A 62,045-nucleotide genomic window follows, 5' to 3' on the forward strand; every position below is an offset into this window, starting at 1 on the left:
ATTAACACAACAGGTAAAGGAGATAAAGATAAAATAGACATAGAAAGGAAAAACATTTCAAGCTCTTCCAATGCAGCTAAACACCACAGCAGCAATAATCACAACTCCTCAGCTTCTTCCAGAGACAGGCTCCTTTCAAAGAGGTCAGCATGAAATGAGAATCTACAACCGGCATCAGATAGTAAGATACATTATTTTTTATAAAAAATGGGAGTGGCCAGAAAAAAGAAAGAGTCCTTAACCCTTACAGCACTAAAAGAAAGTAGATTCCCTCAAATCAAGTTGTAGACCTGTGAACAATAAGGCGCTGTGACCTTCTGATCCCAGACTCACCAGAGGTCTCCTCAGAGCGGGACACACTCATGACACATTATCCATAAATACATTCATACTCAAGTTCATTTTTTCTTGTTCCGTATTGGAGATCTTCTCATATCCTTCTTATTGGGTCTCCTTCCTCCTCTTCATTTTCTGATTCTGAAATTCTCTGAATGAACATTTTCTCTTTGATAATCACTTACATTTCTCAGGATTACAGTCTGAAGATTCCAGATCTGTGGATCTTTGCAGCGTCCGTGCAATAGTTATTGTGAGGATTTTTCTTTAATATTTATTTTTGTGAAACAAGGTGTTTGCCCGACATTGCGCTATGACCCAAATGTCTATCATGGTGCAGAGAAAGGAGGCAATCGCTCTCCCCCCTAGAAGTGGGACTCCTGGGACAAACAGGGGACACATTTGTGTGGGAAAATGTGTGCTCAGTGTTGGACAGAAATAAAATCCATTTTAGTATAGGTTATTACTTATGTTGTGCTCTGATCTGGAAGAACAGGAATTGTGAGCACTTTGGGAATGTCACAGAATGAATTGATAAAGGTATAACTAGATTGTGCCCATTATTTAGAGGAATGTGATATGTACATTGTGTAATGTTCAGCAGAGATTTGGGTAACAGAAGAATGACTTTCACTATCTGCAATTATTATTTTACTTGATAAAGGATAAAAATAAATGTTATTCACTGATAAAGGGGAGAAGAGATCAATAGAGAATTAATCAATAGATGTCAGGGGAAGGGAAATTCAGAGTTGTCACAATTTTCTGGGTCATTGTTGGATATTTGTCTGACATCATCCACTTGTTACACGCCTGTCCCGTGTCTGGGATCTGCTCCTTCCCCCGCTCTGCTAAACTTTCCTGTGCTCCACGTTGGGCTTTGTAAGTAGCCGGACACGCTCCATGTGCTGAGCTTAACTGGCCTATATAAGGCTACCAAGATACTCACCTGTGTCCTGGTATTAGGACTATTAGTTTGTGTGTGCACAGCGACCTGTCTGCAGTCTCCAGAACATCTCCAGACTATAGGCTACTTTACACACTGCGATATCGGTCCCGATATCGCTAGTGTGGGTAGCCGCCCCCATCTGTTGCGCGACACGGGCAAATCGCTGTCCGTGCCGCACAACATCGCCCAGACCGGTCACACATACATACCTGTCCGGCGACGTCGCTGTGACGGGTGAACCGCCTCCTTTCTAAGGGGGCGGTCCGTGCGGCGTCACAGCGACGTCACTGAACCGCCGCCCAATAGCAGCGGAGGGGCGGAGCTGAGCGGGACGTAACATCCCGCCCACCTCCTTCCTTCTGCATAGCGGCCGGGAGGCAGGTAAGGAGAGCTTCCTCGTTCCTGTGGCGTCACACGCAGCGATGTGTGCTGCCGCAGGAGCGACGAACTACATCGTTACTGCTGCAGTAACGAGATTTGAGAATAGACCCCCGTGTCGCCGATTAGCGATTTTGCACGTTTTTGCAACGATGCAAAATCGCTTATCGGTGTTACACGCAACGGCATCGCTAATGCGGCCGGATGTGCGTCACGAATTCCGTGACCCCAACGAGTTCGCATTAGCGATGTCACAGCGTGTAAAGCCCGCTTATCTGTGGCCTCCAGCACCTCAGCTACCAATCTGCCTGTGGCTTCCAGTATGTCTGCCCCTGTCTGAGGTCTCCAGAACATCTCCAGACTATCTGTGGCCTCCAGCACCTCAGCTACAATCTGCCTGTGGCTTCCAGTATGTCTGCACCTGTCTGAGGTCTCCAGGACGTCTGCGGCTTCCAATACCTCAGTTACCTGTCTGCCTGTGGGTGTCAGTACCTCTGCAGCCTGTCTGCAGTCTTCAGGACTTCTGCTGTATGCCTGTGACTGGTAGTGCCTCTGCTACTCGCCCCAGGTTTTCCAGGATATCTGCTCCATGTCCGTCCATGGCTTTCAGTCTCCTGTCTCCCTACAGCCTCCATTACCTCACTGTGACCCCCTGACAGAATCCAAGACCATGGTTCCCAATGGCGCAGTAAAACACTTTTTTGGGAAAGTCCCTACACGGCTCCTCTCTGTACGCCTCGTACACACACGACTCTGCTCCGTACACCTTCTACACACACGGCTCCGCTCCGTACACCTCGTACACACACGGCTCCGCTCCGTACACCTCGTACACACACGGCTCCGCTCCGTACACCTCGTACACACACGGCTCCTCTCTGTACACCTCGTACACACACGGCTCTGCTCCGTACACCTTCTACACACACGGCTCCGCTCCGTACACCTCGTACACACACGGCTCCGCTCCGTACACCTCGTACACACACGGCTCCGCTCCGTACACCTCGTACACACGCGGCTCCGCTCCGTACACCTCGTACACACGCGGCTCCGCTCCGTACACCTCGTACACACGCGGCTCCGCTCCGTACACCTCGTACACACGCGGCTCCGCTCCGTACACCTCGTACACACGCGGCTCCGCTCCGTACACCTCGTACACACGCGGCTCCGCTCCGTACACCTCGTACACACGCGGCTCCGCTCCGTACACCTTCTACACACGCGGCTCCGCTCCGTACACCTCGTACACACACGGCTCCGCTCCGTACACCTCGTACACACACGGCTCCGCTCCGTACACCATGTACACACACGGCTCTGCTCCGTACACCTTGTACACACACGGCTCTGCTCCGTACACCTCGTACACACACGGCTCCGCTCCGTACACCTCGTACACACTCGGCTCCGCTCCGTACACCTCGTACACACACGGCTCCGCTCCGTACACCTCGTACACACACGGCTCCGCTCCGTACACCTCGTACACACACGGCTCCGCTCCGTACACCTCGTACACACACGGCTCCGCTCCGTACACCTCGTACACACACGGCTCCGCTCCGTACACCTCGTACACACACGGCTCCGTCCCGTACACCTCGTACACACACGGCTCTGCTCCGTACACCTCGTACACACACGGCTCCGCTCCGTACACCTCGTACACACACGGCTCCGCTCCGTACACCTCGTACACACACGGCTCTGCTACATCCACACTGTAAACCCCTCCTGACCCCACACATAAACTTCCCCTCATCCAGCACCATGACAACCAGCACAGCAGAGTCCTGCATACACTGAGGAGCTGATCATGTGACCCCTGACTCCTCCCCTCCATGTGACATCATCACAGGTCCTGTAAGCACAGAGCAGCCATATATCTAGTGTGCGGCTCTGCAGGTGGAGGTAGGTGCAGGGTATTATATATCTAGTGTGCGGCTCTGCAGGTGGAGGTAGGTGCAGGGTATTATATATCTAGTGTGCGGCTCTGCAGGTGGAGGTAGGTGCAGGGTATTATATATCTAGTGTGCGGCTCTGCAGGTGGAGGTAGGTGCAGGGTATTATATATCTAGTGTGCGGCTCTGCAGGTGGAGGTAGGTGCAGGGTATTATATATCTAGTGTGCGGCTCTGCAGGTGGAGGTAGGTGCAGGGTATTATATATCTAGTGTGCGGCTCTGCAGGTGGAGGTAGGTGCAGGGTATTATATATCTAGTGTGCGGCTCTGCAGGTGGAGGTAGGTGCAGGGTATTATATATCTAGTGTGCGGCTCTGCAGGTGGAGGTAGGTGCAGGGTATTATATATCTAGTGTGCGGCTCTGCAGGTGGAGGTAGGTGCAGGGTATTATATATCTAGTGTGCGGCTCTGCAGGAGGAGGTAGGTGCAGGGTATTATATATCTAGTGTGCGGCTCTGCAGGTGGAGGTAGGTGCAGGGTATTATATATCTAGTGTGCGGCTCTGCAGGTGGAGGTAGGTGCAGGGTATTATATATCTAGTGTGCGGCTCTGCAGGTGGAGGTAGGTGCAGGGTATTATATATCTAGTGTGCGGCTCTGCAGGTGGAGGTAGGTGCAGGGTATTATATATCTAGTGTGCGGCTCTGCAGGTGGAGGTAGGTGCAGGGTATTATATATCTAGTGTGCGGCTCTGCAGGTGGAGGTAGGTGCAGGGTATTATATATCTAGTGTGCGGCTCTGCAGGAGGAGGTAGGCGCAGGGTATTATATATCTAGTGTGCGGCTCTGCAGGAGGAGGTAGGCGCAGGGTATTATATATCTAGTGTGCGGCTCTGCAGGTGGAGGTAGGCGCAGGGTATTATATATCTAGTGTGCGGCTCTGCAGGTGGAGGTAGGCGCAGGGTATTATATATCTAGTGTGCGGCTCTGCAGGTGGAGGTAGGCGCAGGGTATTATATATCTAGTGTGCGGCTCTGCAGGTGGAGGTAGGCGCAGGGTATTATATATCTAGTGTGCGGCTCTGCAGGTGGAGGTAGGCGCAGGGTATTATATATCTAGTGTGCGGCTCTGCAGGTGGAGGTAGGCGCAGGGTATTATATATCTAGTGTGCGGCTCTGCAGGTGGAGGTAGGCGCAGGGTATTATATATCTAGTGTGCGGCTCTGCAGGTGGAGGTAGGCGCAGGGTATTATATATCTAGTGTGCGGCTCTGCAGGTGGAGGTAGGCGCAGGGTATTATATATCTAGTGTGCGGCTCTGCAGGTGGAGGTAGGCGCAGGGTATTATATATCTAGTGTGCGGCTCTGCAGGTGGAGGTAGGTGCAGGGGTATTATATATCTAGTGTGCGGCTCTGCAGGTGGAGGTAGGTGCAGGGTATTATATATCTAGTGTGCGGCTCTGCAGGTGGAGGTAGGTGCAGGGTATTATATATCTAGTGTGCGGCTCTGCAGGTGGAGGTAGGTGCAGGGTATTATATATCTAGTGTGCGGCTCTGCAGGTGGAGGTAGGTGCAGGGTATTATATATCTAGTGTGCGGCTCTGCAGGTGGAGGTAGGTGCAGGGTATTATATATCTAGTGTGCGGCTCTGCAGGAGGAGGTAGGTGCAGGGTATTATATATCTAGTGTGCGGCTCTGCAGGTGGAGGTAGGTGCAGGGTATTATATATCTAGTGTGCGGCTCTGCAGGTGGAGGTAGGTGCAGGGTATTATATATCTAGTGTGCGGCTCTGCAGGTGGAGGTAGGTGCAGGGTATTATATATCTAGTGTGCGGCTCTGCAGGTGGAGGTAGGTGCAGGGTATTATATATCTAGTGTGCGGCTCTGCAGGTGGAGGTAGGCGCAGGGTATTATATATCTAGTGTGCGGCTCTGCAGGTGGAGGTAGGCGCAGGGTATTATATATCTAGTGTGCGGCTCTGCAGGAGGAGGTAGGCGCAGGGTATTATATATCTAGTGTGCGGCTCTGCAGGAGGAGGTAGGCGCAGGGTATTATATATCTAGTGTGCGGCTCTGCAGGTGGAGGTAGGCGCAGGGTATTATATATCTAGTGTGCGGCTCTGCAGGTGGAGGTAGGCGCAGGGTATTATATATCTAGTGTGCGGCTCTGCAGGTGGAGGTAGGCGCAGGGTATTATATATCTAGTGTGCGGCTCTGCAGGTGGAGGTAGGCGCAGGGTATTATATATCTAGTGTGCGGCTCTGCAGGTGGAGGTAGGCGCAGGGTATTATATATCTAGTGTGCGGCTCTGCAGGTGGAGGTAGGCGCAGGGTATTATATATCTAGTGTGCGGCTCTGCAGGTGGAGGTAGGTGCAGGGTATTATATATCTAGTGTGCGGCTCTGCAGGTGGAGGTAGGTGCAGGGTATTATATATCTAGTGTGCGGCTCTGCAGGTGGAGGTAGGTGCAGGGTATTATATATCTAGTGTGCGGCTCTGCAGGTGGAGGTAGGTGCAGGGTATTATATATCTAGTGTGCGGCTCTGCAGGTGGAGGTAGGTGCAGGGTCTCTATTATTTTGGGGTCATCATTAACCCCTTCATGTCCAGTTCCAGACCAGTTTACTCCGGTTCTTGACCAGGCACATTTTCATATTAGAAAGGGGAGCACTGCTTGATCAGACATGTCAGATGGGAGATAAATCCCCTCCCCCGGTCCCCCATCTGGCCACAGTGCCCCCCGTCCCCCTCCCCATACTGATCATCTAAGATGTTGGCCGCACGCTGCATTCATCCTCCAATGATTTCTGTCACATGTGACATGTCAGATGTGACAGAAACGTCCTCCCCAGGTCCAGCTAAGTCACCCCCTGTCACTCCCCAGTCCTCCCCCGGTCTCCTGATACCAGCTGCTGCTCCGTCCTCGTGATCCCTACTCATCCTATCGGAAAATATCGGCCGCATGCGCAGAGCGGTTCTAACCCCAGGACTTGATGCCAGGTGACATTACACAGCTGGTATCAACCCCATTTGTTACCCTGTTTGCCACTGCACCAGGGCAACGGGATGAGCCAGAGTGAAGTGCCAGGATTGGTACATCTAATGGATGCGCCACTGCTGGGACGGCTGCAGCCTGCTATTTTTAGGCTGGGAAGGGCCAAATAACCAAGGTCCTTCCCACCCTGAGAATACCAGACGCCAGCTGTCAGCTTTACCTTGGCTGGTGATCCAATTTGGGGGGAACCCATTTTTTTTTTTAATTATTTATCAATAATTAAAAAAAAACAGTGTGGGGTGCCCTCTGTTTTGTATTACCAGCCAAGGTGAAGCTGCCAACTGTGATCTGCAGGCTTCAGCCATCTGCTTTACCCTAGCTGGCTATCAAAAATGGGGGGAACCCACATAGGTTTTTTTTAATTATTTATTTTTTGGCTAAATATAAGGTAAACACCCTTCACTGCCACATGAAAGTCACTAAAGGGTGCCAGCTTAGATTATGCTGGGGGCTGGGACATTATATATGTGTTTGTCTATCCATCCATCCTAGATTTTTAGGCTGTGTCCACGATCAGTGTTTGCAGCGTTTTGGACACAGAGTCTTTTCGCTGCATCCAAAATGCTGCGCTGTGCAGTACAAGCGCAATGGAAGGATTTTTGGAAATCTCCTGCCCACTGTGCTTGTTTTTCTCCTTAGCATAAACTGACCTGCAGCGCGGCTTCCTGAGCCTCAGCATGTCAATTTATGCTGTGGAGACGAGAGTTTCGTCCAAAGGGAAAATAGAGCTAAAGTCCTCAGCAGCCTGAACCTGGATCGTGGGCCCGGGCAGCTGCGTTCTCCAGTGGACAATACTCGCATCTCTGCACAAAAGCTGACATTGCGCCTAGACACAGTGTCACCTGGTCGTGGGCACATAGTCTAAAAGTGAGAAATTTGGCACTACAGCAACATTTTTGTGAAGTACCTGTGTGTTCAAAATGCTCACTATATCCCCGAATGAAATCGACATGGTGCCTGCAAGTTTTTTCAATTTTTCCAAAATTCACATGGTGCTCCTTCTGTTATGAGCTCTCCTGTTTGTCCAAACAGAGGTTTTTAGCCACATGTGGGGTATCACTGCGCTCATAAGAAATTGGATAACAAACTGTGGCGTCCACTTTTTGGTGTTGCCGCTTGAAAAAGTGAGAAATTTGGTGCTAAAGCAACAGTTTTGTGAAAAAAAAAGAAGAAAATTTTCAATATGATGACCTAAGTTTATTAAATTCTATAAAGTACCTGTGGGTTCAAAATGCTCACTATACCCCTGGATAAAATCCTTGAGGGGTCTACTTTCCAAAATGTGATCACTTTTGATGGAGCTCCACTGTTTAGGCACCTCAGGAGCTCCAAACGCGACATGGCATTCGCTAATGATTCCTTCCAATTTTACAGTCAATGGCGCTCCTTCCCTTCCGAGCCCTGCCGTGCACCCAAACATTCGATTTCCAGCACATATGAGGTATCTGTGTACTCAGGAAAAACTGCACTATAAATTGAATGATGCATTTTTTCCTGTTACCCTTGTGAAAAAAGAGCTTTGATGTCACTTTGATGCCCATTTTATACCAGTTTGATACTTTTTTTGCTGCTTTTAAGTGTATTCACATCAGGGCTCCGCACTGTATTGTATTTTATTATTGTGATTTTTTTATGTTTGTTGTTAAACCTGTAAAAAAAACAAAAAAAAACAATAAAAACTGAAAAAAAAAAATAAACCAACTTCAGCCTCGAATAAGAAACTGGATGAATAAGAAACCAACTTCAGCATTGTGTCTGATGTCGAGCGATACCAGTTTGAATATAAGGGAAATGTCTGTTATTACCACACATATACCCTGCCCCCCACACTGACTGACAGCCGCTGAGCATTGGAATCTGCTGTCAGTCAGTGTCGAGAGTGCGGTATACTGAGCAGTGACTAAAACCGCATCGGTGCCACCCCTATGACTGAAAGCTGGACGCCGTCTCAATATAAGTCTATGATCACATTTACATATTTCATAGCTATTTAGTAACACTTCTTATTTTGTATATATGGCTGCTTTTTACCTGGTCGGGGCTAATAACAGAGATTTGGATTGACAGTGGCATTTCCTTGATTGTCACACATTTGGACGGGAGCGGGGTCAGTTCCGTATTTTTATTTTCATCTTCCTTCCCTTGTAACTGGGGCTGATATAATGACTCAGCGGTGACCATATCCTCTGTATATGGGGGAGGAGGCACCATCAGTTCTTTCTACCGTGTTTCCTTGAAAATAAGACGTACCCTGAAAATAAGACCTAGTAGGATTTTTGGGAGCTTTTTTTGAGTATACTTAAAATATAAGCCCTACTCCAAAAATACACCTTGGTTGTGGTTCCATAATGAATTGTCCAAACATCTAAAAAAGTTAAAGAATACAGCAGGAGTTTTATCAAAGAAAGCAGACACCCACAAAAGAAAGCAAATATCCCCCCCGAAAAATAATTGCACTCACCAGGCCCCAAACAATTACAGTTGGCAAGTATCGATGGTGGATGGGCTCTCACACAGAGATCTGTGTCACTGTCAGGTCCCTCACCATTCCAGCTGCATTGCACCGCAGAGCTGTGTATACAGTGACAGAGAAGACAGAGGCAGTAATAAACCGTCTCTGCCTTATGTAGAGATGGACGGATTTCCTCTCCGTTGATACATGATTGTGTGTAGCTGCGCGGCTCTTTTATTTTTCCACCCACATTGCCGTATAAAGGATAGTTGGGTTTTTTTTGTTGTTTTTTTAAATGACTCATGGGTTTTAATTTTACCATAAAATTTACTGGAAATTAAGTAAAAATTCCAAGTGCAGTGAAATGTTGAAAAAAAAGTAATTCCATCATTGTTTTTACTCCATTCATGATGTGCTGGAAGTGAGCGGTCAGCGTGATTCTCCAGGTCAGTGTGATTACGGCAATATCAGACTTCCACATTTCTTATTATCTAAGTGGTGACTAGAGATGAGCGGACCCGTGGACGTTCGGCTTCTGCTGGTCCAGCTGAACATTTGTAAAGATCGGTTCTGGACTTGGACTTGGACTTGACATGGACTTTATTTGAAGTCATTGATTGGCAGTTCGGGTCTCCGCCCACATGCAGCCATAAACAGATCACTAACAGGGGAGGGCGGGTTTTTTCAGTTTTATTTCTTGGTGCACAATACATCTGATAACATGAGAGTGGTTTCCATACGTGAAGCCCCTGAACTCCAAACCTGAACTTTGCTATCTTGCAAAAGTCTGAGTTTGTACCGAAAACCGAACTTCAGGTTCACTCATCTCTAGTAGTGAATAAAAATCAGACTTTTGTAAAAAAAAAACAAAAACATAAAAAAATCGGCTTGTGTCTCCATTTTCCGACATCGGAGTTGAGTGAGGACTTGATTTTTGCTTGATGAACTCACGTTTTCATTGATACCATTTTAGGTGCAACTTCATTTCATGTTGAAATTTTTTTTTTACTGCCCAAATAATATCGTCCCTTCATTATTATCTCGATTAATGTTACATATCGGCTCCTCTCCTTCCCATTCAGGTCCTTATAATATCGGATCCTCTCAGTGGTTTTATTCTATATAAGAGAATTCTCCTGATTGCCCCGTGAAGGATGGATATGGACAGGGACAAGATGGCGGAGAGGATATTACACCTCACCCTAGAGATCCTCTTCCGGCTTACTGGAGAGGTGAGAGATTCTGATGACGTCACATTACATCATTCTTATCTATGGGAATAACAGATGGACAGAACTGGAGAGGTGAGGACTCTGGAAATGTCTGGAGTGAGATTTATTACTGTGTCTCTCCATAACCAGGATTACACAGTAGTGAAGAAGACCTCTAGTGAGCGCTGTCAGGCCCCTGTGTCTGAGGGATGGGGAAGTCCCCTGAGCCCAATCACGGGGCCTCCACCTCACCCCCCGATACATGAGGACATCAATGATCAGAAGATCCTAGAACTCACCTACAAGATGATTGAGCTGCTGACTGGAGAGGTGACACTGCTGGGAATGCTGGGACATTATACAGTAACGCTATGAAGGGATCGGGGGTGACGGTATCATTGTATGTGTCAGGTTCCTATAAGGTGTCAGGACGTCACCGTCTATTTCTCCATGGAGGAGTGGGAGTATTTAGAAGGACACAAAGATCTGTACAAGGACGTCATGATGGAGGTTCCCCAGCCCCTCACATCACCAGGTAATAGACAGGACTAAATACACATGGCCTATAATTATCTGTATGTAAGGAATGAATTCAGTCCCTGTATGTGTCTCCTCCAGTTCTATCCAGTAAGAGGACAACACCAGAGAGATGTCCCCGTCCTCTTCTCCCACAGGACTGTAAACAAGAAGATCCCGATGTTCCTCAGGATGTGTCTCCTCCAGCTCTATCCAGTAAGAGATATCTACTCATGTACTTTCTGCACTAATTTTGTGATTACATTTTTAGGCTTTCTGCTCTGTTTTTTTTCAGCTTTATTTTCTTTGCTTCTGCTACTTCTGCTGTTTGCTTCTAGTGTCTTCTCGATATTGTTATGATGGCAACTTATCCCCTTCAGCCCCTGGGCTTTTTCCGTTTTTCGTTGTATTTTTTGCTCCCCTTCTTCCAAGAGCCGTCAGTTTTTTATTTTTCCGTCAATCTTGCCATATGAGGGCTTGTTTTTTGCGGGACGAGTTGTACTTTTAAATGAAACCATAAGTTTTACCATATAGTGTACTGGAAAACTGCAAACAAAATTGTGATCGCACAATACTTTTTGGGATATTTTATTCACCATATTCACTATATGGTAAAACTGATGTGTTGTTGTGATGCCTGAGGTACGTCCGAGTTTGTAGACACCAAACGTGTATAGGTTTACTTGTATCTAAAGGGTTAAAAAAATTCACAATTTTGTCCAATAAAAGTGGCGTACGTTTTGCGCCATTTTCCGAAGCCCGTAGTGTTCTCATTTTTCGGGATCTATGGCTCAGTGACAGCCTTTTTTTTGTGTCTCGAGCTGACGTTTTTAACTGTACCATTTTTGCGCAGATGCTATGTTTTGATCGCCTGTTATTGCATTTTGCGCAAAACTTGCGGCGACCAAAAAACGTAATTTTTGGCGTTCGGAATTTATTTGCCTCTACGCCATTTACCAATCAGATTAATTGATGTTATATTTTGATAGAGCGGGCATTTCTAAACGCGGCGATACCAAATATGAGTATATTTTTTATTTTTTTCAACCCTTTAATTTTCAATGGGGTGAAAGGGGGGTGATTTGAACTTTTAGGTTTTTTTTATTTTTCTTGATTAAACTTTTTTTTTTTTTTTTACTTTTTTATTTTAATAGTCCTAGGGGGCTATATGGATCAACAATGCGATCGCTCTGCCCTATCTGTAGATCTCAGATACAGAGCTGAGAACTGCAGATACGCTGATTTACTCTCCGTGCTGGCACTATGCCGGCACTGAGAGGAAGTGACTCATGTTAGCTACAGGCGTCATCACATGACCCTGTGCTACCATGGCAACCACCGAAAGTCAAGTGATCACGCACGTGACTTCCGATGGGGGCGGCGGTAAGTGAAAGTAATGGCTGCACGCATATACATCTCGCTGCCAGACTTTGGCAGCGAGATGTAAGGGGTTAAATGTCGCGGGTGGATTGCGATTCCACTCGTAACATGCAGGCACACATGTCAGCTGTTGAAAACAGCTGATATGTGCACGGATCGCCGCGACCTGCCCATGGCAGGGGGCGGGGATTAACTTCACACGATCCATGATGGATATATCCGTCATGGGTCGTGAAGGGGTTAAATACCTGCAGAGGGTTTATGAGTACCCTGTTTACCTGAAAATACGACCTACACCGAAAATGAGACCTAACATGAGTTTATGGGATTTTTGGAGAATGCTTGAAATATAAGCCCTATTCAAAAAATAAGCGGTAGTTACAGTCAGAAGTTGGGAGGAGTCAAACTGCGCAATTTCTCAGGAACCCCACTCTCTTATGGATGCAATCAGTTGTATTCTAAGGTTGATTGTTTAAGGACCTTTGATGACTTCAAAGTCATGTGACATGAGGTAACCTAAGGTCTCTTAATTGCAGGAGTCTAGAACTGAACAGGACAGAGGCTGGCATGCAGGACTGGCATTAGGGGAAAGGGAGAGCAAACTAGACAATTTCACAGGGCCCCCATTCTGCTAGGGGCCCCAGTGTTTATATACAGATTATAGGACTGCTTAAGGACCTTTTTGACATCACGTCATGTGACCAAAGGCTGGTTTGTGTGTGTGTGTGTATATATGTATGTGTGTGTGTATGTATATATATATATATATACATATATATATATATACATATATATATATATATTTGTTGTATAAAAATAAATAATTGAAAAAATGACGTACATAAAGCAGATGGCTACGGGCTGCCACCCCCATCCTCCTGGCTTTACCTTGGCTGGCAATCAAAATACAGGGAAGTTCTTTTTTTAAAAAAAAAAGGATTTTTTCTTTTGCCAAAAAAAAAAAAAAAAAAATGACGTGGGTTTCGCCATATGTTTGTATGCTAGCCAGGTACAGCAGACAGGTACGGCTGCCCCCAACCTTTAGCTGCCTATTTGTACCTGGCTGGGAACCAAAAATATAGGAAATCATTTTTTTTAATTATTTCATAAAGTAATTAAAAAAAAAAAATTGTGTGCTTCGCCCAATTTTTGTCTCCAGCCAGGCACAACTAGGCAGCTGGGGATTGGAAGCTTCCCCTTCGCTACAAATTGTAGTCTGCAGCAACCTCCGAAAATAGCGCTTTCATAGAGGCGCCATCTTCTGGCACTGTATCAACTCTTCCAGCGGTCCTGATGGCAGGTTGCAGGCTGGGTAATAAGGGGTTAATACCGGCTTTGTTTTACCAGCTGGTGTTAAGCCCAAGATTCTTAATGTCACGCAACTTTAATCCGGCCATTAAGAATCTCCAGTAAAGGGTTATAAAAAAAAAGACACCCTACAGAAAAAATTACTTTATTAGAAATAAATACACAGACACACTTAGGGACTCCATCTTTTACTCCCTCTCACCCCTCCACGATCCTGGTCTTCTGTCACTTATCTAGCTCTGCTATATCAGAATGCACGGGGGTGGGGAGGAAGAACGCTGCTGCTGCTGCTCCCGCACTGTCTAATCACTCAATGAGTGATCAGAGGCTGCGGGTTGGTAAGCGGTGATGTCACCGCTGCCACCATTGCCATAGTAACCTAACGAACGGGTTACTATACTATAGTAACGGTGATCTCTGATCACCTTATTCCCAGCGCCGCTATTCATCACCGGCTGTGGCAGCCAATCCCTGCATGTGGGCTGACTGTGTAAAGAGTGCCAAGATGCAGGGAGGGGGAGCTGAGCATGTACCCGAGCATCTCGCCGGTACACAGCGGTCGCCGAGTTTACAGAGTACTGAGATGCTCGGGCAAGCACCGTGTACTGGCGAGCATGCTGACACTACAGGACCTTTGCAAGATGTCATAATCATGTGACCCAGTCTGTAGCCAATGAGATAATACAACATTCCCACGTGACTGATCACATGTCTATGATGTCACAAAAGGTCCTTTGGTTACCGGGAGAACACCACGATGATCGTACGCAGAAGCAGCGGGAGACAGAGTTCAGGACGCGTTCGGGACCTGTAACTAATGTTTATTATTAACTGTATTCTTTATTTTAAAGCCCCCCCCCCCAAACCCCCGCCCCATCCCATAACTGTAAAGTCCAAGATCGGTGATTGTACGCAAGATCGTGTTCTCGATCCCGATTTACAAAATTATCCGACGAGTCTCCCCGATGGTCTGGATCGGGGAGACTCGTCGCCCATCACTATTCTTAAGGCTCCTTTACACTCAACAACATCGCTAACGAGATATCGCTGGGGTCACGGAATTTGTGACGCACATCCAGCGTAGTTAGCGCCGTCGTTGCATGTGACACGAGCGACCGCTAACTATCCCAAGTTCTGCAAATATCATTGATTGTTGACACGTCGTTTCTTTCCCAAATATCGTTGCACTTTTGGTACGCAGGTTGTTTGTCGTTCCTGAGGCAGCACACATCTCTACATGTGACGCCCCGGGAACGACTAACAGCGTTCCTGCATCCTCCGTCAATGAGGTGGGAGTGACGTTTATGCGGCTGCTCTCCGCCCCTCCGCTTCTATTGGTGACCTGCTGTGTGACGTCACTTTGACGCCACACGAACCTCCTCCTTAGGAAAGAGGTTGTTCGCCGGCCACGGCGACATCGTTAGTAAGGTATGTGCGTGTGATGCGCACTACCGATATTGTCTGCCACGGGCAGTGATTTGCCCGTGACACATGCACGACGGGAACGGGTGCGATCGCTAGCGATATCGCTGTGTTTAAAGCAGCCTTTAGATGTTGAAATTGGACAACAGATTCAGAATACTTTTTTTCTAATTTAATTTCTGATGTTATGGTTCAAAAAAATGTACTTTCAAGATATCATTAAAAAATAATAACATTGTGTTTATTTTTAGCAGATGACTGTATTGAGAGTTCGGATTGAAATCTATTATCTTCAGAATTTAAAACAGAAGATCAAAGTATCACACATGATACATATGAAGAGCATGCTGTTGTCCCAAATATACCTCCAGTCCTTCCTCAGAAAGCTTCATCATCAGATCTTTTCAAACAAGTCCAAAATTCCGATTTATCACAGAATTGTAAGCAAAACAAAAGTTACAGAAGGGATGTGGAACATGAAACGGCTCCTATAAGGGTGAAACCATTTTCATGTTCAAAATGTGAGAAATGTTTTACCAGAAAATCACATCTTAATATCCATCAAAAAACTCACTCAGGGAAGAAGACTTTTTCATGCCCAGAATGTGGAAAATGTTTTATTCAGAAATCAAACCTTGTTCGGCATCAAAAGTCTCACACTGGGGAGAAGCCATTTTCATGTTCAGAATGTGGGAAATGTTTTACTCAGAAAACAACCCTTGCTAACCATCAAAAATATCACACAGGGGAGAAGCCATTTTCATGTTCAGAATGTGGGAAATGTTTTATTCAGAAATCGCATCTTGTTCGGCATAAGAAAAATCACACTGGGGCGAAGCTATTTTTATGCTTGGAATGTGGTAAATGTTTTACTAGTAAATCAAGTCTTGTTGACCATGGAAAACGTCACACAGGGGAGAAGCCATTTTCATGTTCAGAATGTGGGAAATGTTTTATTCGGAATTCAATTCTTGTTCAGCATCAAAGATCTCACACCGGGGAGAAGACATTTTCATGTTCAGAATGTGGGAAATGTTTTATGCAGAAATCAGAACTTGTTGTGCATCAAAGATCTCACACAGGTGAGAAGCTACTTTCATGTTCAGAATGTGGGAAATGTTTTATGCAGAAATCAGAACTTGTTGTGCATCAAAGATGTCACACAGGGGAGAAGCCATTTTCATGTTCAGAATGTGGGAAATATTTTACTCAGAAAACAACCCTTGCTAACCATCAAAAATATCACACAGGGGAGAAGCCATTTTCATGTTTAGAATGTGGGAAAGGTTTTATTCAGAAATCGCATCTTGTTCGGCATAAGAAAAATCACACTGGGTCGAAGCCATTTTTATGCTTGGAATGTGGTAAATGTTTTACTAGTAAATCAAGTCTTGTTGCCATGGAAAACGTCACACAGGGGAGAAGCCATTTTCATGTTCAGAATGTGGGAAATGTTTTACTCAGAAAACAACCCTTGCTAACCATTACAAATATCACACAGGGGAGAAGCCATTTTCATGTTCAGAATGTGGGAAAAGTTTTATTCAGAAATCGCATCTTGTTATGCATAAGAAAAATCACACTGGGGCGAAGCCATTTTTATGCTTGGAATGTGGTAAATGTTTTACTAGTAAATCAAGTCTTGTTTGCCATGGAAAACGTCACACAGGGGAGAAGCCATTTTCATGTTCAGAATGTGGGAAATGTTTTACTCAGAAAACAACCCTTGCTAACCATTACAAATATCACACAGGGGAGAAGCCATTTTCATGTTCAGAATGTGGGAAAAGTTTTATTCAGAAATCGCATCTTGTTATGCATAAGAAAAATCACACTGGGGCGAAGCCATTTTTATGCTTGGAATGTGGTAAATGTTTTACTAGTAAATCAAGTCTTGTTTGCCATGGAAAACGTCACACAGGGGAGAAGCCATTTTAATGTTCAGAATATGGGAAATGTTTTATTCAGAATTCAATTTTTGTTCAGCATCAAAGATCTCACACCGGGGAGAAGCCATTTTCATGTTCAGAATGTGGGAAATGTTTTAATTGGAAATCAGAACTTGTTGTTCATCAAATATCTCATACAGGGGAGAAGCCATTTTCATGTTCAGAGTGTGGGAAATGTTTTATTAAAAAATCAGAACTTGTTGTGCATCAAAGATCTCACACAGGGGAGAAGCTGTTTTCATGTTCAGAATGTGGGAAATGTTTTACTCAGAAAACAACCCTTGCTAACCATCAAAAATATCACACAGGGGAGAAGCCATTTTCATGTTCAGAATGTGGGAAATGTTTTAATTAGAAATCAGCACTTGTTAGGTATCAAAGATCTCATACAGAGGAGAAGCCATTTTCATGTTCAAAATGTGGGAAATGTTTTATTCGGAATTCAATTCTTGTTCAGCATCAAAGATCTCACACTGGGGAGAAGCCATTTTCATGTTCAGAGTGTGGGAAATGTTTTTAATTGGAAATCAGAACTTGTTGTGCATCAAAGATCTCATACAGGGGGAAAGCCATTTTCATGTTCAGACTGTGGGAAATGTTTTATGCGTAAATTAGAACTTGTGCATTAAAGATGTCACACAGGGGAGAAGCCATTTTCATGTTCAGAATGGGGGAAATGTTTTATTAAAAAATCAGAACTTGTTGTGCATCAAAGATCTCACACAGGGGAGAAGCTGTTTTCATGTTCAGAATGTGGGAAATGTTTTACTCAGAAAACAACCCTTGCTAACCATCAAAAATATCACACAGGGGAGAAGCCATTTTCATGTTCAGAATGTGGGAAATGTTTTATTCAGAAATCGCATCTTGTTCGGCATAAGAAAAATCACACTGGGGCGAAGCCATTTTTATGCTTGGAATGTGGTAAATGTTTTACTAGTAAATCAAGTTTGTTGACCATGGAAAACGTCACACAGGGGAGAAGCCATTTTCATGTTCAGAATGTGGGAAATGTTTTATTCGGAATTCAATTCTTGTTCAGCATCAAAGATCTCACACTGGGGAGAAGCCATTTTCATGTTCAGAATGTGGGAAATGTTTTAATTGGAAATCAGAACTTGTTGTGCATCAAAGATCTCATACAGGGGGAAAGCCATTTTCATGTTCAGACTGTGGGAAATGTTTTATGCGTAAATCACAACTTGTTGTGCATCAAAGATCTCACACAGGGGAGAAGCTGTTTTCATGTTCAGAATGTGGGAAATGTTTTACTCAGAAAACAACCCTTGCTAACCATCAAAAATATCACACAGGGGAGAAGCCATTTTCATGTTCAGAATGTGGGAAATGTTTTAATTGGAAATCAGAACTTGTTGTGCATCAAAGATCTCATACAGGGGAAAGCCATTTTCATGTTCAGAATGTGGGAAATGTTTTATTCAGAAATCGCATCTTGTTATGCATAAGAAAAATCACACTGGGGCGAAGCCATTTTTATGCTTGGAATGTGGTAAATGTTTTACTAGTAAATCAAGTCTTGTTGACCATGGAAAACGTCACACAGGGGAGAAGCCATTTCATGTTCAGAATGTGGGAAATGTTTTATTCGGAATTCAATTCTTGTTCAGCATCAAAGATCTCACACCGGGGAGAAGCCATTTTCATGTTCAGAATGTGGGAAATGTTTTATTCGGAATTCAATTCTTGTTCAGCATCAAAGATCTCACACTGGGGAGAAGCCATTTTCATGTTCAGAGTGTGGGAAATGTTTTAATTGGAAATCAGAACTTGTTGTGCATCAAAGATCTCATACAGGGGGAAAGCCATTTTCATGTTCAGACTGTGGGAAATGTTTTATGCGTAAATTAGAACTTGTGCATCAAAGATGTCACACAGGGGAGAAGCCATTTTCATGTTCAGAATGTGGGAAATGTTTTATTCAGAAATCGCATCTTGTTATGCATAAGAAAAATCACACTGGGGCGAAGCCATTTTTATGCTTGGAATTTGGTAAATGTTTTACTAGTAAATCAAGTCTTTTTGACCATGGAAAACGTCACTCAGGGGAGAAGCCATTTTCATGTTCAGAATGTGGGAAATGTTTTAATTGGAAATCAGAACTTGTTAGGCATCAGGGGAGAAGCCATTTTCATGTTCAGAGTCTAGGAAATGTTTTATTAAAAAATCAGAACTTGTTGTGCATCAAAGATCTCACACAGGGGAGAAGCTGTTTTCATACCCAGAATGTGGTAAATGTTTTACTAGGAAATCAGGTCTTGTTTACCATCAAAAAAATCACACAAAATAAACCATTTTTATGTTCTGAATGTGGCAAATGTAATTTTCAGAAATCACATCTTGTTAAACATGTGAAGAAGCCGCACAGAGAAGGAACCTTTTTCATGTTGTGAATAATTGAAATGTTTAACTGGTAAATCAAATCTTGCCCACATCACAAAACCAACAGAGCAGACTAGCCATTTTTGCTTTCAGAATTTGCCAAATGTTTTTATCATTAATCAGGTCCTGTTGTCAGATGAGTCACACGGGAGAAGCCATCATGATGTACCATAATTCAAAGGGTTTTATCCTAAAATCGGCTATAGTTCCTTAAGTAAGAATATGTGAGGAAAATAACCATTTTCTTCTTTTTTTTAGAAATTATTGTATTTATTGAACCATAAGCTACACCTAGGTTTTGAAGGACGAATATAGGGAAAGAAATAACTCAAAAAATGTGGTCATGAAGCACTGTTATGGGTAGGATCTGCTGCTGACACTATTACGGGGATAAAATCCCCCAATTCTGTACTAATATCCTCCATACTGGGCCCCTTCCAGGTATATGTGTCTCCCATACTCGTATATAGGTCTTTTATCCTGGTATATATGTTGCCCATCTTTATCCCATCCTGGTATATATGATCCCCATCCTGTTTATATATGGCTCTTGTCTTAGTATATATATCCATGTAACAGGGTGAAAATGTACATAAGATAAACTTGTATGTTTGTTAATGAAGTATCGTATATTTATGCTATAACTTAAATGGCCACTAGTTGTAACTAGAGGGCAGGCACACTGCTAGACAGTAAGGGGTTACATTAGGTTTTCCTGGTAACGTAAACAGAGACAGTTAAACTTTCAGTTTAGATCTGGAAACTGCACGAGCAAGAAGAGCGTGACAGGCTGCAAGAGAGGGAGAAGGTTGTTGAACTCCTGTGTTCTGGACAAATAGGATTGCCTGTTTTTTCATTGGACTCCTACTGCCCCTGATGAGGGGAATTCATCTGAGCAAACTTTTCTCCAGAAATTGCTTGGATAAGATCATCTAAGGGGTGCTTTGCACATTGCGACATCGCAGGTGCGATGTCGATGGGGTCATGTCGAAAGTGACGCACTTCCGTGCGTCGCTCCCGACATCGCAGTGTGTAAATCCTAGATGATACGATTAACGAGCGCAAAAGCGTCGTAATCGTATCATCGGTGCAGGGTCGGGGTAAACCATAATTAAGCTGCTGCGATGGTACGATGTTGTTCCTCGTTCCTGCAGCAGCACACATCGCTGTATGTAAAGCCGCAGGAGCGAGGAACATCACCTTACCTGCTCCAGCAGCTCACGCCGACTATGTGGAAGGAAGGAGGTGGGCGGGATGTTTATGTCCCGCTCAGCTCCGCCCCTCCGCTCCTATTGGCCGCCTGCCGTGTGACGTCGCTGTGACTCCGCACGACCCGCCCCCTTAATAAGGAGGCGGGTCACAGGCCAGAGCGACGTCGCACGACAGGTGAGTGCATGTGAAGCTGCCGTAGCGATAATGTTCGCTACGGCAGCTATCACATTGATATTGCACCTGCGACGGGGGCGGGGACTATCGCTGCAGTGTCGGTAACACATTGTTACCAATGTCGCAGCGTGCAAAGCCCGCTTAAGAGTGAATCAGAAGTAGTCTGAGGGAGACCGACACCATCTTGGGTGGAAGACTTTTGTGAGTAGCAACTGACGTGAGACTAATTGGTGTACTAATAGTCAGTTAGGGACAGAAAGATAGGAAGAGGACGCATTGAAGGAAGACTATTCTTTGAAAGACTGTTCGCTGACAAGGAGCTTTGCTTGCATGTTTAGCCGGAGGCATTTGCTCTGACCCGAAATTTATCAGAAGTTAAGCTGTGTTGTGCTGATGATAACAGACTATTCGGCCTTTGCTTCATCACACTGTCTTGGGGCAGTAAGGTACAGAGTATTGCATAGAGATACATGTACATAAATTCACTTGTTTCTTACTGTAAATGGGAAGTTGGCCGGGTACCCTGATTGAATTGTAAACATAACGAGAGGTGGTTGTAAGATTATATCCTTGGAGGGATCACGTGCCATTATCTGTAGTAGTGCACTCGGGTAAGCCCCATTAATAGATAGGGGAGGGAGCGGTATAGCAGGGGGGAAAAATATAGTCTAGTTCATCTCTACAGACCAACACTTGAAGTCCTCCAAGTTGCATAAATTGTTATTGTTTATTCCGGGCTGTTGTGGCCCATAAGTTGTAAGAGAACTGGTTTTGTAAAAATTTTTTAGACTTATAAAGAAAACTGTTATTCACCATCTTTGTGTCCCTGGGTTTTCTATAGTGCCATCGTACCTTAATAGTCATAGCGACCGGCATCCGGTGTATTTGGCGTAGTCGGCAGGATACGGTGCTTGCTATGATTAACCCTGAGCAAGTGGGAGACGCTGCAACACCCCTGTTGTACTTCACCCCCTTCCCCTTGGTGACCAGCAGTGAGTGGCTAATAGGGTGCTCTGCAACGGGCGCACTGCTAAATCACCCGTCTAAGTTCGAAGGGTATAACTTACTCTTCAGTGATTTGGGTGGGCCGGCTGAAGAACACCATTGCCTTGCACAGCGTACACCCCAAACTGTAGCTAGGCATACGGCGAGGCAGAACTGAGAACCAATGCCTGAACTCTGCTCAGAAGATCTGATTGTGGAGATTCCTGTACTGTCCTAGAGGTACAGTTTGCTTGGAAGAAGTTTGCGTGTCTGGTAGACACTGGATCAGAGGTGACGACTATGCTGGTGGAATATTTCCAGACGTACTTCAAGGAAGCTGCGAAAGCAGAATCGGGGCATTTATTAAGACTGAAAGCGGCTAACAATGAAGAGAATCCAGTAGTGGGCATCGCATAGATGAAGGTGCAGCTGTGCGAACAGAAGCTGGGAACCAAGGGAGTGATACTAGTGAAAACGCAGGCAAGGCCAAATCTCCTGGTGGTCCTAGAGATGAACATCGTGAGGAAACTGGATTCTCTTCTGTTCGAGCGTGATGGCCCAGGATACAGGAAAAGAGCGACAACTCATAAGGGCATGCAGAGAGCTCTACAGCAGATGGTCCATTTGTGTGGCATACAGCAGAGTTCAGCGGGAGGAAGAGCAGTGGGAGAGGTGTACATCTCACATGGCCCTGCTGTCACTATCTCTCCAGATCAAGAGAAGCTGGTGTTGATGCCAGTGGGGACCCATAGGAAGCTGAATGGTGTGAAAGTAATTCTGGAGCCAATGAGACAGTCCGAAAGCATGGGAGGCTTCATGATCGCCAGGACGCTGGCCACTGTAAAAAAATGGGAGGGTGCCGGTGAGATGCCTGAACTTGCAGAGCCATGAGGCGACTTTGGTGGCGGGCTCAAAACTGGCTGATGTGTATGTGTGCGGTGAAGAAGTTCTCCACAAGAATCAGTTTACGTTGAAAGGAAACTGCCAGACTGCTTGGACTCTGTCGATGCGGGCAGCAGAAGAATAGTCACCCACGCCCATGTTGAATGGTAAGGAGAGCATAGAGCTGATGGGGATGGATATAACCCAGCTAACACCGGAACAGGTGTAACAGCTACAGACTACCCTATGGGAATACCAGTCTGCCTTTTCAAGGAGTGATGAAGACTTTGGCTGCACAAAGGCGGTAGAACACGAGATACCCACAGGGGACGTGGCCCCAATCCGTGAGAGATATCGCCAGATTCTCCCGAATCTTTATCAGTAGGTCAAGAGTATGTCAGCGCAAATGTTGGATAATGGGGTGATCTGCCCGAGTCAGAGTCCCTGGGCTGCGCCGGTTGTATTGGTTCGGAAGAAGGACGAGTCCATACAGTTTTGTGTTGATTACCGCAAGCTGAATGCGTAGACCATGTGTGAATCATACCCGTTGCCAAGGATTGAAGAGTCTCTGTCTGCTCTGGGAAAGGCAAAATACTTCTCCACATTGGACCTGGCTAGTGGCTGTTGGCAGGTCCAATAAGCAGCTAAGGATCGTGAAAAAACAGCTTTCATCCTACCAATGGGACTCTACGAGTTTAATCGAATGCCTTTCGGACTGACTAATGCCCTGGCCACATTTCAGCGACTGATGGAGTACGGTCTAGGCGATTACAACTTTAAATCTGTCTTGATATATTTAGGTGATATAATTATATTTGGAGATTCGTGTGAACATCATCTGGGGAAGCTCCGGCAAGTGCTACACCGGCTAAAAGACAATGGACTTAAGATCAAATGTGCCGCCCCTGCAGCGGTCAAACTGCTTGGATCCAGGGTCTGCTTTGGCTTGAAGGTCTCCGGACCCGGGTTCTTGCGGCCACGTCAAATGGAAAGGGGGTATTTAGAGGGGATAAGAGTTCATGACGCCACCCGTGGTTCGCGGTAAGGGGAGTACCGCCGCTGCCGATGGGAGTATCCGGGGGAGATGGAGTGGGGCATCCAGATGACATTCCCCCCCCCCACATGGGTATGGGAGGCCCCGGGACTCCGAATGGTGGAGGTGTAGGGCAGCGCAGTGCTGGTTGGAAGCAGGGGAGAACAGCATACTCACTCATGCAGTGTTGGTAGTGATGCAACTGCAAAGCAGACTCTGACACAAAGGTAAACTAAATCTCCGGTGCGCTGCCTCCCTGGGGGAGCTCATCCAGGAATCCGCTCCCTTTAATGTTGCTAGTGGTCTTGACCTGCCTCCTTGCTCTAATTTTAGGTGTTTTCGTGTGACCCCCTCGGCTTGCAGCTTTTAGGATCCCGCTCCCCACTATTAGGTAGAGAAGCTGTGCTCTCGATGGCTGACACTTGGGATTTCAATGGGCTGCATGGGTTAGAAAGCCCTATCCCCTTCGTTGTGTTGGTGCCTTCGTTCTCTGAGCTCTTGGGGACAGTTCATAAAGATACTATCCTCCACAGGTTAATTATCAGGTTGCGTGAAGCTACTCCCTGATCTAGGATCCAGTGCCCTGCCGTGCTCGGTACCGGTTCAGTTACTAGGTACTCCGGTGCTGACCGTTCTCGTAAACTAAGTCTGGCTCCTTTCTCCAATACCCTCACCGTCTGTGACCTAGCCAAAGTCTCCCAGGGAGCTCCAACTCCCCCCAGCTCCTCACTCTCTGAGGGCTACCACTGTTCTGACTGTGTCCCTCACACCAGTCTGTCTGACCCCTAGGCAGGTGGCCCTATTCCAGCTAGACCACCCACTGGTGTGCCTGCCCGGGTGTGGTGTAAGGTGACTAGGGTTTGAATGCAGATGGAAGCAACATCAAAGTTAGGATCCCAGAACCATGGAGGGTGGGTTCTGCACCAGGAAGAAAAGAGGGTGCAGTTCCCTGTGACACCCTGACTAGTTCGGGGGCGTCACACAAACCCAAGAAGTATTGCTTGTTCGAGACCCAGATTGAATATCTGGGATATGTGGTGTCAGCGGATGGGGTGCGTCCGGCCGAGAGCAAGATACAGGCTTTCCAGGAGTGGCCCACTCCCAGAACTGTGAGAGACGTGCGGGCCTTCCTCGGTTTGGCCGGATACTATCGTCAGTTTGTGAAAGACTTCGCTAAGATGTCTGAACCATGGAGTGAGTTATTGAGGAGGACATCTCAGGCCCCAGGAATCAGCCTATCCAATGGACCGATCGAAAACAACAGGTATTCGACAATTTGGGCCGCTCTCATACAGGCACCTCTGTTGGCATATGCTCGCTTTGACCGGCCCTTTACTCTGTATACAGACGGTAGTCTGCATGGGCTGAGAGCAGTGTTGGCCCAAGAGCAAGAGGGACGGGAGAGGGTGGTCGCGTATGCCAGCAGATCCCTACGGGACACTGAGCGCAACCCTGATAACTATACTTCGTTCAAACTGGAGATGTTAGCCCTGGTGTGGGCCATGACCGAAAAATATGCTGAGTATCTGTTGAGATCGGAGGTTCTTGTGATTACAGACTATAACCTGCTAGTGCATCTGGAGAATGCCAAACTGGGAGCGTTAGAATAGCGATGGGTGGTGCGAATGTCCAAATTTAATTACCCGATTCGGTTCCGATCCAGCAAAGGGAACTCCAATGTGGATGCCCTGCCACGGGTAACGCGAGATACGCCAGTGTGTGAGGTAGACGAAGATCTCGAGCATACCGAAATTCCTAACCTGAGGTGATTACTTGAGTTTGTAGATCTGGCACATTCAAGTGGGGTGGTGACACGAGTAGTCAGATTGGCCCATTCTTGACGAGTCTTCCCCAGCAATCTACAGAACACGGACCCCTGGCTGTCATGAGTAAAGAGGTGGGTGAATCAGAAAACTTGGCCTGATGTGAAAGCTAGACCTGAGCTCGGAGAAGCAAAAGTTACGGCAGTGAGACAGACTGACAATAACAGAGGGAGTGTTGTACCACTGGATCTACTTACCGGCTGAGTTAGGGTACCGATGGCAGGTAGTAATCCCATCCTTAGCAGCCCCAGACATTGCTCGTGAGGCCAATACCCAAGGTCTGAGAAAACTTTATCGATGGTTGCACCGATTTGTATACGCTCACGACTTGGAAGAAGTTGTAAGGGAGGTGTGTGCTAGATGCCGGCCCTGCGAGTTGAATGAGTCCCCTGAACAAAGGGCCTCTGTTCAAACCATCGTGACTTTCGACCTGCTGGAGGTGTTAATGGTAGATTACCTGACGATTGGGTATTCTAGGAGTGGGCACCATTCGTGCCTTGTGATGACTGATCACTTCACAAAATTCGCCGTGGTTGTCCCTACCAGGGACCAGACCGCTGAATCTGCAGCGGAAGTGATCTGTAAGTGTGCCGCCCCCGTGCCAGCAGCCGGCGCTGCTCGGATCCGGATATACGGTATGACTCGAGGGATCCTGCCGGACCCGGGGGTCGCGCGGACACTCCGACTAAAAGGGGACGTATTTGTACAGGGATGGTAGTAAACTGTCTGTGACGCCATCCACGGTGTGTGGTGAGATGTGCCACCGCTGCTGTTGTGGGAGACCAGGGGCGATGGGATGGCAGCTTGTTGTTAACCCCTCTGTTGGTAGGGATGGTGGCCCGCGGGACCAGGTGACTTGGTGCAGGGGACGGTGATGGCAGGGACCGGTGAATCTGGTCAGACCAAGGAGTCTCAGCTTACTCACGATTAAAGAAGTCAGACAAGTCCATTGGTTAACCAAGGTGATGGTAGCCGGCCGCCGTGGCCGGGTGTATTCTGGTCCCCCACCCGGGCTGGTGGTCCGTATCTCTTCCCTCTGCACTGTGCTGTAGTGTTGTGGACTTCCTGGTCTGGAACTCGGGAGTCCGCTCCCGGTAATACTGTTGGGAGTCTTGTTTGCTGACGTTGACCCGTGGGATCTACAGCTTCTAACAGATGCCTTATCCCCCTCTGTGGGTGGTTGTCTCTTTTCGGGACTTAGGTTGGGACAGGACCTATAATCCTGCCCTCAATCGGTTAATTAGCCGTTGGTTCCGGTCCTGGCTTCAGGGTCCGAGTACCCCCTCTGTGCACGGTTTCCGGTTGGGTCTCCGGTGTTGGTACCGGCGGGCTCCAGCCCTGTCCCGGTCCACCTCGGATCTGCCGAGCCGTCTTCCCGTCTCCTGCTAGCTACGGGCCCACCGTCTGCCAACTAGCCAATGTGTCCGGGCTCCGACCCTGACACCTGTCAGTTCAGCCTCAGGCCTATAGCAGAGGCCTGGCCTTCACTACACTTCACTCAACAACTACTCTCTCTCCTTCAACTTTCCTGCCCTGGGCTCTCTAGACCCCTAGGTGGGCGTTTCCTTCCATCTGCTCCCGCCCACTGGTGTGCCTGTCTTTCCCTGGGGGAGGTGACTAGGGTTTTCTGATTGGCTGTGTGTAACCTAGGTGAGGGAAGGAGTTATGCGGGGGCCTATGTGGGACTATCTGCAGTGTCAGGGCGTCACATAAGCATTTTATCCTGACCTACGGGTGTCCCCAGTGGCTACATTCAGGTCAAGGGGCCTGCTTCCAGGGTAAAGTCGTGACTGAGTTGCTGCAGGTTTATGGCATCACACAATCGCGGACGACACCCTACCATCCGCAAGGGAATGGGGCCTGTGAGCAGTTTAATCATACGCTGCTACAGATGTTGAGGACGCTTGAACAGCAACAGAAGGCGAGAAGGACTGAGTTCATCCCCGAACTTGTGTGGGGCTATAACAATAGAGACCATAGAACTACCAGGTTTACCCCTTACATGATGATGTTTGGACTGCGTTGGAAGAAGGTCGAGGAACTAAACCTGTCAGTACCTCGGGAACTCGAGTATTGCACAGCCAGTGAATGGGTTCAGAGTCACCTATGGAAGCTGCGGGAAATCCACAGGATAGTGGGGGAACAAGTGCGGGACCATCCCCATGGAGAACGTGGACTGGTGCACGGAGATGAATTCCTAGTGGGCGAAAGGGTACTTGTACGGGTTACTCGCCTGGGTGGAAAGTTGGACGACCAGTGGGAGGCTACACCTTACACGGTGGTGGACAGACCATTTACAGGAGGAAGTTTGTACACTGTGGTCCCTGAAGGATGTGTCAGGCCCCGTCGTATGTTGAACCGGAACTGGTTGAAAAGGTGTATCTCCGACACACCCACATGCCCAATCACGGGTCGGCCAAATAACCTTGTGTGCCACTGCTGTGATGACTTTAGCAACGTAGCACCAGATGACCAAGGTCTGGCATTGCAGATTCCGGTAGCTCCAGAGCTACCTCCAAGTGTCGTTGCTCCGACAGACATAAAAAAATCGCCCACACAAACACGGCAGGTACTGACTTACAAAGATCTGAAAGGACTACGGCTGATGTTCCTCTGGTATGGTACAACCCTGCAGAATATGTACTACATGTAAGATGTAGGATTGATTTGTTGGGACACCAAATCTTATGTGTGTGTATGTATATGTGTGTGTATATATATATATATATATATATATATATATATATATATATGTGTGTGTGTGTATATATACTATAAGTTAAATGGCCACTAGTTGTCAAGGGGTTACATTAGGTTTCCCTGGTAACATAAACAGATAGAGACAGTTAAAAGTTCAGTTGAGATCTGGAGACTGCACGAGCAAGAAGTGAGTGACAGGAAGCAGGCTGCGAGAGAGGGAGAAGGTTGTTGAACTCCTGTATTCTGGACAAATAGGATTGCCTGTTTCTTTCTTTGGAGCTCCTACTGCCCCTGATAAGGGGAATTTATCTGAGCGAACTTTTCTCCAGAAAGTGCTTGGATAAGATCATCTAAAGAATGAATCAGAGGCAGTCTGAGGGAAACCGACACCATCTTGGGTGAAAGATGTCTGTGAGTAGCAACTGACCCGAGACCGATCAGTATACTAACAGTCAGTTAGGGACAGACGGATAGGAAGAGGACGCATTGAAGGAAGACTATTCTTTGAAAGACTGTTCGCTGACAAGGAGCTGTGCGTGCTTGTTTATCCGGAGGCATTTGCTCTGACCCGAAATTTATCAGAAGTTAAGCAGTGTTGTGCTGATAATAACAGACTATTCTGCCTTTGCTTCATCACACTGTCTGGGGGCAGTAAGGTACAGAGTATTGCATAAAGGTACATGTACATAAATTCATATATATCAAGCTACAAAGATACACACCTGTGTCCTGGTGTTAAGACTATTAGTTTGTGTGTGCACAGCGACCTGTCTGCAGCCTCCAGAACATCTCCAGACTATCTGTGGCCTCCAGCACCTCAGCTACCAATCTGCCTGTGGCTTCCAGTATGTCTGCACCTGTCTGAGGTCTCCAGGACGTCTGTGGCTTCCAATACCTCAGTTACCTGTCTGCCTGTGGGTGTCAGTACCTCTGCAGCCTGTCTGCAGGCCTTAGGACTTCTGCTGTATGCCTGTAACTGGTAGTGCCTCTGCTACTCGTCCCTAGTTTTCCAGGATATCTGCTACATGTCCGTCGATGGCTTTGTCTCCTGTCTGCCTACAGCTTCCATTACCTCACTTTGTGAGCCCCTGAAAGAATCCAAGACCATGGTTCCCAATGGCGCAGTTATGACCTCTTTTGGGGGAGTCCCTTTGAGGGGGTCCTGTCACACACCTGTCCTGGGTCTGGGCTCTTCTCCCTTCCCCCGGTCTGCTAAACTTTCTTGTACTCCACTTTGGGCTTTGTAAGTATCCCAGTGTGTTCCATGTGTGGAGCTTCCTAGACCTAAATAAAGCCTATCAAGACATATAAACCTGTGCCTTGGTAGTAAGACTCTTACTTTGTCTGTGCACAGCGACCTGTCTGTGGTCTCCAGGACGTCTCCTGTCTGCGATTTCCAGTACCTCAGTTACTTGTCTCCGGTCTTCCAAGACCTCTGCTACACATCTGCGGCTTCCAGTGACGTACATTATCAGCCCTTGACAACAATTATAAAAGGACATTTTTGTGTACTCACCGTAAAATGTCTTTCTTGGAGCCTTTCATTGGGGGACACAGACAGTGGGTTACCGTATTTTTCGGACTATAAGACGCACCGGACTATAAGACGCACCCTTGTTTTAGAGGAGGAAAAAATAGAAAAAAATAAAATTAAAGTAAAAGAATGTGGTCATGACACACTGTTATTTTACTGCTGACAGTGTTACTGAGGTAATAATATCCCCAAATTCTGTCCTCATATCCTCCATTCTGGGTACCTTCCAGGTATATATGGCCCCCATCGTGGAATATGTATGTTCCCCATCATTATGTGTGTGATCCTCCAATCTGGATTGTGTGTGTGTGTGTGTGTGTGTGTGTGTGTATATATAATGTGTGTGTGTCTGTGTGTATATAGTTATATAGTGTGTGTGTGTGTATGTGTGTGTAAAGATATACATACATATATATATATATATGATCCAACCCCATCCAGGTGTACAGTAATGCCTATACTATATTATTTATTGCCTTACTTTTACTGTTGTGCTGATCACCATGCTTCAGTTTGGTCCTGGCATTACAAACACAGTCTCACATATCTGAAGGACCTGCAGTGATGTAATGGAGAGGCGGGCACTGTGCTGCTCTGTGCTGCTCTGTCCACCCCTCTGCATTACATCACTGTAGGTCCTTGTCAGCTACGGGAGACTGTTTCTAGTGTAAAGGCAGCAGGAGCAAAGTGAAAGTAATTTGAGCCCTCAGCACAGAGACTGCGGCTGTGCTGTGAAGGTATGCCGTGCTCTGGCCCGGACACAGCAGTGATCTGCACTTCCCCCCTGGGCCATACATGACTGCAGCGTCCCCCTGCTCCAGCCTCCTACACAGCGGACACAGTCTCTCCAGCCGCTGCAGGAAGCCGGCGTCTGGGGAACCCACGTGTGACCGCTGTTTACATTCTCACCCCCCCCCCCCCCCCCCCCCCCGCTGACTGCAGAGAGAGGTGAGCAGGGAGCAGCTAATGAATATTCACTGACTTTAAGCAGCGGGCACACGTGGTTTCTCCAGCAGCCGGCATCCTGCAGCAGCGACCCTCCCTGCCTCCTGTGATCCCACTGCATAGCGCTGACTCCCCACAGCTTCCTACCCCGCAGCTTCAGACCATAAGACGCACCCCACACTTTCCTCCCAAATTTGGAGGAAAAAAAGTGCGTCTTATGGTCCGAAAAATACGGTATATGTTGTCTCCAGGGGAGGCTTGACACTAAATTTAAAAAAGAGTTAGCTCCTCCTCCCACAGCATATAACCCCAGCTAGGCGGGAACTAGCTCAGTTTGGTGTAAAGCAGTAGGAAAAGGATAACCAAAACCACAAGGGTGTGAGCTGTGTCTCCCAATGAAAGGCTCCAAGAAAGATATTTTACGGTGAGTACACAAAAATGTCCTTTCCTTTCTCGCCTTTTCATTGGGGGACACAGACAGTGGGACGTCCCAAAGCAGTCCCTGGGTGGGAACTGAACTAATAACAGTGTATAACGTCAGACTAAGAGCTGACTAACAACTGCAGTGAACTCATATGAAAACACTGTCAGAACCGAGCAGTGGCCACTTATAAATGGGCCACTGCCGCCAGAAGGACTTGTCTTCCAAGAGCAGCATCCGCGGAGGCATGCGTATGCACTCTGTAGAATTTTGTGAACGTGTGCACACTGGACCAGGTAGCGGCCTTGCAAAGTTGGGCCCCCGAGGCCTGATGGCGGATAGCCCAGGAGGCACCCACTGCTCGTGTAGAGTGGGCCCGCACAGATTGAGGGGGAACGGCACCTCGTGCTTTGTGTGCCTCACAGATGGCGGTCCTGATCCATCGAGAAATCGTGGATTTAGACGCCGGGTCGCCCTTCTTGTGTCCTACTGGGAGGACGAAAAGGGCATCAGACTTGCGCAACGGCGCTGTTCTGGAGATGTAGATCCGCAGAGCCCTGACAAGATCGAGATTGTGAAGGGCTTTCTCAAAGGAGTGGACCAGGGACGGGCAGAATGACGGCAACACAATGTCCTCGTTCAGGTGGAAAGAGGATACGACCTTCGGAAGGAAGGCGGGGGAAGGCCGAAGGACCACCTTATCATGATGGAATATCAAGTAAGGTGAACGACAGGAAAGAACTGCCAGTTCGGACACTCGCCTGATAGAGGTGATAGCGACCAAAAAGGCAACTTTCCAAGACAGTTGCTGGAGAGAGATTTCTCTCAGAGGTTCGAAAGGAGGGAGTTGAAGGACTCCGAGAACCAGATTCATATCCCAGGGATCTAAGGGGTGGCGATAAGGAGGGACCAAATGCGCTACCCCTTGAAGAAAGGTACGGACCTGAGGGCGAGAAGCCAGCTGCTTCTGGAAAAAAATCGACAAGGCAGAAACTTGTCCTTTAAGAGTACTGAGAGCAAGACCCGAGTCCAGACCGTCTTGCAGAAAGGCAAGAACATTAGGGATTGAAAAGGTCAGGGGTGACCGATTATGACGGTCACACCAGGAATGATAGGTCTTCCAGATCCTGTGGTAAATGCTGGTGGAGGAAGGATTCCGAGGATTAAGCATAGTATGAACTACCCTGGAAGAAAAACCCGATCTGGCTAGAATCAGGGATTCAAGTGCCACGCCGTCAAATGCAGCTGTACTGTATTCTGGTGGAATATTGGCCCTTGCGACAGAAGACCCGGGCGGTCGGGAAGACGCCAGGGAGTGTCGCTGAGAAGTTGGAGGAGCTCTGGGTACCAGGCTCTCCTGGGCCAGTCCGGGGCCACGAGGATCACCGGAATTCCCTCCGCTTTGATTTTCTTGATTACTCTCGGAATGAGAGGAAATGGAGGGAAGATGTAGGGTAGGCGGAACTGCGACCATGGAAAGACTAGAGCGTTGGAGCCGAGCGCTAGCGGGTCTCTCGACCGAGATATGAAAGGACGTATCTTGGCATTCATTCGAGACGCCATGAGGTCCACATCCGGGAGTCCCCAATGTAGAGTGATCTGATGAAACACTTTGTCGTGGAGAGACCATTCTCCTGCCGCTAGACCCTGTCTGCTGAGAAAGTCTGCGCCCCAGTTGTCTACCCCTGGGATATGGACAGCTGAAATGATGGGGATGTGCTTCTCTGCCCAAAGAAGAATTCTGGATACCTCCTTCATCGCTGCCTTGCTGTGAGTTCCTCCCTGACGGTTGATGTACGCCACGGCCGTGGCATTGTCTGACTGGATCCGAACAGGGAGGCCCAGTAATAAGGGTTGAAGATTCTGAAGGGCCAGAAATATGGCTCTGATCTCCAGAACATTGATGTGCAGAGAGCGCTCGGAAGGAGACCAGCGTCCCTGAACAGTGTGGTGGAGAAACACCGCCCCCCAGCCTATCAGGCTGGCATCCGTCGTGACTACCTGCCAGTGGACCGGGCGGAAGGACTTCCCTTGAGATAGGGATGAGGCTTGAGTCCACCAGACGAGGGAGCTGAGCGCAGACCGAGACATGGAAGGAAAACCCGGGGACTGAGCCATGTCTATCAGCGTACCTAAAAAGGTGATGCGCTGATGAGGAATGAGGGATGACTTGTTGAAATTGACAAGCCACCCTAGCCTTGACAGCGTGTCTAGGCAAATCTGCACGCTTTCTGAGCAAACGTGAGGAGAGCTTCCTTTGACAAGAAGGTCGTCCAAATAGGGAACGACCAGGATTCCTCTGGGGTGTAGAATGGACATGACGGCCGCCATGACCTTTGTGAAGACCCGAGGCGCAGTGGCCAGCCCAAAGGGGAGGGCCCTGAATTGGAAATGACGGTGTCCTACGGCAAAGCGAAGGAACCGTTGAAGAGAGACACTTATGGGAATGTGTAAGTAAGCATCTTGAACGTCTATGGAAGCTAGGAATTCTCCAGGTTCCATGGCGGCTAGTACAGCTCTCAATGATTCCATTCGGAAAGTTCGAATCCGTACGAATTTGTTCAGCCGTTTGAGGTCCAAGATAGGGCGGACAGAGCCATCTTTTTTGGGAACGACAAAAAGGTTTGAGTAGAAACCTTTGCCGCGCTGTTCCAGGGGCACTGGAATGATAACGTTTGCTTTTTGTAAAGAAGCTATGGCCTGAAATAAGGCCCGGTTTTGCGTTTCGGACCTTGGGAGACGAGAACGCAGAAACCTGTTGGCCGGCAGGGAATGGAAATCGATCTTGTAACCCGAGGTGACGATTTCTCGAACCCAGGCATCGTGAGTGTGGTCCAGCCAGATATCCCGAAAAAGCAGAAGCCGCCCTCCCACAGGAGTCGGATCTGCGGGATACCTGGCGTCATGCTGAGGGGGCCTGTACAGAGCGAGGTCCTTTGGATTTAGGCTGCTTGGAGTGTGAACGCCAAGACGAGCCTCTTGAGGGACCTGATCCTCGATCTGAGCGTTGGGACGGTCCTTGGGCCGATGGCTTTTGGGGGGCAGGCCGTAAGGACTGCCTGCGCCAAGAAGATTTTTTTTTTAAATTTCTGGCTACAGGCCGCTTTTGTGGTAGAATGGTACTTTTACCACCCGTCGCCTCAGATATGAGCTTGTCCAGGGATTCACCAAACAGACGAAGACCCTGGAAGGGAAGTGTGGACAGGGACTTCTTGGAGGCACTGTCCGCATTCCATATTTTTAGCCACAGAACCCTGCGGGCGAAGACAGCATTGGCTGCCGTTAGGGCTGACCAGCTGGCTGCATCTAGAGAGCCGTGAAGAAGATAATTAGAGGCGAGAGAGAACAAATCAAGAATCTCAAGAGCCTCCAGGGGAATATTGCAAGGGCGAAGCAACTTGCGCAGATTCCTACTCCACACGCTCATTGCTCTTGCCACCCATGTCATGGCAAACAGGGGGCGCAGAGAGGAGCCCAAAGCCTGAAAAATAGATTTGACCGCAGCATCAACTGCGCGGTCGGACGAGTCCTTAAGAGACGCGTTGTCTGAAACAGACATAACCGTGTGTTTAGCCAGTCTGGATACTGGCGGATCCACAACAAGGGGTACCGACCAGGGCTTAACCATTTCCGGGGGAAAGGTATAAGCGAATGAAGAGGAGGATTTTTTATTAAACCTCCTATCAGAGTGATCCCACCGTTTAGATACGATTTGATGAAAAATCGGATCCTGGGCAAAGGACTTAGGAGGCTTCTTGGCTTGCTTGATTGCCGACTGAGAAGTTGGGTCCGAGGGCTGATCAGAAATCGACAGATTGATTGACAGCCGCTATTAAAGTGTCTTCCATATGCCTAGACTCAGAAGGGACATCTGAATCAGAGTCAGAGTCTCGGGAATCGTGACTACTAAAGGTCACGGAGTCTGAGTCAGACTGACCATCATATGAGTCAGAAGAGGCTGAGCGGTCGCAATGGCGCCTATTGGAGACAGCCTTTTTACGTACTGGGGATGATTCACCAGACGAAGGCGGGCTCCTCTGAGGGAGCTGAGCCTGGGGGAGGCTGTGGGAGCCTGTGGAAGGCTGAGATATCTGAGCGGCAAGGTCATCTAACCTTTTAGACATCAGAAGAGCCCATGCAGGGATAGCCTCATCAGACGGGGGTGCTGCCTGAATGGCGGCCGGGGCCGAACCCACAGATTGCACGACCCCCTGGTCCGGCAACGCCTGTTGTGACATTGTAGTAGGGGCATCGCAGCCTCGGCAGAGTGGAGAGCTTCGACCATTGGGAAACGAGCTTCCACAGGTGGTACAAGCATAGTACAGGTCCATAGAGGATGCCTGGGAAGCTTTATCACCCTTGCGGTTTTTCGCATGTCAGCAACAAACGTACAATTATACTGTGAGCCTTTAGCAGTACTACACTACTGTGGGTGAGGAGCTAGTAGCAGTATTAGAAAGGGACTGCTATACAGAGCTGGTATATACCAATAGTAAAGTGGCATACACTGCCAAACAGTCAGTATATACCTGCAGGCACAGTCAGTATATACCGCTGAAAGCTGATATACACCGCCAGCCAGCAGGCACACACCGCTAGAAAGACAGCGATATACCGCTGAACAGAGCGGTATATAGTGCTGCAGAGTTGCAGAGCCAAGGAAGCGATCTCACCTGTTTCTGCTCCCCACATGTAATGGCGTCCAGTGTTCTCTAGCAGCATGGAGGGGAGAGACGGCCCACTAGAGGGAGCGGCTTCTAGAGCAGTGGAGGGGGCGTTGCTAAACATGCAGGCCGACATCGGGAGCTAAATTTATGATGCTTCCCCGGGAACACGGCCTGCATCACCCCACCGGCGCCTCCTCAGGCGGCGGATGGATGCAGGGGACGGGTACACGTCCTCTCCCTACCTGCTCTTGCTCCGTCTGAAGACGCGTCGGTACTGTGATGCGGAGATCTCGGGGACGCATCTTCGGCTCAAGGCTAGCAGTTGCTCGGCTCTGCTTAGCCCTCTGGAGCTACCTTTGTGAGGTGCTTCCAGGGAGCCTGGAGGGGTACGCAGACCCGACCACTTGGGCGCGAGGGAAGACTGGCGGCTTGTGCACGCCAGGTTTCCTCTGCCCGTACACGGGGGGGAACGAGGGTGAGCATACCCTGGTATTGCCCCATAGTCAAAAATAGAATAAAATCACAAAGAAAATGAAATAAATAAACAAAAAACATGAGCTGGCCTGGGGCTCAGGTCAGACGTGTCAGCCTCCCTGCTGACACTAAAAAGAACTGAGCTAGTTCCCGCCTAGCTGGGGTTATATGCTGTGGGAGGAGGAGCTCTTTTTTAAATTTAGTGTCAAGCCTCCCCTGGAGACAACATATAACCCATGGTCTGTGTCCCCCAATGAAAAGGCGAGAAAGGAATACACAATCCATACATGTTATACACTCCGCTCCGTACACGTCATATACACACGGCTCCGCTCCGTACACCTCGCACACACACGGCTCCGCTCCGTACACCTCGTACACACACGGCTCTGCTCCATACACACACGGCTCTGCTCTATACACCTCGTACACACACGGCTCTGCTCCATACACCTCGTACACACACGGTTCTGCTCCGTACACCTCGTACACACACGGCTCCGCTCCGTACACCTCGTACACACGCGGCTCCGCTCCGTACACCTCGTACACACGCGGCTCCGCTCCGTACACCTCGTACACACGCGGCTCCGCTCCGTACACCTCGTACACACGCGGCTCCGCTCCGTACACCTCGTACACACACGGCTCTGCTCCGTACACCTCGTACACACGCGGCTCTGCTCCGTACACCTCGTACACACGCGGCTCCGCTCCGTACACCTCGTACACACAGGGCTCTGCTCCGTACACCTCGTACACACACGGCTCTGCTCCGTACACCTTGTACACACACGGTTCTGCTCCGTACACCTCGTACACACACGGCTCTGCTCCGTACACCTCGTACACACACGGCTCTGCTCCGTACACCTCGTACACACACGGCTCCGCTCCGTACACCTCGTACACACACGGCTCCGCTCCGTACACCTTGTACACACACGGCTCTGCTCCGTACACCTCGTACACACACGGCTCTGCTCCGTACACCTTGTACACACACGGCTCTGCTCCGTACACCTCGTACACACACGGCTCTGCTCCGTACACCTCGTATACACACGGCACTGCTACATCCACACTGTAAACCCCTCCTGACCCCACACATAAACTTCCCCTCATCCAGCACCATGACACCCAGCACAGCAGAGCCCTGCATACACTGAGGAGCTGATCATGTGACCCCTGACTCCTCCCTCCATGTGACATCATCACAGGTCCTGGAAGCACAGAGCAGCCATATATCTAGGGTCATGGCTAAATCCCAATGGCTACAAGGACCTGGTCCCAATGAGTGTTTTAACCCCTTCAGCCCCAGGGTGTTTTCCATTTTAGCGTTTTTGTTTTTTACTCCCCTTCTTCCAAGAGCCGTAACCTTTTTATTTTTCTGTCAATCCTGCCATATGAGGGCTTATTTTTTGCGGGACGAGTTGTACTTTTAAATGAAACCATAAGTTTTACCATATAATGTACTGAAAAATGGCAAAAAAAATCCAAGTGTGGAAAAACTGCAAAAAAAGTGTGATCGCACAATAGTTTTTGGGATATTTTATTCACCATGTTCACTATATGGTAAAACTGATGTGTTGTTGTGATGCCTGAGGTCAGTGCGAGTTTGTAGACACCAAACATGTATAGGTTTGCTTTTATAACAGTGGTGTACGTTTTGCGCTATTTTCCTAAACCCGGAGTGGTCTCATTTTTCGGGATCTATGGATCAGTGACAGCTTATTTTTTGCGTCTCGAGCTGACATTTTTAATGATACCATTTTTGCGCAGATGCTACATGTTGATCGCCTGTTATTGCATTTTGTGCAAAACTTGCGGCAACCAAAAAACGTAATTTTGGCGTTTGGAATTTTTTTGATGCTACGTGAACGTGGCGATACCAAATATGTGTATATTTTTTATTTTTTTAACCCTTTAATTTTCAATGGGGAGAAAGCAGGGTGATTTCAACTTTTAGGGTTTTTTTTATTTTTTAAAGCTTTTTTTACTGTTTTTTTATTTTACTACTCCTCCTAGGGGGCTATATAGATCAACAATCCGATCACTCTTCCATATCTTCAGATCTCAGCTACAGAGCTGAGATCTGCAGATATGTTGCTTTACTCTCAGTGCTGGCACTATGCCGACATTGAGAGAAAGTGACTCATGTTAGAGCAGGCTTCTTCACATGACCCTGTGCTACCATGGCAACGACCGAAAGTCACTCGATCACGCACGTGACTTCCGGTGGGGGTGGCGGTAAGTAAAAGTAATGGCCACGTGCATATATGTTACGCCGGGTGGTGGATCCTCTGGGCCATGCACCGGACTCCCCCAGTGAAGCAACACAGAGCTAACCCCTATACAGGGACTGTCCAGTCACCCCACCAGAGGGCCTAGGTGCACGGTTGCCGGAGCACTAAGCAGGATAAGGTCAGAGTCCTTTCCGGAAGCTGGAATGAGGAAGTCCATGGGGACAAAGAGTTCCTGGTGCCAGGTGTGATGACGGTGCCCGGGTACCGGTGGCAGGTAGAGACGTCAGACGTGAGCAGAGTCCAACCGGTAGAGGAGGCTGAGGTCACCAGGTGAGGCCGAGGGTAGAAGGCAGGTTCAGACTGCAGAAGATGGTGGCGTCTCAGCTGACAGTCCTCGTAGGACCACTCGGACAGGTTATGGTCAGGACCAGGTTTGCTTGGTAGAACTGGTTCTGTGGAAGACATAAAGTGAGAACGAGGCACAGCAAAGGGGACCTGAACTCCTAGCTACAGAACTCGTAGAACAGGCGATGCCCTAGAGTCAGGAAGCTCCTAATATACCTGACCCTGACTGATGCAATATCCTGTTTAGGAGTGCTGGGTCTTTAAGAGGAGGTCAGTGACCGTGCGCGCGCCCTAATGCGCATGCGCGATGCCCGGGTGCCGGAGGCCAGAGCAGGGAGCGGTGCCAAGGATGCAGGGGAGACAGACAGGGTGTCCTGGGTCGCAGAGGAGTGCCGGGAACGGGGGCCCGGGAGCCTGGAGGGTGCCGAGGAGGACGCGTGGCTGGAGGCAGGAGAACCCGGGGGCCGGAGCGGTGAGTGGGGAACGGCGTCGGGGCCCGGGGAGCGTGACAATATACATCTCGCTGCCAGATAATGGCAGCGAGATGTAAGGGGTTAAAAGTTGCGGGTGGAAAGCGATTCCACTCGTAACTTGCAGGCACACGTCAGCTGTTGAAATCAGCTGATATGTGCACGAATCGCCGCGGCCTGCCATTGGTAGGGGGCGGGATTAACCTCACAGATCTATGACTGATATATGCTTCATGGGTCATGAAGGGGTTAATACAAGACTTAGTGGGATAAAGGACCGGTCCTTCTGCCCACTGGGATTTAGCCTGCTCTTTATGAGAAATCTAAATTCTAGTGGGCTAAAGGACCAGGTCCATATGAGTGTTTTAATGCAAGAGTTATTGGCATAAAGGACCGGATCCTTCTGCCCACTGGGATTTCTACTGCTCTATATCAAAAAGCTAAATCGTAGTGGGCTAATATCTATCCTGTGACTCCTCCCAATCAGTTTCACCCCATTGCTTTTAGCCTTTCCTTGTGCAAATGAGAATAGGGCTGACCTCTCTACAGTGTGAAAGCCCATGAGATATTTGTAGAGAGGTATTAAGTTTCCTCCGTTTTAATTTTTTCAAGCTAAACATTCCCAAATCCTGTAACTGTTCCTCATAGGACATGGTTTGTAGACCTTCACCATTCTGGTCGCTCTTCTCTGAACTTGCTCCAATTTGTTGAGGTATTTTTTAAGACGTGGTGCCCAGAATTGCAGATGAGGTCTGACCAAAGAGTAGAGGGTGATAATTACTTCACGTAATCTGTGCTTCTGTTAATACATTGCACAATTGTGTTTGCCTTTTTTGCTGCTGCATCACACTGTTGACTCCTGTTCAGTCTGTCATGTATTAGTATACTATTAGTAGTTCGAGATTTGAAAGTGTTGACATTGATTATTTTCACATAGGCTAAGTGATGTGGAAGACTACAATCTAAGCTCTTAGGTTGCATGTACAGCAGCTGACGCAGTGTCAGCCCACCTGTGGGAATGCGAGTTTGCTCTGCAGGAGAACACAGCAGTCCATGCCTACGATCATGGTTCGGCACGCTACCAAGTTTTGCTTTTTTTCTCCCTGTGGAGAACAGTCGGGCCAGAGCAACAGATATTGATATGCTGCGTCTTGGAAAGCCACACCATATATCAATTTATGGAGCAGAGAAAAGAAGCGCAGTGGGCAGGAGATTTCTATAAATCCATCCACTGTGCTTGTACTGCACAACACAGCATTCTGGACGCGGAAAAAACACGCTACGTCCAAAATGTTGCAAACACTGATTGTGCTCATACCCTTACAGTCCCAAACCAGATTGAGCATGGTCTTCACTGCTGTCATGTTCTATGCTGTTTGGCTGTGATATCACATCAAAATTGCTGCAGCCAATCACAAATCTCCGTGGCTCATCCGATGTAGCTGGAACAAGTTGCTGAGGTTGGTGATTGGCTGCAAGAGATCAATGTCTTGATGAAAACACTTCTGAACTCATGTAGTGGTACTAAAGTTTCTTGTTGTTGTGTTACACATGGGATCAAAGGAAAGAAAAAAAAAAATTAATGAGTAGTTAATCAGGACAAGACCTTTAGTTGCAGGGCGCCCTTTGCAGATTTTTTCTTTCAACTCACTATTACAAACTTTGCTATGTAGGGTTTTTTTCCCTTTAAAGTGGTTATTTTATTAAATAAATCTATTCACAATGATGTACATGCTGCCATAATCATCATATAGGTGAAATGTGTCTGACCGCAGCTTGTAATGTATTCCATGTAATAGGGCGGTCGTTCAATGCTTCTTAACTTCTGTCAGGGCCATCAAACACTAGTGAGTAACGTTATGCCAGGTAATATAATGAAGAGCTAAGGCTGTGGTGCGGTAGAGGCCGTTCTCATACCTCCTGTCCATCTGCCACACATTACACACCGGCCAGGTAATATAATGAAGAGCTAAGGATGTGGTGCAGTCAGAGGCCGTTCTCACACTTCCTGTCCATCTGCCACACATTACACACCGGCCAGGTAATAAAATGAAGAGCTAAGGATGTGGTCAGAGGCCGTTCTCACACCTCCTGTCCGTCTGCCACACATTACACACTGGCCAGATAATATAATGAAGAGCTAAGGATGTGGTGCGGTAGAGGCCGTTCTCACACCTCCTGTTCGTCTGCCACACATTACACACTGGCCAGGTAATATAATGAAGAGCTAAGGATGTGGTGTGGTCAGAGGCCGTTCTCACACCTCATGTCCGTCTGCTACACATTACACACCGGCCAGGTAATATAATGAAGAGCTAAGGATGTGGTGCGGTCAGAGGCTGTTCTCATACCTCCTGTCCAACTGCCACACATTACACATCGGCCAGGTAATACAATGAAGAGCTAAAGATGTGGTGCGGTCAGAGGCCGTTCTCATACCTCCTGTCCATCTGCCACACATTACACACCGGCCAGGTAATACAATGAAGAGCTAAGGATGTGGTGCGGTCAGAGGCCGTTCTCATACCTCCTGTCCGTCTGCAACACATTACACACCGGCCAGGTAATACAATGAAGAGCTAAGGATGTGGTGCGGTCAGAGGCCGTTCTCATACCTCCTGTCCGTCTGCCACACATTACACACCGGCCAGGTAATACAATGAAGAGCTGAGGATGTGGTGCGGTCAGAGGACGTTCTCACACCTCCTGTCCGTCTGCTACACATTACACACCGGCCAGGTAATACAATGAAGAGCTAAGGATGTGGTGCGGTCAGAGGCCATTCTCATACCTCCTGTCCGTCTGCCACACATTACACACCGGCCAGGTAATACATTGAAGAGGTAAGGATGTGGTGCGGTCAGAGGCTGTTCTCACACCTCATGTCCGTCTGCTACATATTACACACCGGCCAGGTAATACAATGAAGAGCTAAGGATGTGGTGCAGTCAGAGGCCGTTCTCATACCTCCTGTCCGTCTGCCACACATTACACACCGGCCAGGTAATATAATGAAGAGCTAAGGCTGTGGTGCGGTCAGAGGCCGTTCTCATACCTCCTGTCCATCTGCCACACATTACACACCGGCCAGGTAATACAATGAAGAGCTGAGGATGTGGTGCGGTCAGAGGACGTTCTCACACCTCCTGTCCGTCTGCTACACATTACACACCGGCCAGGTAATACAATGAAGAGCTAAGGATGTGGTGTGGTCAGAGGCCGTTCTCATACCTCCTGTTCGTCTGCTACACATTACACACCGGCCAGGTAATACAATGAAGAGCTGAGGATGTGGTGCGGTCAGCGGCCGTTCTCACACCTCCTGTCTGTCTGCCATACATCACACACCGGCCAGGTAATACAATGAAGAGCTAAGGATGTGGTGCGGTCAGAGGCCGTTCTCACACCTCCTGTCTGTCTGCCACACATTACACACCGGCCAGGTAATATAATGAAGAGCTAAGGATGTGGTGTGGTCAGAGGCCGTTCTCATACCTCCTGTCCATCTGCCACACATTACACACCGGCCAGGTAATACAATGAAGAGCTAAGGATGTGGTGCGGTCAGAGGCCGTTCTCACACCTCCTGTCCGTCTGCTACACATTACACACCGGCCAGGTAATACAATGAAGAGCTAAGGATGTGGTGCGGTCAGAGGCCGTTCTCATACCTCCTGTCTGTCTGCCATACATCACACACCGGCCAGGTAATACAATGAAGAGCTAAGGATGTGGTGCGGTCAGAGGCCGTTCTCACACCTCCTGTCTGTCTGCCACACATTACACACCGGCCAGGTAATATAATGAAGAGCTAAGGATGTGGTGCGGTCAGAGGCCGTTCTCATACCTCCTGTTCGTCTGCCACACATTACACACCGGCCAGGTAATACAATGAAGAGCTAAGGTTGTGGTGCGGTCAGAGGCCGTTCTCACACCTCCTGTTCGTCTGCCACACATTACACACCGGCCAGGTAATATAATGAAGAGGTAAGGAAGTGGTGCGGTCAGAGGCCGTTCTCATACCTCCTGTCCGTCTGCCACACATTACACACCGGCCAGGTAATACAATGAAGAGCTAAGGTTGTGGTGTGGTCAGAGGACGTTCTCACACCTCCTGTTCGTCTGCCACAAATTACACACCGGCCAGGTAATATAATGAAGAGCTGAGGATGTGGTGTGGTCAGAGGCCGTTCTCATACCTCCTGTCCATCTGCCACACATTACACACCGGCCAGGTAATACAATGAAGAGCTAAGGATGTGGTGCGGTCAGAGGCTGTTCTCATACCTCCTGTCCATCTGCCACACATTACACACCGGCCAGGTAATACAATGAAGAGCTAAGGATGTGGTGCGGTCAGAGGCCGTTCTCATACCTCCTGTCCGTCTGCCACACATTACACACCGGCCAGGTAATATAATGAAGAGCTAAGGCTGTGGTGCGGTCAGAGGCCGTTCTCATACCTCCTGTCCATCTGCCACACATTACACACCGGCCAGGTAATATAATGAAGAGCTAAGGATGTGGTGCGGTCAGAGGCCGTTCTCATACCTCCTGTCCATCTGCCACACATTACACACCGGCCAGGTAATATAATGAAGAGCTAAGGCTGTGGTGCGGTCAGAGGCCGTTCTCATACCTCCTGTCCATCTGCCACACATTACACACCGGCCAGGTAATACAATGAAGAGCTGAGGATGTGGTGCGGTCAGAGGACGTTCTCACACCTCCTGTCCGTCTGCTACACTGTCTTACCACGTCAAAGTAACAGGGCGGATACGCCCTTACTTACGTAGCGCTCACTAATATACAAATTAGGCACACTGAATACAGTTTTATGGTAAAACAATAATGTAACAATTTATTAAGATAGCATCAGGATAATGTTCAATTATGGAATGACAGAAACAATATTACCCTGTTCTATTGATTCAATTAATGTAAATCATACAGTCAATATAAATCATAGTATATAGAGAAATAAAGCATCAATAATTACCGAAATATTGTAGCATCACTTCCCACCGGAGGGACCACGGTCAGCGAGAAGGAAATACTCTGGTATCACCATCACAGAAGAAGTGTCTCCACTGTACCTCCTGGAATGTTCCCTATCTCGCTGAACAGGGTCCCCTTTTTTATACACAGCTCTCACATCCTCCTCCATCACGGCTGCGTAGTTTTAGCAAAATCATCAGTAACTTTACCAAAGTTAAAGTTTTACTTAAGTTTTATGATTAACCACCACACAGTGCTTCAAGGTTGTCTCTTACTAACATAACCCAAAGTTTGTTTGTAAGGTTTGTTTGCTATTGTATAACATCTACTTAAGTTTTATGATTTAACCACCACACAATGCTTTAAGGTTTACTCTTACTAACATAACCTCAAAGTTTGTTTGTAAGGTTTGTTTGCTATTGTCTAACATGTCAAAGTTCACTGGTATGATGTTTTCACCAAGTTAACTCCTCATGTTCAGGCATAACACTCGTGGATTGTAGCATATGGACAGCATGACTTCCATAATCACCTATTCTGAAAACTGGATACCTATTCTAATCCAATCACACACTCATATTTGTCTCATTTGTATCACAATCGGTCCTTGATTATTGATGTTATGCATGACCATTGCTACACAAAACCATCAAAACGTTTTGGTCTCTTTTGTCTCCGAGCATCATACCATTATTGAACACAAGACCCACTTGTTCAAACAACATAAACATTCATTGTTCATACAGTTTTTATCTTTTCTATTAATGTTTCAATATTAATCGATAAACTAAATTACACCAACCAGGGCTTTGTCCAACAGGACTACAATAACCCACATCTGGATTAGCACAAGTTTCTTGTCCTGGTGTGTATTCAGACGACTCATTACACATCAAATTCCCTTGTATATTACTACAAGATTCATTAGTCCTGTTCACAAACATTTTAGTAAATGTCCATGAATTATTGTGAATAAACCTTGCCAGCAATATAGGTTTTAAAGCATCCGCCGTATTTAAAGTTGATTTGAAACTTATTTGAATGTTGTCCATGGTTACAGTTCCCAATTTAGTCAATCCTGTTTTTATTTCTTGGCACCCATGATCCTCCTTGAAATGCCAAGTATTGTAAGTTTGTATTAGTTCTCCTCATGTTTCCTTGCCACCAAGGAAGATTTACCCATCCGGAGAGTGGGTTCATATCCAGCAATCCATATGTTGACTGCTGTTCAATGCCTCAGAAATCACTTGATGATGTATTAAGAATTGATTGGCCATTGGCTTCTCCTGGTAGAAATTCTTCCATCCATCCACAAAAGGGAGTACCAGGACCCATAGCCACTACATCTGACACTTCATTTTCTAGATTGACCAACAATTCTGCACCAAGGATTCCATAAACTGATTTTCACTTCTGTAATCAAGAGACACAAGTATTATTCCCGCAAATAACATTTTTCTTGAGGAACATACTCCCATTTCTCAACCCCAGGTCTTATTAATAATAGGGTATGATCTTTCCCTACTGCAATGACCTCAGCCTCAGAAGGCGGTCCTTGAACATTTTGGATCCAGATTTTGACACCTACATTAGTGATATTTGAGGACCCAAACCCCTTGTCTCCTCTAAGGGTTAATTCAGTAGGAACGCTTCCTTCCTCAGCCTGGGCTAAAGATACAGGTATCAGCAGCATCTGTGCCATTCGCTGATCTTTTTCAATAATCAAAGGTTCTTCACCCATATTGATCATTATTACTTTAATTTCACCTTGATAATCTAAATCAATTACTCCACCCACCACCACTGCTCCTTTTAATGTTAAAACTAGATCTTGTAGCTATTTGCCCATAATGTCCTTTCAGAATCTAACATCCAAAACCTGTGGGAATAACCCCCACCTTACCTGGTGTTATTAACACAACCTTAGTAGAATGAAGATCCAACCCGGCAGACAAAGGGGTAGATCTCTCTGGTACTACTGCTTTTTCTCCTTCAGTGGTTGTTTTGAGTATTGCAGCTGCTTTATCTGCTTTGGAATTAAACAGACGTTCAAGTGAGTCAATAGGTACATGCATCTACATGAAACAGTTGTTTTTGGTATTCTGAATTAGTTTTTCAAGAATTTGCCATACCTCTTTACCCTACACCTTTTTACCATGGATCAACCAATTATGTCTTTTCCACCCCATTATCCAGGTGGCTAATCCATTTGCCACTGACCAGGAGTCCGTGTACAAATGACATTAATTTCCTTGCTCAAAACTTACAGCAAGGAAGACAGCATACAATTCAGCATACTGACTGCTCTTTCCCTGTCCCTCCATGGTAATGTGTTTTTCCAACTTTGGATTGTATGCTACACTTTTCCACTGTCTTTTTCCATTGACATACCTGGCAGATCCATCCGTGAACCAGGCGTGCCTCTGTTGATCTTCTGACAAGTCTGAATAGCTCTGTCCCCACTTGACTGGAGATTCTTCTATTTGAGCTGCTTGGAGAGGATTCACTCCTGGATCCTCTGATATTTCAGCAATTTTTTCATGTAAGGTGGCAACCCCACCTTCTCCTTTCTTTGCCCTTTCTGAAATGTACCATTTCCATTTAATGATACTTTGTTCCTGGGCATGTCCTACCCTGTTGGATTTAGGATTTGATAATACCCATTGCATTATGGGTATCTGAGGTCTTAATAGGACTAAATGTCCTATTGTCATTTGTTCAGTTTCCACTAGCACCCAATAGCACGCTATTAGCTGTTGCTCAAATGGGGTATATTTTTCTCCTGCATTTGGCAATTTACGGTTCCAAAAGCCAAGGGGAACTCTCTTTGCCCCTTGCTTTTTCCACAATGCTCAATTTGCATACAGGTGTTGCACGGAAACATTTAATTCAATGTCCCCTTTCTTAATTGGCCACAGGTCTACAGTTATTTAATGGCCTCTTTTGCCATTTTAAAAGCATTTTGTTGTTCCTCACTCCATTGAAATTCAGACTTTTTCCGAGTCACTTTGTACAATGGAGCCATCAATTGCCCCAAATATGGGATATGCTGTCTCCAGAAGCCAAAAAGACCAATGTATGATTGGGTCTCTTGTTTTGACTTTAAAATAGGGAAATTAATTATTTTCTGTCTTGCCTTGGGTAAAATTTCCCTATGTCCCTTGTTCCATTGGATTCCTAGGAACTTGACCGACTGAGCCGGTCCTTGGACCTTAGCATCATTAATCTCCCACCCTTTGGATCTCATGTGAGAGAGTAATTTGGTCAGCTGATCTTTTACTGACTCCTCATCTTTTCCCTGTATCATTATATCATCGATATAATGAGAAAACTGCATTTCTGCAGGCAATGAGAACTCATCCAGGTGTTCGGCCACCGTTCGGTGACAGATAGTTGGACTGTGAATCCAACCTTGAGGCAACCTAGTGGAAGTGTACTGCCTCCCTAGCCAGGTGAAGGCAAACTGATCTTGCGCCTTCTCCTCTATGGGTATTGCGAAAAAAAAAAACATTAGCCAGATCTATCACTGCATACCAGGTACCATCATGACTTTGAATATTTTCAATAATAGTGATAGTATCAGGAACAGCAGCGGTCAAGGGAGGAGTATGCTTATTCAACTCCCGGTAATCCACTGTCATTCTCCATGAAACATCACTTTTTTTTTTTTACTGGCCAAATTGGGTTATTCCATGCAGTGGTTGTAGGACGCATTACTCCTATTCCCACCAATTCTTTGATGGTTTCCCCAATTTCTTTATGACCCCCTGGGATCCTGTACTGTTTCATAGCCACCATTTTAGTAGCTGGGGGAACATGAATTGTTGGCATTTTGACTTTGCCCACCATTATTGTATTACAATGTACAAGATCCTGTTTTTTTACCCCAAAGGAAAATTTTCCTTCCTTCAGATACAGGGTCATTCCTTTCAATATATCTATGGACCAAGATATATTCATGGATAGGGACAACAAACACACTGTATTTTCTGATGAGTAAGTTCCCTATTTTTAAAGCAACCTGGGTTTGTACACCCATTGTTACTTTTCCTCCTAGCCCAGCAATTTTAATTTTGGGACCTTTATACTTCTTTGGATTTCCATAAATCAAAGTAGCCTCCGCCCCTGTATCAATTAAAGCAGGGACTCTTTGAATATTCCCCCCTTTCTAATGAATTTGCAAATTTACATAGAAACGTTCATCCCTTTTTATCTAAATAGGGGCTTGGCTGGCTACCTATGCATCACTATCTGATGCAGACTCTAGCTCGTGAGTAGGGGCAGATTCTGCCACACTCTTCCCCACTTGCTCTGTTCCCAAGCACTTCAAGATATCTATCTCATTTTGGGAAAAATCTTCCACAGTCACTCGACTGCGGATATGAGGTTTTACATTCTCTACCTAGATGGGCTGTCCATCCTCATCATATTGAGGATTTCCCCCACCGTCCCGTGCTTGGACTCGTGTTGTTTCATATTCTATTCTTTCAGATCTCTTTTTAATGGATTTCATAGTAATCCTCCCGGGTGGATCAATAGTAGGATCTGGGAAATCTTCCCAGTCCTCATCAGAGGAGGTGGTATTCCACACATCCCCATCCCAATTAACCAGATCCCAGGCTATAGAGGCTGATGCAATACTTTTATGCACCTTTTCTTTGTTAACTCTACCTCTGCGTTTTTTTATGCTTGTTTTGAGCTACCTTTACTGCAGCTTTTTCTGCAACATTCTGATAATGTTCCAACTTGTCACGGAGTAAGCGAGTATTAGATTCTAACACCACTTTTTGTCCTCCGATCTCAACTACTTTTTGTTCCATTTGTGAACACTTTCTTTGTATATTGGTATTCCGCTCATGCATAACTTGGTAAGTACTGAGCAAAATCCACATACATTGTCCTATATACACATCACCCGCCTTTACGGGGACCCCCATGAGTACAGAAACAACATCATGGGGTTCTAAGGCTAACGCATAATTGCGTCTCCCCAATTAAACTGCATCACCTGACTTTGCAGGGACCCCCATGAGTACAGTAACAACATCATGGGGTTCTGAGGCTAACGCCCAATTGCGTCTCCCCAATGAAACTGCATCACCTGACTTTGCAGGGAAACCCTCGAGTAATTTAACAACATCGAGAGGCTCATTGCGTCTCCCCAATGAAACTACATCACCTGCCTTTGCAGGGACCCCCATGAGTACAGAAACAACATCATGGGTGGTTCCATCACCTGCCTTTTGCAGGGACCCCCATGAGTACAAAAACAACATCATGGGGGGTTGCATCACCTGCCTTTTGCAGGGACCCCCATGAGTACAGAAACAACATCATGGGGTTGTGAACCCTTGAGCTTACTCTCCCAGGGTTCTGCCAATCCACAACAACGCATCTCCTGTGCTATAACAATTATACGGAGCCTTGGTCGAGCCAGGGATCTCCACACAATCCTCCTCCTCCTTCCCTTTCTTAAACATTTTTCCTGGCTTTCTGCCAAAAAGCCAAAAATGTTGGCCTAATGCCAACAAATTATTCTCTTGCTTGAAAATAAATTAGGACAGGAGGATTATTTGTTATAAACAATTTTCTTGAAAATGTTATACTTCTTGAATTATAAAGATCTGGATTGGTGCCAAAAAGAAACAACCTACAAAATCAGTCTATTCCACGGATTACATTACATAACGTTCACCTTCTTCTAATATACCACTCAAATGCATCCTTCCAGATATTCACTATCCTGCCGACTACGCCAATTTATGTCTTACCACGTCAAAGTAACAGGGCGGATACGCCCTTACTTACGTAGCGCTCACTAATATACAAATTAGGCACACTGAATACAGTTTTATGGTAAAACAATAATGTAACAATTTATTAAGATAGCATCAGGATAATGTTCAATTATGGAATGACAGAAACAATATTACCCTGTTCTATTGATTCAATTAATGTAAATCATACAGTCAATATAAATCATAGTATATAGAGAAATAAAGCATCAATAATTACCGAAATATTGTAGCATCACTTCCCACCGGAGGGACCACGGTCAGCGAGAAGGAAATACTCTGGTATCACCATCACAGAAGAAGTGTGTCCACTGTACCTCCTGGAATGTTCCCTATCTCGCTGAACAGGGTCCCCTTTTTTATACACAGCTCTCACATCCTCCTCCATCACGGCTGCGTAGTTTTAGCAAAATCATCAGTAACTTTACCAAAGTTAAAGTTTTACTTAAGTTTTATGATTAACCACCACACAGTGCTTCAAGGTAGTCTCTTAAGCTGGTGTCACACATAACGACGACGACAACGACGTCGCTGCTACGTCACCATTTTCTGTGACGTTGCAGCGACGTCCCGTCGCTGTCGCTGTGTGTGACATCCAGCAACGACCTGGCCCCTGCTGTGAGGTCGCCGGTCGTTGCTGAATGTCCAGCTTCATTTTTTGGTCGTCACTCTCCCGCTGTGACACACACATCGCTGTGTGTGACAGCGAGAGAGCGACGAAATGAAGCGATCAGGAGCCGGCACTGGCAGCTGCGGTAAGCTGTAACCAGCGTAAACATCGGGTAACCAAGGGAAGACCTTTCCCTGGTTACCCGATGTTTACGCTGGTTACCAGCCTCCGCTCTTGCTGCCAGTGCCGGCTCCTGCACTGTGACATGTGGCTGCAGACAGTATGCATCGGGTAATTAACCCGATGCATACTGTAGCAAGGAGAGCAAGGAGCCAGCGCTAAGCAGTGCGTGCGGCTCCCTGCTCTCTGAACTGTGACATGTAGCTGCAGCACACATCGGGTTAATTAACCCGATGTGTGCTGCAGGAGAGCAAGGAGCCAGCGCTAAGCGCGGCTCCCTGCTCTCTGAACTGTGACATGTAGCTGCAGCACACATCGGGTTAATTAACCCGATGTGTGCTGCAGGAGAGCAAGGAGCCAGCGCTAAGCGCGGCTCCCTGCTCTCTGAACTGTGACATGTAGCTGCAGCACACATCGGGTTAATTAACCCGATGTGTGCTGCAGGAGAGCAAGGAGCCAGCGCTAAGCGCGGCTCCCTGCTCTCTGAACATGTAGCACAGCGACCTTATGATCGCTGCTTCTGCTGTGTTTGACAGCTAAGCAGCGATCATAACAGCGACTTACAAGGTCGCTGTTACGTCACCGAAAATGGTGACGTAACAGCGACGTCGTTGTCGCTGTCGTTTAGTGTGACACCAGCTTTACTAACATAACCCAAAGTTTGTTTGTAAGGTTTGTTTGCTATTGTATAACATCTACTTAAGTTTTATGATTTAACCACCACACAATGCTTTAAGGTTTACTCTTACTAACATAACCTCAAAGTTTGTTTGTAAGGTTTGTTTGCTATTGTCTAACATGTCAAAGTTCACTGGTATGATGTTTTCACCAAGTTAACTCCTCATGTTCAGGCATAACACTCGTGGATTGTAGCATATGGACAGCATGACTTCCATAATCACCTATTCTGAAAACTGGATACCTATTCTAATCCAATCACACACTCATATTTGTCTCATTTGTATCACATACACATTACACACCGGCCAGGTAATACAATGAAGAGCTAAGGATGTGGTGTGGTCAGAGGCCGTTCTCATACCTCCTGTTCGTCTGCTACACATTACACACCGGCCAGGTAATACAATGAAGAGCTGAGGATGTGGTGCGGTCAGAGGCCATTCTCACACCTCCTGTCTGTCTGCCACACATTACACACCGGCCAGGTAATATAATGAAGAGCTAAGGATGTGGTGCGGTCAGAGGCCGTTCTCATACCTCCTGTCCATCTGCCACACATTACACACCGGCCAGGTAATACAATGAAGAGCTAAGGATGTGGTGCGGTCAGAGGCCGTTCTCACACCTCCTGTCCGTCTGCTACACATTACACACCGGCCAGGTAATACAATGAAGAGCTAAGGATGTGGTGCGGTCAGAGGCCGTTCTCATACCTCCTGTCCGTCTGCCACACATTACACACCGGCCAGGTAATACAATGAAGAGCTAAGGATGTGGTGCGGTCAGAGGCCGTTCTCATACCTCCTGTCTGTCTGCCATACATCACACACCGGCCAGGTAATACAATGAAGAGCTAAGGATGTGGTGCGGTCAGAGGCCGTTCTCACACCTCCTGTCTGTCTGCCACACATTACACACCGGCCAGGTAATATAATGAAGAGCTAAGGATGTGGTGCGGTCAGAGGCCGTTCTCACACCTCCTGTCTGTCTGCCACACATTACACACCGGCCAGGTAATATAATGAAGAGCTAAGGATGTGGTGCGGTCAGAAGCCGTTCTCATACCTCCTGTCCATCTGCCACACATTACACACCGGCCAGGTAATACAATGAAGAGCTAAGGATGTGGTGCGGTCAGAGGACGTTCTCATACCTCCTGTTCATCTACCACACATTACACACCAGCCAGGTAATATAATGAAGAGCTAAGGATGTGGTGCGGTCAGAGGCCGTTCTCATACCTCCTGTCCATCTACCACACATTACACAACGGCCAGGTAATACAATGAAGAGCTAAGGATGTGGTGCGGTCAGAGGCCGTTCTCATACCTCCTGTCCGTCTGCCACACATTACACACCGGCCAGGTAATACAATGAAGAGCTAAGGATGTGGTGCGGTCAGAGGCCGTTCTCATACCTCCTGTCTGTCTGCCATACATCACACACCGGCCAGGTAATACAATGAAGAGCTAAGGATGTGGTGCCGTCAGAGGCCGTTCTCACACCTCCTGTCTGTCTGCCACACATTACACACCGGCCAGGTAATATAATGAAGAGCTAAGGATGTGGTGCGGTCAGAAGCCGTTCTCATACCTCCTGTCCATCTGCCACACATTACACACCGGCCAGGTAATACAATGAAGAGCTAAGGATGTGGTTCGGTCAGAGGACGTTCTCATACCTCCTGTCCATCTACCACACATTACACACCAGCCAGGTAATATAATGAAGAGCTAAGGATGTGGTGCGGTCAGAGGCCGTTCTCATACCTCCTGTCCATCTACCACACATTACACACCGGCCAGGTAATACAATGAAGAGCTAAAGCTGAGGTGCGGTCAGAGGCCGTTCTCATACCTCCTGTTCGTCTGCCACACATTACACCCCGGCCAGGTAATACAATGAAGAGCTAAGGTTGTGGTGCGGTCAGAGGCCGTTCTCACACCTCCTGTTCGTCTGCCACACATTACACACCGGCCAGGTAATATAATGAAGAGGTAAGGAAGTGGTGCGGTCAGAGGCCGTTCTCATACCTCCTGTCCGTCTGCCACACATTACATACCGGCCAGGTAATACAATGAAGAGCTAAGGTTGTGGTGTGGTCAGAGGACGTTCTCACACCTCCTGTTCGTCTGCCACAAATTACACACCGGCCAGGTAATACAATTAGGAGCTGAGGATGTGGTGCGGTCAGAGGCCGTTCTCACACCTCCTGTCCGTCTGCCACACATTACACACCGGCCAGATAATAAAATGAAGAGCTAAGGCTGTGGTGCGGTCAGAGGCCATTCTCACACATCCTGTCCATCTGCCACACATTACACACCGGCCAGGTAATATAATGAAGAGCTAAGGATGTGGTCAGAGGCCGTTCTCACACCTCCTGTCCATCTGCCACACATTACACACCGGCCAGGTAATACAATGAAGAGCTAAGGATGTGGTGCAGTCAGAGGCCGTTCTCATACCTCCTGTCCATCTGCCACACATTATGCACCGGCCACTGTGACAGGTCTGGCAAGTTGACCAGCAGCAATTCCATCTTTAGGCCCTGTGCGCACGCTGCGTATTTTGCCACGTTTTTGTGTGCAGTTTGTTGCCCAAAACTGCATGCATTGCCTTCCCCAGCAAAGTCTATGAGAATTCAGACAGGCTGTGCACACGTTGCTTTTTTCCTTGCAGTTTCTGTGGAAGAAAAAAGCTGCAGCATGTCACTTCTTTCTGCATTTTGTCCCTGCGTTTCGGAAGACTGGCAGATCGATCCCCCGCTGACTCGGAGTCATAGGGGGATTGATCCCTGGTTTCTGGCCAGATGCTGGTCCCCATGTAAAGTCTATGGGGACTAGAACCAGGCACAAAGGGGTAGGAGCAACGCTACATACTCACCGATCACCGGCGCGGCTGTCACACTGCTCCTGCGGCCTCTCATTCTTCTTTCTGGGCAGCTCATTAGGCTCATACATATTCACGGCTTCCGCCGCTCACCGATGTCTGTGATTGGTTGCAGTCAAATGCGCCCTCACACTGAATGACAGCTGTCTGACTGCAACCAATCACAGAAGCCGGTGGGTGGGTCTATATTGTACAGTAAAATAAATAACAGCGTGCAGTCCCCTCAATTTTGATACCCAGCCAAGAAAGCCTCACAACTGGGGCTGGTATTGTCAGACTGGGGAGGCCTATGGTTATTAGGCTGCCCCCAGCCTAAAAATATCAGCCTGCAACCTCACGGATGGCCACATCCATCAGATGAGACAGTCCCGGTACTTTACCTGGATCATCCCGATTGCCCTGGTGTGGTGGTAATCGGGGTAATAAGGAGTTAATAGCAGCCCATAGCTGCCACTATGTCCTAGATTAGTGATGGCAGCGTCTATAAGACCCCACAGAAGAGAGGAAATCCAGCAACAGCTTAATTAAAAGAAACTTTATTAAAGACAGTGAAAAAGCATGATGTGAAAAAAAAGGACACCCTGCCCGTCACCGCGTTTCACACAGATGACTGTTCTTAATCATGACAATATCAAAGTGAATGCAGCCACTTATAAAACCCACACAACCTCTGAGGGGGAAACAAACACCGTCACTGAATTATGAAATCACCAAGACACGAGCAAATGACAACTTACACAAATAGAAGATTACAAGAAGCATCAATACAAACATTAATATAAGTACACCCCATATAATACACAGTACAGAGAATATACACAGAGATATCCTCTTATGTCACTTGTGGGATTCTCTCCAATAGGTGAAACGTTCATATTCAGTGGATGAGGAAGAATTCTTTGTAGGAGCCGATATTGCCCCGAACGCTATAAAGAAAAATGACCAATAATTAGTAATAATAATAATAATAATAATGCCACAAATTCCCATAAACTGTGTATAATGAATGCGCTGATAATCACCTGCTAATAAACCCATCAATATCAGTCACAGATCATTGTGGAATTCAGCCCTTTGTGATCTCTGGCTCCAGCTTTAATATCCAATGGGCTTCCCTGTTCTATAGTGACTGCTCCAATCCCCTCCTCCTGGATCTATCCCCCCGCTCCATGCCTCTAATGGGAAAAGAGGAAATGGACCCCACGTGCTGCTCTGCGAAGAGCCGCGATAAATCCTACATTGACACCGTCATAGCAAGAGGCCGAGGAGCCGCGCCCCGCCCAATAGTCCGAGGAGCCGCGTCCCGCCCAAGAGGCCGAGGAGCCGCGTCCCGCCCAAGAGGCCGAGGAGCCGCGCCCCCGCCCAAGAGGCCGAGGAGCCGCGCCCCCGCCCAAGAGGCCGAGGAGCCGCGCCCCCGCCCAAGAGGCCGAGGAGCCGCGCCCCCGCCCAAGAGGCCGAGGAGCCGCGCCCCCGCCCAAGAGGCCGAGGAGCCGCGCCCCCGCCCAAGAGGCCGAGGAGCCGCGCCCCGCACATGTCCTGCAATGCGGTACAACATAATAATATAACTGACAGACGTCACATGAAGCGAGATATATAAGAGTCGTATTACAATTAATGACTTGCTTCATAAAAGAACACGAGACGTCAGAATTACTAAAGGGACTAAGGGTGGAAACACATCTATGCGAGTAAAATCGGTCCGACTGGGCTGAAAAAAACTCGGCTGATTTTAGTTCACGTTAGGTGCGAGTGCAACGCAAGTGCGATGCTGTTTCTGAATAAATTAATGATTTTACTAGCGTGTGCAATGCGTGTGTAATGCGTGTGTAATGCGTATTTTTTACTATGTCATCTGCCATTCAGCGCTGCTACATGGCCGCTGACAGCAGACACAGACAGCCATGTAGCAGAGCTGAATGGCAGATGACAGCAGACACAGACAGAGCCGCACAATCAGAATGAACTCGGGTGAACTTAACCCGACTTCATTGTCATGCTGCGGCTCTGTCTGTGTCGCGCCCTGATTAGCGGTCACCAGTGAAGGGCTCACCGGTGACCGCTAATCCCCTGAGTGACTGAAGTTAGCAGCCCTCTCTCATACTCACCGATCCCCGGCGCCGCGCTGCACGGCGTTCACACTGCTCCGGCGGCTTTTACTATTTTGAAAAAGCCGGCCGCCCATTAAACAATCTCGTATTCCCTGCTTTCCCCGCCCACAGGCGCCTATGATTGGTTGCAGTGAGACACGCCCCCACGCTGAGTGACAGGTGTCTCACTGCACCCAGTCACAGCAGCCGGTGGGCGGGTCTATACTGTGCAGTGAAATGAATAAATAAATAATTAAAAAAAACGGCGTGCGGTCCCCCCCAATTTTAATACCAGCCAGATAAAGCCATACGGCTGCAGGCTGGTATTCTCAGGATGGGGAGCTCCACGTTATGGGGAGCCCCCCAGCCTAACAATATCAGCCGCCCAGAATTGCCGCATACATTATATGCGACAGTTCTGGGACTGTACCCGGCTCTTCCCGATTTGCCCTGGTGCGTTGGCAAATCGGGGTAATAAGGAGTTAATGGCAGCCCAGAGCTGCCAATAAATCCTAGATTAATCATGTCAGGCGTCTATGAGACACCCTCCATGATTAATCTGTAAATTACAGTAAATAAACACACACACATGAAAAAATCCTTTATTAGAAATAAAAAACACAAACACATTCCCTCATTACCAATTTAATAAGCCCCAAAAAGCCCTCCATGTCCAGCATACTCCACGGACCTCCAGCGTCGCTTCCAGCATGAAGGTGACAGGAGCTGCAGAAGACACCGCCGCTCCGGTCACCTCCAAGCAGCAACTGAGGTGAGTAGCGCGATCGGCTGAGCTGTCACTGAGGTTAATCGCGGCCACCGCTGGATCCTCCAACAGTGACAGCGGGTAACCTCAGTGACAGCTCAGCCGATCGCGCTACTCACCTCAGTTGCTGCTTGGAGGTGACCGGAGCGGCGGTGTCTTCTGCAGCTCCGGTCACCTCCATGCAGCAGCGCTGGAAGCGACGCTGGAGGTCCGTGGAGTACGCCGGACATGGAGGGCTTTTTGGGGCTTATTAAATTGGTAATGAGGGAATGTGTTTGTGTTTTTTATTTCTAATAAAGGATTTTTTCATGTGTGTGTGTTTATTTACTGTAACTTACAGATTAATCATGGAGGGTGTCTCAGACGCTTAACATGATTAATCTAGGATTTAGTGGCAGCTATGGGCTGCCATTAACTCCTTATTACCCCGATTTGCCAACGCACCAGGGCAAATCGGGAAGAGCCGGGTACAGTCCCAGAACTGTCGCATATAATGTATGCGGCAATTCTGGGCGGCTGCTGACTAATATTGTTAGGCTGGGGGGCTCCCCATAACGTGGAGCTCCCCATCCTGAGAATACCAGCCTTCAGCCGTATGGCTTTATCTGGCTGGTATTAAAATTGGGGGGGACCGCACACCATTTTTTTTAATTATTTATTTATTTATTTCACTGCACAGTATACACCCGCCCACCGGCTGCTGTGATTGGGTGCAGTGAGACACCTGTCACTCAGCGTGGGGGCGTGTCTCACTGCAACCAATCATAGGCGCCTGTGGGCGGGGAAAGCAGGGAATACGAGATTGTTTAATGAGCGGCCGGCTTTTTCAAAATAGTAAAAGCCACCGCAGCAGTGAGAATGCCGTGCAGCGCGGCGCCGGGGAACGGTGAGTATGAGAGAGGAGGGGAAAATGACCGACAGACTGTGAGAGAAGGACAGAGATAGTGACGGACCGACAGAGAGAGAATAGAGACCGAGAGGGAGAGACCGACTGACAGAGAATAGTGATTGACAGACATTGGGAGACATCGCTCGTTTCCAGTGTTTTAGGAAACATGCGAGAAATGTATTTAGAAAATCGGATGTCACTAGGATGGTGTGAGTGCCGTCCCGTGACATCCGATTTTTTACACGCTCCCATAGACTTGCATTGGAGAAACTCGCAGTAGAAACTCGCAAAAAAGCAGCATGCTGCGATTTTTTTCTCAGTCTGATTCGGACTGAGAAAAAAAATCGCAGATGAGAGCTGAATCATTCACTAATATGTGTCCAATTCCAATGCGAGATTTTCTCGCATTGCTCTACTGCGAGAAACTCGCAAGTGAGAAGCAGCCCTAACACATAGTAAATACCGGCATGAGCTGCACGTCCTGACCGCACTGGAGATTACCATTATGGCTAGATGGATATAGGAAGAAACAAAGAGGCTGGGGACAGACAGGTCGCATCGCACTCTCCCCTCCTCCACCACAGACAGAGCGTCGCACTCTCCCCCCTCCACCACAGACAGAGCGTCGCACTCTCCCCCCTCCACCACAGACAGAGCGTCGCACTCTCTCCCCCCCATAGACAGAGCGTCGCACTCTCTCCCCCCCATAGACAGAACGTCGCACTCTCTCCCCCCCATAGACAGAGCGTCGCACTCTCTCCCCCCACAGACAGAATGTCGCACTCTCTCCCCCCCACAGACAGAACGTCGCACTCTCTCCCCCCCACAGACAGAACGTCGCACTCTCTCCCCCCCACAGACAGAACGTCGCACTCTCTCCCCCCCACAGACAGAACGTCGCACTCTCTCCCCCCCCAGACAGAACGTCGCACTCTCTCCCCCCCACAGACAGAACGTCGCACTCTCTCCCCCCCACAGACAGAACGTCGCACTCTCTCCCCCCCACAGACAGAACGTCGCACTCTCTCCCCCCCACAGACAGAACGTCGCACTCTCTCCCCCCCACAGACAGAACGTCGCACTCTCTCCCCCCCACAGACAGAACGTCGCACTCTCTCCCCCCCACAGACAGAACGTCGCACTCTCTCCCCCCCACAGAAAGAACGTCGCACTCTCTCCCCCCCACAGACAGAACGTCGCACTCTCTCCCCCCCACAGACAGAACGTCGCACTCTCTCCCCCCCACAGACAGAACGTCGCACTCTCTCCCCCCCACAGACAGAACGTCGCACTCTCTCCCCCCCACAGACAGAACGTCGCACTCTCTCCCCCCCACAGACAGAACGTCGCACTCTCTCCCCCCCACAGACAGAACATCGCACTCTCTCCCCCCCACAGACAGAACATCGCACTCTCTCCCCCCCACAGACAGAACATCGCACTCTCTCCCCCCCACAGACAGAACATCGCACTCTTCCCCCCCCCACAGACAGAGCATCGCACCCCCCACAGACAGAGCATTGCACCTACTGCTGCACACTATTTCACCCAGAGACTTTGACCAACAATCCCTTTTTATTTCCCCCTGAGGCTCATATGTGATAATCTCCATCAGATATTACCTCCTGTTATATCACACACCCAGGGCTGGAAACAGCAACTGTGTAGTGATGTGTCAGTCGCCAACGATCCGACACAAAGATCCGGCTCCCTGCTGTGAACGACAGGAGCCGGATCACTAGTGTGAGCCACTAAAAATATCTAAATGGTTCTTTTCGCCGTCAAACCCCGCCCACCCGCGACTAAACTCCTCCTACTCAGCAATCTAATTGGCCGCTTGTAAGTGGGCGGGGCTTAGCAGCGGGTGGGCGGGGCTTTGGCGGCGTCACTATAATCTTAAATATGTGTTCACCTGGGGTGAACACATCTATCTATATATATAATTGCCTTATTCTGTCTGTCTGTCTTGCTCCAAAATTGTGTCCTTACCGTGACATGTCCTTACGGTGACACATAGCGGATTGGCCGCTGGGCTCGCCATGGCCCCGCCCCCCCGCACGGATTGGCCGCTCGCCTCACCTCCTCCCCCCGCACGGATTGGCCGCTCACATCTCGCCTCGGGTCCGCCCCCCCCGCACGGATTGGCCATGTCCTTACGGTGACAAACAGCGGATTGGCCGCTGGGCTCGCCATGGCCCCGCCCCCCCGCACGGATTGGTCGCTCGGTCTCACGGATTGGCCGCTCGCCTCGGCTCCTCCACCCCCTGCACGGATTGGCCGCTCTCCTCGCTTTGGCTCCGCCCCCCGCACGGATTGGCCGCTCGCCCAGGCTCCGCCCCCCACACGGAATGGCTTCTCGCCCCGAGGTGAGCGCATCAAGGTCCTGCAGCGGCGGAATACACACACACGCACACACATAAGAACAGACACACACACACACCTCAGATCACACTCACTCTCACACACACCTCACACACACATCAGATCGCATCGACGTCCTGCAGCGGCGGAACACACACACATGCACACACATAAGAACAGACACACACACATCAGATCACACTCACTCTCACACACACCTCACACACACATCAGATCGCATCCACACACTCACAACATCCCGTGATATCGCTTGCTTCTCGGCGGCGATACTGTGCAGTGATCTTCCAGGACCTGCCGGAGGATCACATAGCCGGAAGCATGTGGTATCTCCGGATGTTGTGATTGTGTCAGCGCGTATGTGCGATATCGTCAGTGTGTGTGTGAGTGTATGCGATCGGATGTGCGTGAGTGTGTTCTGATGTGTGAGTGTGTTCTGATGTGTGTGTGTGTGTGAGTGTGTGTGAGTGTATGCAATCGGATCTGTGAGTGTCGGCAGAGGAGCACGGCGTGCAACACAGCTGCTGGGACCGCCCACAGGTGGGCACAGGGAGAAGTGGGGTGTGTGTGTGAGTGTATGCGATCAGATGTGTGCGTGTTTACTGTCTGATGTGTGACTGTGGAGCACGATGGGGAGTGCGCAGCATAAGGGATGGAGCACGATGGGGAGTGCGCAGCATGGGGGATGGAGCACGATGGGGAGTGCGCAGCATGGGGGATGGAGCACGATGGGGGGTGCGCAGCATGGGGGATGGAGCACGATGGGGGGTGCGCAGCATGGGGGATGGAGCACGATGGGGGGTGCGCAGCATGGGGGATTGAGCACGATGGGGGTGCGCAGCATGGGGGATTGAGCACGATGGGGGGTGCGCAGCATGGGGGATGGAGCACGATGGGGAGTGCGCAGCATGGGGGATGGAGCACGCTTGGGAGTGCGCAGCATGGGGGATGGAGCACGTTTAGGAGTGCGCAGCATGGGGGATGGAGCACGATCGGGAATGCGCAGCATGGGGGATGGAGCACGTTTGGGAGTGCGCAGCATGGGGGATGGAGCACGTTTGGGAGTGCGCAGCATCAGCATGGGGGATGGAGCATGATGGGGAGTGCGCAGCATGGGGGATGGAGCACGATGGGGGGTGCGCAGCATGGGGGATGGAGCACGATGGGGGGTGCGCAGCATGGGGGATGGAGCACGATGGGGGGTGCGCAGCATGGGGGATGGAGCACGATGGGGGGTGCGCAGCATGGGGGATGGAGCACAATGGGGGGTGCGCAGCATGGGGGATGGAGCACGATGGGGAGTGCGCAGCATGGGGGATGGAGCACGATGGGGAGTGCGCAGCATGGGGGATGGAGCACGATGGGGAGTGCGCAGCATGGGGGATGGAGCACGATGGGGAGTGCGCAGCATGGGGGATGGAGCACGATGGGGAGTGCGCAGCATGGGGGATGGAGCACGATGGGGAGTGCGCAGGCACGATGGGGAGTGCGCAGGCACGATGGGGGGTGCGCAGCATGGGGGATGGAGCACGATGGGGAGTGCGCAGCATGGGGGATGGAGCACGATGGGGAGTGCGCAGGCACGGTGGGGGGTGCGCAGCA

General features: G+C 48.2%; 1 protein-coding gene, 1 long non-coding RNA gene and 1 pseudogene across 3 annotated transcripts; 2 read left to right on the forward strand and 1 right to left on the reverse strand.

The window, feature by feature from the left end:
• Positions 1 to 14,202: 14,202 nt before the first annotated feature.
• LOC142273628 (uncharacterized) lies at positions 14,203 to 17,376 on the forward strand (annotated as a pseudogene).
• Positions 17,377 to 17,433: 57 nt separating this feature from the next.
• On the forward strand, positions 17,434 to 18,644 carry LOC142273629 (uncharacterized). The gene is given in 3 exon segments (XM_075332542.1): positions 17,434 to 17,444; positions 17,488 to 17,807; positions 17,810 to 18,644. Coding segments are annotated over 3 exon segments (1,152 nt in total). The 3' UTR covers positions 18,631 to 18,644.
• Positions 18,645 to 38,557: 19,913 nt separating this feature from the next.
• On the reverse strand, positions 38,558 to 50,437 carry LOC142273625 (uncharacterized). 2 transcript variants are annotated; one of them, XR_012738104.1, is made up of 4 exons: positions 50,180 to 50,437; positions 46,068 to 46,193; positions 44,166 to 45,577; positions 38,558 to 38,803 (listed from the first exon to the last, which is right to left on the reverse strand). It is a non-coding gene; the product is annotated as an uncharacterized LOC142273625 (long non-coding RNA). The 2 variants fall into 2 exon arrangements; XR_012738103.1 differs by lacking the exon at positions 38,558 to 38,803 and having other exon boundaries at positions 43,931 to 45,577.
• Positions 50,438 to 62,045: the final 11,608 nt, after the last annotated feature.

The sequence above is a fragment of the Anomaloglossus baeobatrachus genome, unplaced genomic scaffold, assembly GCF_048569485.1.
Source record: "Anomaloglossus baeobatrachus isolate aAnoBae1 unplaced genomic scaffold, aAnoBae1.hap1 Scaffold_365, whole genome shotgun sequence".
Classification (NCBI taxonomy): domain Eukaryota; kingdom Metazoa; phylum Chordata; class Amphibia; order Anura; family Aromobatidae; genus Anomaloglossus; species Anomaloglossus baeobatrachus.